This window comes from Setaria italica, chromosome I (genome assembly GCF_000263155.2).
Source record: "Setaria italica strain Yugu1 chromosome I, Setaria_italica_v2.0, whole genome shotgun sequence".
In the NCBI taxonomy this organism is placed as follows: Eukaryota; Viridiplantae; Streptophyta; class Magnoliopsida; order Poales; family Poaceae; genus Setaria; species Setaria italica.
The window spans coordinates 1,688,765-1,746,924 of NC_028450.1; the positions used below are offsets into that span (position 1 = coordinate 1,688,765).

Sequence of the window (58,160 nt, forward strand, 5' to 3'; positions counted from 1 at the left end):
CCAAACATAAAGAAACGCACACGACCATATATTCAGTTGTGAAATGGCACGTCCGCTGAACTCCTCCTCCTCCTCCTCCTCCTCCTTTTGGTTCGGAAGCGTGTCCAGAATGCACTTCAAGAGTCAGCAGGCAGCAGTTCAGGCATACGAATTCTTTGTCAGGCTTCTTGTACCTGAAGCGCGACTCATCTGTTGCTCGCAATAATATATTATCGTTCAAGGCCGGAGAGAGAAAACCATAACGTTTTCATGTGCCAAGACTCTTCAGGTAACAGACCCATTTGGTCTGGAACAAACTTGCTCGCACAGTCCACAGCACATGAGAACATGCAAAAAAGAGAGAGAGAGAGAGAGAGAGAGAGAGAATAGCTACCTAATAGATTCCAGGAAGAACTATATTTTATCTCCAACAACCTTATTCACAGGTACAAGCAGGCGAACAATTGGTATCATCCACACTACCACACGTTAAGCATAATGGACAAGTACGATGAGTGGTCGTATTTTACATGGAAAGAAGATAGTATCTTTATTACTGTATAGGTATCACTATCATGATGAGATTATTCATGACTCGTCTAAGAGCAATGGTATATCTGTTTCTTGTAACAGAAATGGTATGAGAAGTTCCAGAACAACAGAAACCGAAACCAAGTTGTTACTATGTTAGATCCGTCAGAGGTGTAGACCAAAGAATGATGGATCGCACCGCATAATATTTACACTACTAGAATACAGAAACTTATTGCCGTGACGACCGACCAATTGATAGTATTCACATCCCCATTGTGCAGCCATATGAAACTATCAGTTAAGCTATCTCCTTTTAGTTTTGCCAACAATAAAAGGTTGGATCTCTTGCCGGGAAAATGCTCTGTTGAAAAGAACCCGAGTTTGGATGGCAGAGATAACAGGCATCCATGCAAGCACAGCAATTGGGGAGAAGAGCAGAAATCCCATTCCATAGTCGTAAGCATGAGCTATGACCTGAATAGGCTCCCAAATCGCATAGTACTCTATTTTTGGTCTCAAAACTTGAACAATCTGTAAGAAAAGGAGGGAGGTTAGTGGACTAGAGGAAAAAGAAATTATCTTAACATCAATGGTGAGCTGCCAGTTGATACTTACAAGGAGAAGACCCCAACCAGTTGGTATGAATGCGAGGCAACAGATGATCAAATCCATGATGGATAGTTGGCAGAGACAATAGAGAAGAATTAAGGAAGTAACGACCGCCAGGAATATCAAAAGTTTTATGACCCTGAAGATGAGTTGGTGCTTTGAGCTCAGCCGACGGCTAGCACAATTAACAAGCTGGAGCAGATTCAAATAAACATAAGAATATTATAGTTGGAAAGGGAAATCAGCATAAGGATAATGAATCTCAGTTGCATGAAACGAGATATAATTTTAGAGATGAAGCTGGTCTGCTGGTACCTTAACTAAACCAATAACGGCAATTATCACAACCCAGGAAAGTAAATAGACAAGGAAGTTCTTGTTGTCTTGAGAGATATTCAGGTGATAGACAAGTCCGTATTGATATATAAAGAAGCGTAGCGAGAGCAACACTTCAAGAATTCTAGAACTCAACACTGAGTGACGTAGATGTGCATTCTCAGCATTCCACCATGACTCCCAGCTCTTTTCTGGTTGCACTCCTATGCCCCCTTGATTCCTCATCCACCTGTTCCAGTCAGCCCAGTCATCAACAATTTTTTGCCAAGCAAAACCAGCTGGGTTAAAAAGGAAAGGAGTAAACAGCCAAGTCACTGCCATAAACCATGTTGAATATGTGATCATTACGTGCACCACACTGCTCACATAAGACCTCCTAAAGATGTGGTAGACTATCAAAAGGAAGACCAACTCAAATCCTTTGACAAAGTGACTTCTGGAATACAACTGATAGTTTTCTGTGAAGCTTGCGTGGAAAACTACAAATTTACGCCCTGTGGGCCGGTATTTAGCACCCCCATGGAGAATAGTACGGCCATAGTAGTGTGCTTTTGTTCCAAGAGAGAATGTGAAGAAAACTGAAGCGAACTGCAATTGCATGAGGATAAAATCACTCAGAGCTGAACGGAAACCCTTCTCCAAACCAAGCTCCATCACCATAGGCAATCCTGTAAGCAGTCCCAGCTGGAGAAAAGACTGAGATGCAAGAGCCGTTTCTAAGGACTTTATATTCTGAGTCTGAGCATCATGTAACAGAGCCCTCTGCAGGCCACTGAGAACCAAGTATAACTGCCCATAGAGAAAAACATAAACCCCAACAACTGATATCTGCACAACATATGGATCAAGGGAAACAATTAGAGTGATAGGTGGTGCTGAGGTCCATTATTATTGTAACAGGAACTTTGCCCCCTGCCCTGGGCCTTCTAAAAAACAATCCCAAACAAAGGAAATATAAGAAGAGAAATAGTTTTCGTAGAACCCCTCCAATCATGTATCAAGAAAAAGAATAAAATATAGAATTATATCCATAACCTTCAGAATTTGATTAAATCAATATAGGTTTGATGATCTTTCATGGGTAGTTAAAGGTAATATTTTCCAAGGAACTCCAGCTGGACGAAAGCGTAATAAGAAATAAAAAAAGTAGGAACTAAAAATACACGAAAAACACAAAAATAATTAATTAATCTGATTTTTCATGACAGCATAAATCTACAAGAACTCACTAGACATATTATGAATAAAAGGTGAAAGAATAATCCTTCCGTCCTCAATGTGCAGCTCCATAAATATGTTGGTAAAAATGACGCCAACAACAAAAAGTAGAGAATGCATATCTTCTATGATATTGTGAAATCCAAAATATTTTTGACATTATATAGATTTTGAACATAAGAAACTACTCCAGGAATCCAAAAGGTTTAAGAAAATTAACAAGGAGTAATAATAAATCGCATACTAAAAAGAAATTTAATTTCTGCCAGACAATATTTTAGATTTTGACGAATAAGATAAGCCTGAACATTTAAATTCTACCTTATTAACATTTTTACATAATTGTTTGAGATTATTTTTTATTTTATAAAGAAAGAAACCCAGAGAGAGAGAGAGAGAGAGAGAGAGAGAGAGAGAGAGAGAGCATACTAGGCTATTGAAGTAAAATCCCACGGTCGTAAAATAGCATGAAAGCATCCTGAAGAAATCAAATCTCCGACCTAGCCGGTGAATATCACGACTTATTGTCTGCTCACTATTGCCATTTGCTACTTTAGCTTCAAATTTTGATATCTGATTAAGACCAACATCACGGCCTTTACCAACTTGAATGTACTCATTGTAAATTATATTCCCACGACGCAATATAGAATTATACCCTGTAAAAAGAATTTGAAAGCAGCAATTAGTTTAGAAAATTATATGATAATTTCAATTTCAACAAAAGGAAAACTAGAACTTACCAGCAAACACATCCTCACTTAAGTTTATAGTTTTAGATGCTTTACTTATTCCACCTCTTGTTAAATGGAATATCCGATCAAAAATGTCTGGATGGCCATAGTGAAACCGCACCCTACAGTGAAGGAAAAAATCCATATAAATAATAAAATTGGCTTCAGAATGGGCTTCTTACATATGCATATTCTAAGTAGAAATTTATGAATAACTGTGTGTTGTCCTCACTACCCCGCACCCAATTTTTACAGTGTCTGGACTATAGCTGGAGCTAAAAAGGTGGGACTCTTGACCTTGGTACTATCAATCTATGAGAAATCAAAATATATAGCTATTAACAAAAGGTAAAAGATTTAAAATGTCATCCATGAACTCTAAAATGCTGCAAATGCCATTTATAACTAGAAATGGCACTATATCTGATTAATTTCTTTTATGTGACTATAAATTGTTCCAACCACCTTCATCCTCCGTCTTTATGTAGTGCTTCCTTCTCACAGCCACCGTAGCTTTAGTACTATACGCCAATATGTTTTCATGCCACACCTGTGTTACTACTGCTGCCTCATTTGAGACCACTGCTGAACCATCTATACAGGAACTTGCAGACACAAGTCACATCTTGCTACATTGTGGCCCAAATCCATGCATCAACACCAAAGCAATAAAATAATAGGGGACACAGAAATCCAAAGAAGAATTAATTCCATCACAAAAGGTTGAAAGGCCTAAAGCCTCACAGGTAGCCCAGGTGCTCACGCACAGAACACACACGTACACAGCAGTCTCTTTTTGGTGCTGCAATTGCTTGCTGCCTTTTCTGTTTTCTTCTCTACTTATACACAGCCGAGAGCTACAATAGGGCCTGTAAATGAAAGATAATAACTACAGCCATCACTACCTTGATTGGCTTATTATTCTCACTAACTAGCAGCTGGAAATATGCTAAGTAAATAGACTCTGCACCTAGACACTCTGAATCTGGACAGGTTCTGCACCTAGACATTTTGAACCTGGACAGCACGCACAGGATTACTCCTAACAAAGGTGACCATTATGAAAAAATCACCACAACTACCTAATATTTAATACACAAACAAGAAAAAAAGGGGTAGGGAGGGCATAGCCCTGATTGGTCTAACTAATCTCTGCCAGTAAACGCAACCATATTCACCATCCCTCATCCAATGCATTAGCTACAGTCTATGAATGATCCATCGAATCACTTGAAAAAGTTAAAAGTCTGGAAGTGTAGAAGTAACATTCTGAAAGAAAAAACTCAACCACCTAGGAGGAACTAGGTGACAATGTAAATAAGATGCAAGAGACACCCAAATTCGAGTATTAGAGGACTCGAACCTGGGTGAGCTAGGCTCAGTTCCAAAAGGTAAAAGTAGCATTTTGAGAAGAAATGTTGAAAACAAGGGGCATGATCTCATCAGAAATTAGACCTTAAAAGAAGAATTTAGTTTGTGCCATTGTTGCCCATATTATAAGACATAAAATAAGAAGTGTGTTTTCACCTAAGGGGATCAGCAAGAAATCTTTGTCCAATTGTAACAAAGCTTGTCTCTTGATATGACATGAAGCCAGCAAGAGATGAAACACTGTACAAACAATAGTAGAATAATTATCCTGCTAGAGACAAAACAAATTTCAAAGAAATATGTTGTAAGATTACAGACCTTCCAGTGAAGATATGCTCTCTAAGCCCAAGGATGGTTGGAGCTTGGTCCCTAGGATGCCTTACAAACTCTTGAAGGACATTCCTCATTTTGTAAGCTTCTTCCAGATAGTTGTCCTGATACCAAGTTACATACATGAACATAAAAACTACAAACAAAGAGAGAACATGATTATAGAAGCATGTGCAATTCATTACTTGATTCATATCAATTGTTTGTAGAGCTTCTCCACGAGTGAAGATAATGGCATGGTTTTGATTTTCTGGCTTCCCTTCTCCAATGATGGGCGGACCAGGCAGCTTTATACGGTAAATCTCCTATGGACATAACCAACAAGTCAGCAAAGGCCAAGGGATTACGGTGACTAAAAATGAACCATATGTTTTTGCAAGCAAGATTGTTAATGGGGATGATAATTATGTTTAATGATAATGAGAGATAGTCATGATGACTAAATAGGAGAGGTACTTTCAAGAAATCTTAGGTGTAATCAATACAATACTTCGTACTTTTAGTCTTAATCTGAGATCATTACCTGGTCAAAATTATTTTCTGCTTTTATTAACACAGAGGAATAAACCTTATGAGGAGAGCTATGTAGTATGACTTCCTTCTCTTCAATATAAGCAACCCGCAGAGTAGGGTACCTTTATTGGGCACAAGTGAAAAAGATCAGGATGACTCTAGTGACCATCATTTTTCTACAATTATATATGTTCCAATGCATACCTCGTCATCAGATCTATGATGTCTTGAGCATGGGGATCACCTTTGATTTTCTGTTCCCCAAACTTCTGACATGAAATGACATATGAAAATTTCATATCTGCAAGTGCTTCTATTTCAGTGGATAATGATTGGTGGATGTTTCTTTTATTTTTTCCTTGCTCAGTAGCCAAAGGTCCTTTATATAATTCTGCATAAGTTTTTCTGAATTGAATTAGTGGAAATATAACCGTTTCCAAAGAAACATAGAGCTGAATGTTTTTTTCCTTAAACAGGAAACATAGAGCTGAATATTATGAAATCACAAGAACTGCTACCAGAACTTTATACAAGTATTGTCATTCTAGTGGTTATAAATTTCCATTCATGCAGAAATAGGAAGTCATTACTGAATTTCGTTAGGACAAGACTTCCATACGCACCTTGATCACTTGTCCTGTCTAGGAAAGCCTGTAGTCTCAATGCCCTCCTGTAGTACATCATTCCCCGCACTAGATAGTTTATAATAAAAATAGGAGTGAGATGGGGGAGCCATGAGCTTAAATCATAATACAGCAAATGAGAATGATACTCTGGATTACCAGTTCGGCTCAGTGTTTGACCACGGTAGGAAGCCCAGTATCTAATTTCTTCATTTGTAGCCTTTGAACCAAGGCGTTCCAAAAAGTTTTTCCATTGATCTAAAATCACAAGAATACCTCAGTAATGTAAATATGGATGTCTCAGCTTGATATACCTTAGTGACACATGGTAATCCAGTATGTCTTCGTATAAATCAATGCAAGCAGTTGCAGTAGAAGTCAAAAGAAGGTTTTGCTATATAGGTGACCTGGATAAATCTTTTGCATGTAGGAAAGGATGGATGCTTCATCTTGATTTGAATGGAGTTCTTCATCTGAAAACTTCACTTCTTCCATGAAATATGGAGTTACTATGCTGGATAAAGTATGTAATGTCAGAATACACTGTAACACATACTCCCTCTGTTTCAAATTGTAGGTCGTTTTGGCTTTTCTAGGTTCATAGATGTTTGTATGCATCTAGACGTACACTATATTTAGGTGTATAGCAAAAACTATGCACCTAGAAATGCCAAAACGATCTACAATTTGGGACGGAGGGAGTAAATCACAGTTGCTTTCCATTGAGATGGATGCAGATATCAGAATTATCGAACAAAGAACTACAATCAACATAACAGCTTGCTTCTATTTATAGCAACTCTTATTGGTTATCATCTTCTTGAGGAGATTAGCAGGAAAACGCCCAAGATCATAAACTGGTTGCTTATGGTTGTATTCGAGGGTTCTTGGTAATCAATGTTACTGAAGGTACTCCTATAGGTTATAACTGAACCTTGAGATGGACTTATTAGGAGACAGTATGTTACAACAGGTAGCTACTCCAATAGATGAAAAGCGAAAGAATATATTCAATGGAGATTATTCAGGGATATAGTGTGAATTATTTAGACTTTTAGCATCATCAGGTAATCTGGATTTGGTTAATCTCTGAGATAGATCATGTGTGCAAATTATGCTACTTTTATTTGGCAGTGCATTCCATCAATATTCAAATAATCCTATATTCTTCTGGCAGCAGATCGACAACGATCACTTTGTCAGACACAGTCACACAGATCAGAACAAAAAATAAATAAAGCACTCAATAAATTTGGAGTTATTCAAGTATTACCTAAATGATAACATACTGCGAACTTTTGGAGCTGCAGGCATATCCATAAATAGAGATGTGGCAAAGAACGAAATGCGTCGCCTAGCCTCTGAATTTGATGGTATTTCTACAACCTTTTCTTTTGTATTAAGCAAAAGGTAAAGGCGTTTAACCTGAATATACAAGAGCATTTCATCACTCAAAGAGTTATAATCTGTTCGATTGTCCTTAGGTAATCAAATGTTAGCTCAGACCTGTTCTTTTTGCTGACCATCAAGAAATGGATACCGGATGTTTGTAATTGAGCTGACTGATGCAAAGAGCTCTGGTTGATAGTACCCAAATGCGCCATCATCATCGGAGATCAGTCTCTCGGAAGAATTAATCACATCCAATATACTGTACAAATAGGAGGTTATTATACTGGTACAACATAAATAAGAAGTAAAAAATTTATTAATAAATTCTTACCTTTGAGAATCCACAATCATATCTTGAATTAGAATATCAACAATATCTTGAAGCAGAATTGTCACCTCATATCGATGTTCTTGTTTGTTTATAAACTAGGTAACACATGCAAGAAAATTTCATTATATTGGTTGGTGCGTACTGAGGATTTAAAAGAGAAGGAAAGGCTGTCTGCACTATCTTAATAGAGTTCAAGATATAAGAAAAGACTGTATCAGCAGTCCATCAATATAAAGAGCTCAAGAGGAAATAATCTATCCTCGCTTTGAAGTTCTCCAAATTTGATGCTGCATTTCTAATTACATCTAGCAATAATAAATACAAGGTGACACTTAAAAAAAACTCTTGCATGTTTGACCTGTCTAAATACAGCTTGACACTCCATTATATATACATCCTCCATAATTCAACTATAGCTATCCACTTCCACTTAAACTAATAATACAGAACCTTACTTTCTCTGATGTAAATCTTTGCCTTAGTCCTGGCCAGTGACTGGCATGACATATGAGAATACAGAGTAAGCAACAATCCTACTGTCATGGTTTGGGTTTCGGAGGGAAGGTGAGCTCCTCGGTGACAAACTGCCCAATGATGGGTGCACCTGTAGTACAGGGAGAACGAGGTGGGGTTGAGAGCAGGGTGGGGGTCGGGGAGCATGGGCATCGAAGATGATTATCTTCAAGCACTTGAGGATTTTATCTTATCAAGCCCCTCACAACTCAGCTTCTTAGGGCTGGTTGACATGAGCAGTTTCTGAGGATGGTTTGGCTGCTTGCCCTCCTACACGGCATGCTAGGTCACATGGCCTTCCTTCTTATATAATGGAGCCTCACCTTAACATGTAACAATTGCAAAACAAGGAAAGAAGGATATGCCTAGGTTGCAGTAAAAAAGGATACACTGTTGAGCAGGTAGATTGTCAAAGCAGAGCATAGAATTGCTCTACAAAAATAGAATCTAGAATCACCATGCATATGACAAGGACATAGCAACAAAACAGCGAAGTAGACCACAAGAAATAGAAGAGGGGTCGTAGATAGTTCTAGCACAGTGATTACCAGAAGTTCAGCCAACCGATCAAATTTGCTGAACAGTGAAGGCAAATGATCCATCTTAAAATCAGTCAGAAGGCTTGACTTCAGAATACTCTTTTCTATTTCATCGAATATGGCAGCTACCACCCTGAACACAATCTGTAGACATCATAATAATATTCACAGGAACATATACTACAAAAACTGCAAGCATAGTTATGATGAGAAATCATAACTAGTTATGGAGGTAATCTTGGAATAAATTGGAGTACCTCTTCTCTGTCTCACCAATGATGAGAAATTTGAAAATAGTTTTTGTCAATTGGTAGAAATCGTTGATAGAGCAAAACATGTAGCCATCCTTCTTAATTTTCCAGAATAGTTGAGCACTTTTTCCAGTAAAATTTGCTACCATATCTACTGCTTCTGAAAACTAGAATGTAATAGAAACAAATATGAGAATATAGATAAATATATGCTGGCAGAGATAGAAAGGGTACAGACATATGCCAGACTGCAGAAGTCACGAAAAATCCGTTACTGAAGTACAGCTTAAAAGAATGTCTTGGAAAGGGAGAAGAAAGAATAACTATTCTAATACTATTCAAGGACTCAAAAAGAAAGTCAGTTTTTGATGATTTTTTTTTGTTTCCCCTAACTTGTTCTGTGTTTATAACTTCAAATTGTAAAGATTTGTTTATGATCCGTAGACTGTTTCCTTTTTTTTTCATTTTGTGGTGTGTGTGTGTAAATGACAGTTTGCAATAGACATATCCCCATATAAGGTAAAGGAAAACTTTAGTGATGCTTCTTACAAGCATGCAGCTAGCGTTACTGAAAACATGTGTCCTCATAAAGTAATGTTTTCTAACTTTAAAATTAATAACTTTTTAAGTGATTAAGGTCTATCATCACCAGGCTTTATTCTGCATAATTCCAAATAATATTATATTTAAGAAAGCTGCATTTGCATAATAATGTGCTAGTTGTGAGAGACACATTATATTCTGTCAAAGGTCTGTGGAAACAGGAAAAATAATTTATAAAAATAAATAGATTATACCAACTTCAGCACTATGAAGGTGTTGCAAAATAGAGTACATTTTAACGAAACCACAAGATGTCATGTACCATAGAATAGATCAGCTTACCTTTTTAGCAAGTAGAAACAATGGCCAACGAATAGAACCAGGACTATGCTCTAGTGACATGGGCATCGTCATCAAATCCATCTCTCTGGAAAACATTGTTTTTCTTTACAGGGCTGATGAAACCTAAGTTGCAGCAGAGCAGAGTAATCAAAGTGTACCTATTGCTTATTAAGTCCTCTGAACGGAAGCTGAGTATTATCTGGTTCCAAACCAAAGCAAACTTCGTCGGGTCGAGTCTTTCAGCTTTACCTACTTTCTGAAAACAGGGAATCATTTGAAAAAAAAAATAGAGTTCGCATAAGGAGAAAAAGTGATATGGCTAGTTGATTGGCTAAGAACACAATGGCAGATTGATAAACAACCTGCTCGCCTTCCCTAGGAGGCTCTAAGCTTTGAGGTTTATCTTCTGCTTGAACTAATCTATTGCGCCTATGGCTCTTATATAATGAGCCGGCTTACAAAATCCCAACTAACTAGGACTCTATCTCTAATCTGAACCTAAACTAATTAGCCTCTCCTGGAGGAGGCGGGCCCTTGTTCCTGCGGTGAAACTTCTTGCCGAAGAAGTTGTCCACAACACTTCCGCCCACCTGACAGAAAAGCTCGTCCTCGAGCTTGAAATCTGGGTAGCTCTCTTTGAAAGTGTGAAGCGGCTCCCAAGTAGCATCAGCAGCTCCACGACCTACCCATTGCACCAGAAGATCCCAGGAGGTGGCTGTCAGCTTGGCACGCACCACCTTCGCCGGAGTAGGCACTGCGCGACCATGAACCACAGGCGGCAAGGCGACGATGTGCTCAGGCACAGGACCCTGGTGCTTCTTCAGAAAGACCACATGAAAGACATCATGGATCTGAGCCTTTGGGGGTAGGCAAAGACGGTATGCCACCGACCCATGCGTTTGACCACTTGAAAAGGCCCATAGAAGCGGGGAGCAAGCTTGGCGTTGGACTTGTCAGTGATGGCCATGGCTGAGTGTTGATGCAGGCGCAGCCATGCCCATTCGCCCACCACAAACTCCAGCGCTCGGTGAGCTTTGTCATGCGTTGCCTTCATGTAGTCCTGCGCCTGAAGAAGACGTTCCCGGATTTCTGCCAGAAACTCATCCCGCTGCACAAGCTGCCTGTCCAACGCCACCACACGTGCCAGGCTCGGCTGGTAGGACAACAGGGAGGGAGGATCCCGGCCAAACACCACCCGAAATGGCGTGCACTACAAGGCGGACTAGTAGGATGTGTTGTAGCAGTATTCTGCCCCCAAGGCAACCAGCGCAGCCAGCTGCGAGGACGGTCGCCCACCAAGCAGCGAAGATACACCCCCAGCACGCGATTTGTCACCTCTGATTGACCATCTGTCTGCGGGCGAAAGGCGGAGCTGAGGCGCCACTTGACGCCCGCGATGATCCCTTGCTCCAACATCGCCTGGCATTGGGCCTCAATCTCATCTTTCAGCAGCTGCGGGTAGCGGTAGGGCCGCACCGCCACTGGAGGAGTCGCCGGCAGGAGGTGTATGTGGTGGTTGAAAGCCCGCGGCGGGGGAAGGCCCGACGGCGTGGCAAACAAATCGGCGAAATCCTGGAGGAGCAGCTCCAGCAGGTTGGTGGACTGAGTGAGGGCCAGCCGTGGAGAAGGTCGAGCGTTGACCCCAAACCACTTGACGCGGTGGTCCTGGTGCCAGAATGCCATGGACAACCGATTGAAGTCCCAAAGGATGGGTCGCAGGGTGCGTAGCCACTCGCAACCCAGAACGAGCTCGTAGCCGTCGAGTGGGATGACGAACAGGTTGATGCAGAACTCCTCCTGGCCGATGTGGACGACAACGTTCCGGCAGACGCCGGCGGATGGCACGCGGTCGCCATTGGCAACACCGACGGTGAGGCCCAGTCGTGCCTCGGGCGTGAGCCCAAGCCGGGCGGCGGTGTCTGCGGCGATGAACGAATGGGTGGATTCTGAATCCACCAAGGCGGTGAGGCTGACGGCGTGGACGACGGTGGTAAGCTGTAAGGTGGAACTCGTTTGGATGCCAGTGGTGGCATTGACAGATATTGTCAGCTCGTCCTTGGCCGCGCCATCAGAGTCGTCGTTGCCCTCTAGTTCCATCCAGTAGATGCCCTTCATGGAACATTGCTTGGAGTGCTCGCGCGAGAACTTCTCCGGGCAATTAAAACACAGGCCGGCGAGGCGGCGCTGCACCATCTCCTCTGGCATGAGGCGCGTGAAGCGCACACCTGGCGGAGCAGCCGGCTTGACTGGCGCGCCTGGCGTCGTAGACGAAGCACTGTATGCTGGCGGTGTCAATGGAGACCGCGCCAGGGTGGCGTGATGATGAACGCGTCGAACACACCAAGGAACAACAGCCGTCATCAACCACCTGGGTGCGGCGCTCGTAGGCCCGGGCGAGTGCCATGGCGTCCTCTAGGGTCTCGGGCTTATGCAGCTCCACGTCGATGCTCATTGGTTGGAGGAGGCCGGTGGTGAAGATATCGATCTGTTGTTGCTCGGTGACGCCCTCGTATCGCGCTGGGAGCTTGAGGAATTGCTCCTGGTAGCTGTCGACGGAGCCCGTGCGACGTAGATGGGTCAGCTCGCCGAGGGGATTGCTGCGCACCAGGGGGCCAAACCGCTTGTTAACGCCTTCGACGAAAGCGGGCCAAGTGGGGACACCGCGATTCTTCTCCAGGCGGTAGTACCATTGGCCGGCGGCGTCCTCCAAGTAGAATGTCGCCGTCCAGACCTTCTGGTCCTCCGGCGTGCCCTGCGAGCGAAAGAACTGCTCGCACTTGTGAAGCTAGCCCAGGGGATCCTCGATGCCGTCGTACTTGGGGAAGCGAAGCTTGTGGACGGGCTGTGGCGGCAGCCCATGCTTGCCATCGCCGGGTGATGAGGAACCAGAGGCGTCGAAGCGGCCGTGCTTCTCCAGCACTTGTGTCTGGACGTTGCTGATGGACGAGGAGAGGCGGCCCTGTTCCTGGCGGACGCTGCCAAGCTCCCGATCCAACTTCTGGCTGATGTCGTTCATCTTGGCAATCATCTTGGCGATGGCGTCCTCGAAAACAGACTGGGTGACGAAGGGGTCACCCATGGTTGCGGTGGAGCGGTGGGTTTGGCGATAGAAACTTCAGCGGAAGGGTGATGGCCAGGGAGAACAGGAAACAGGAACGGTGGAAGGCTGATACCAGAGATGATATGGCTAGTTGATTGGCTAAGAACACAAGGGCAGATTGATAAACAACCTGCTCGCCCTCCCTAGGAGGCTCTGAGCTTTGAGGTTTATCTTCTGCTTGAACTAATCTATTGCGCCTATGGCTCTTATATAATGAGCCGGGTTACAAAATCCCAACTAACTAGGACTCTATCTCTAATCTGAATCTAAACTAATTAGCCTCTCCTGGAGGAGGCGGGCCCTTATTCCTGCGGTGGAACTTCTTGCCGAAGAAGTTGTCCACAACAAAAAGGCACCTTCAGGTAGTTCAAAAATGGCATGAACATTTCGCACCTTGAATATTTTCTTCTCCAAGAAACTAGAAAACACTCCCTTTTTCTCTTTTGGCATTGCAGGAGGAACAAGAGACATATTGAAGGCTTCTGGTAAGGTAGAAAACCGACTTCTCACCATTCCCATTGTCCGAATCTAGATGAGTATCAGAGGTAAGAATCTGCTAGGGTAGACATCTGAAATGAGTCCCATGTTAAGTGATGCCTGATCTCACCTCACCAAGATGATGGATAATACCACACATACCACCGAAAATAGTACAGAATACAGAATACCATATCTGTGTGTCCATGAAATAGACCTGTTGAGAATTAAAAGAAAAGTATTAGGTAATCCCAGTTCCAGAGGCATATGCACAATTAAAACTGTAATTACTGTAAGTATATAGAATCCTCACAAGAATTATAGGGGTCCATACAGCAAGAATAGCGCCAGCATTACTCTTGACTGGTGCAAAATCAGACGTATGGAATCATTATTTTTGTTTGACTGTAATTTGACAGTGCAAACCTAATATTAAAAAGTAAGGAAAAACACTAAAAGCCAAGATAGCATATGGAGGACCTTGTGGGAAGAACTCATGCCACTCATATTTGTTCACATTGATCTTCATAATTTCTTTTGTAGGTCCCACAAGAGGCTTAATCTGTATATATTTTGGTAAAAAAGCGAAGCATCACGAGGCAGTGTAAGAACAATAAACAGAACTTTTCCGGTTGTGACTATGATCATGTGCAGTGAATGTTTGAGAGAGAACCTTACCTCAAAGTAGTAGCTGAATAAAAATTTACTTGACAAGAGAATCATCCAAAAAGCTGTGTACCTGTGAGGTATGCAAAGAATGATTTAGCTCATAATAAATGATCCAAACAAAGTAACGCAATTGTAAACAAATGCATTACTTCAGTAAAGGTACTAGTCCTTCTTGCATTCCCCGTCCAACATACAATTGTGGCTGCACAAGTAATTGTCATTAGGGCATAATAACAAGATATGCAAGCCATGAGGTGAAGTGCGAAGAGGTAGTACGTATGTTAAAAAATAGATTCTTTTAGAACTTTACATGTGCTGAAGTTATTTGATATAAAATATCATGACGACACATCTAATTTAGTTTTATGACAATATAATTTGTTATATTAAATTACAAACTTAAAAAATGCAACGAGAAGAACATACCTGACACCACCATGACAGCATACTGCAAATTCGCCAAGTAGATGTTTCTATGTAGTTAGTGACAGCTGGGACAAAAAATAGTGCCATCCCAATCACATTGCTTGCAAGGTACAATGCAACAACCACCATATATTTTGACAAGCAGAACATTCCCAGAAAGGTTTTAGATTGTTTAGCTGAACAGGCCTTATAATTTTGAGAACTTGCATAAAATATAGGAAGAATGATCGCCCATGCCACCGCAAGAGAAAGTTTTAGAGTAAATCGTAGTATCTGATCAAATCTCATTGTTCGCTTGGTTCTCCATGAGAAAGCAATGTCAAGGATAACTGCAAGTAGGTACGTCAACCATGAATGAAGATATATAGAGAGAGAAAGGAAATAAAAGTAGGTATTTCAATAGATTCAGCATTATTTAGTCATAATGTAATAACTGATAATGTATATTTACACGATACAAAGATTCACGTCAACCTTGAATAACTCGAAGTACTGCATTGGTAATGAAAATACTCAGAATATCCTCAAAAATGATTGGATCAAGTAATTGAGTAGGGCTCCCTAATCCATGCCATGCCATTATTATCAGAACCTGAAGGTAATATAAACAAGAAATGTGTCAAAAGGTCTGACAGAATTCTGAAAATAATCCCAAATGCATCCACTCAATAATTAATGATAGAAAACTAAACCTGAAGCCCAAGCACAAGAAGTGTCCACATCCTATCGAAGCTTCTGAAGAGATGCCAAAAGGAACGGACCTCAACAAAATTAGTCTTTCCCAACCACTGTTCAGAACTGGGACTCGTAGTTTGCTATATGCGGTACCACCAAAAAAAATGAAGAGAACTAAGCCACAAAATCGAACAAATGTACCCTAACCCAAGCATCCTCTTAGTCATGCATGTACATGAAAAACCAAGCATCATAGATATTACAACACAGTAAGTTATGTCAAAGCACATAAGAAACAAGTTGCTCAGACTCCTTGAACCTTGAGAGTTCAGATAAGTGCTGTATACAGTGTGATAATATGCAAGCAATGCAGTGGGCATGTGAAGCAATCAGCATCACGGAGTATTGGTGTATACATAACTACTAAGCCCTTTTTTCTCAATTTCAGTGAATAAAACTGATTTGTACATAAATAAGTAATAAGCCTGGTTATATTCTTCAAATATTACATTTTTTTTAGGATGGTCATTTTTGAAATAAGAGTTACCTGTTGTCTTTGTTCAGCTGCTTCTGAATTAAGACAGTTTTCTGTTGATGAGGACTCATGAGGCACTTGGGGATTTTGCTGCTCAGTTTGCTGAGGTTTGTCAACAGACACTAGCGGAACACAGCTAGCACAATTTTCAAAGCCATGCGGCACCCTTGATAATGTTGACCCACAAAGAATCTAAACAATATAAGAAGTCAGCAACAGCACGGATAAGAGAAAGAACTCCATCACTAAGGGAAATGCTGAATGTCTCTAAAATCCATGCATTATTATAGCTATACATCTGAGTTGTAAGTTTCAATCAGGTTCATGTTATAGATAATGCCCTAGCATGCAAGTGTGCTACAACCTGTCCCTGCAACTCAAGCTTTAAATCGAAGCTTCATTTGAAAGGGTTAAATGGAAGTTGCTACTTGGCTCCCTTAGGTTTATATACTACTCAGCCTCAACTTAAATCACAATATGGACTACCAGCACAGATGGCCCACTCGAGCATCCACAATATGAGCCAAGTTTCAAGAAGCCTTTGAGAAATATAATCTATGCATTAATGATTTTAGCTGAATAACCAACTAAGGTAAGCATCAGGTTATCTGAAAAATACTTCAGAATTCCATTTCCGTTTGACTATACATTTGTGGTTCTTCCATGTGATCTGGTTAGCTGTGGATTTTTATGAGGCCTTGATTGAAGCTGAAAAATGTGCTTACATTTCAGTAGTTGTGGATCGGTCTTAGGAAGAAAGTAGCTGGAGTAGGAAGGGGAGTAGCAGAAGATGGGATCAAAGGAAGAGCAAAGGAGGCTTTGGCAGAGAGAAACAGAGTGAGGCGTGATTGAGAGCAATTGAGATTGCGTGGATAATAGATTGATTAGGGTATACAAAGGTAAAAGTATATATAGGCAGCCCTGAGAGAGGTTTATAGAATCAGAACCAATCTCAGGGGTATCATGCCTATCCTAACCAACAGGCCACGGCAGAGAGCCGGCCCTAGCCCTAGCGTCATATACGCCTGAGGGCCTACACGCACATAGCACAAACACATATCTAACAGTGAGATATCTTTAGTATTGGGTTTATTCTTGCTTGATTCCAAATGAGCTGATCTGAAAGCTTTATTGCCGCCACTGACAAACTTCATTTCTTAGCGTTTTTTTTTTTTTCAGATGGCTTCCGTTTTGATCAGAATATCTATTTATCATTTGAACAAAATGAAGTAACACTTCAAGAAAGAAATAGAAGATACAAACTGGCCATAAAAGGATAAAATAGAAAACAAGAGCATGCATGAGGGCACAAATAAAATAACTGTTTGTCAAAGGACACCTGAGAGTTATCAGATTCACTTGATATGAAAAAGAAATCATTGTTAGGGCGCATGGGCCAACCAAGCTTAAAGCAATCAGTAGACCTGCAACAGAAAAATATTAAGTACAGTTTTTAATCAAAAGTTATACAACAAGAAGCATGGTATCTGACCAGAAGAATTCATTGAGGTCATCATAGTTTCTCCATGTTGAGTGATCAGCTGCTCCATCCTTGTTCTTTTGTGCTTCCTTCATTAAAAAGGGAAAGGCATTCATTTGTACATACAAACTTTAAAGCTCTGTGCATTAAAGGTTCAAAAGAAGATAATGTGGACCTTAAATACAACGTTGTATATTGGCCTCACTACATCGTTAAGAAATGATTCATCATCTCCTCCATATGCAGGTCGAACTTTTTCCCCAGTAATTAAGCTTACAGCTCCAGAGAGCACTCCATATAGCTCATATGACATCTGAAACAAAAATAGTATACTCAGAGTGGGTTTTACTTAGGGCCAAAGAATTTAGCAAAGAAAAAAATTGCCATACCCGGATATGCTATTTGGAGAAACATATAAACAAGTTAATCAACTTCATGTTTTGATAATATCACTTAGAAATGCAAAACTTAACAAATATTCATATTTTACTAGGAAAAATGCAGAAATCCTGCCCATCAGCATCTGCCAGCCTTTGACTTAGATTTTGATTGTTATAGCACAATCCATTCCAATACCGTTCATATTTTGTTTTGGACCTTAAATTTAGCACAATCCACTGATGACTTCCGATATCTCCTCTGGACCCATTATTTTGTCTTGTTTTAGACTTTATGTCAAATCACTTCAGAATATTTTTATTCCCTGGTAACTAAAGCAGCTAGCTATGGGGAGTTAACATGAAATGAGATTAGGGATAACTTGCATGTCTGTACTTGTTTCAAAATGAAGTACAATATTAAAGAACCTTCCATCTCATTTATTTCGAACGGGGGCCAAAAAAAAAAGAGGAAATGCATATGGAACATTGATTCTATTGCAGTACCAGAAACAGAGCAAGCACAAACTACAACTTGTTATAACTATGCCTTCCTACGTTGGAGTCAATGCTTCATAAGATTTTGAATAGTTTTTATAGAAAGGATTCAAGCAAAAGAATCAACATTTTTTGTTGAACTAACAGAAAACCGCTTGTAATGAAATACACAAGTTTTATTCTTGTAAAAAAATCAAACTAACTAATGTGAAAGGATACTGGTAAAAAAGAAGCAATTCCGCAATAGATTATTCTGGAAGAAGCATTTATTGGGTATCTTCTATTTCCCGGCAATGCAAATTTATGTGACCAGAAAAACTATAGTAAAATAATAAATTCCCAAAATGATACCAAGAGAAACAGAGAAACATAAACGGTTTAAATCCTTAACACAGTAGAACCACAACAAAAGTATCAGTGGCATAAATATTTTTACTTACATGATGAAAAATGAAGCATAAGCATTCTGGCATCAGTCGTAAGTTTGACGCTTCTCCCCATATCAGGAGGTAAAGAGCTATGTATAGAAGTTTATGTTGCTGAATTTCCTGCTTCACAGAGGGCAACCTGAAGTTGCAACACAAACAGGTGAAGTGCAAGCGATGGTACTTATTTTCAATTATCTGTAGCCAAGTCTAAGAAGTGCAAGCTAAGGTACTTATTTACCATATGTTGCTTTTTCGCCCCAAAAACTTGCACCAGGTCAGATAGTTCTCAAATGTTTTTGCCAACAATTCATCTACTGCTCTGTCATCTAGCTGAAAGGAGATATATGAAAATGGCATTCTCATTAAAGATACATAAAGAAAACTAGTCATGTTTGGGTACCAGTTGAGCAGAGGATGACTTGGGATTCAATCGAGCATGCATATTTGCAAGCAATAGAATTAGATGCTCCCTTTGGTTGGCCACATTTCCTGTCTAATCAAAGAAAAAACAAGCCAAATTATCTAGCTGTAGTACAAGGGAAAATACCAGCCATACTAACCGAAGCATTCCACATGAAACTAAATAAACCATTACCTGATTCGCAAATAAAAAATAACCCATTACCTGGAATCCAAACCAACTTTGCAGCCATCTAAAAATATCTGTATGAGTTTTGTCATCTTTGATGTTGGCTGATGGAAGACTGCGAACATTAAACACCGCAGAGACCGCAACTTTGATCTGTATAAGAGAATATCATAGCTAACTTTATGCAAACTGATTTACATTATATAGTTAAAAATATAAGTATCGCTTGCTATGCATAATGCAATCTTACTAATTCACAAACAAATTAATGGGAATTTATTTTTAAAGGAAGGATTACTGTTGTATATTCCTTTTCTGAAGGAGAACAACATGAGCTGTTAGAATTACAGAAAACCCAGTCACCACTATTATTGCACAGCAAGGATATTAGGCAAAACGTATTGGTCATTGCCTTTGCAAATACCAATCAGATCATGTCCTCCCCACTGTGTAAAAGAATCACAGTAGAGGTCTCCCCTATTGTTTTTGCTCAAAAAAATATGTAAAAGAATCCAGAGCCATGAGCCATCATGTCATACCAAAAAGTGAAGATGTACAGCCCTATTATCAAAAAATACTATAGTTGCACTTTCACATATAGTAGAGTGCAGGACAATATTACTTTTGAGAATTTTGAGTAGAAAAACTGGCGAACCTCAGGGAGAAGCATAATTGGTCTTTGACTGAATTTAGGATGGAGTGGAAGAATATTATATCTTAATAAGCCTGACTTGTCTGTAAAATCTTCACCAGCAACAAGGTTCTGCAATTTTATGGAAGTGATAAATAGGAAACAGTATATCATAAGTAATAATCTCATTTTTCCAAAAAAAAATCAAAACCTCCAAGCCGGTCCCACTGAGAAGAGCCTTCAGCACTTCTTGCAGGACAGGTAAGAGTTCATCAAGTGCATTAGCTTTCCTTTTCCTATAAAAAATGCAAAAAACAGAATGAGAGTTACATATTTAGTATTGGGAATAGGGTTTGAAAATGTGATTGATAAAGTGGTCTACAGTGATGGTGTTTATTTGAGAAATAATCTTACCTCTCATAGAATAACTTCATTTCTCGGGCATCACCTCTTTGTGTCATCTTCGATTTGGTGCTTCTCTCATCCTGTTTTACAATCACATCCAATATTAGGGGCATCCTTATTCAACAAAGCTCTTTGACTAACAGCATATATCAGAGATTCTGAGTGCACAAGAAATTTGCCTAGACAAGTTCTCGAATATGTTATATACATATTCTTCTTAATATAATGATACGCAGTTCTCCTGTGTGTTCGAGAAAAAAAACACATGTGATGTTTTCAAAGTACACCATCCAAAACCTAAGAGAATGTAATTATATTATAAAACTGTCATCCCTCCCTATAATGTCTGCACCTGCTCAAGTCTCTGAAGAAGTGCAGTTTTAAATTGCCGAACACCCCTCCCTGTGGAAAGTCGATCCATTGTATGAGCCTTTTCAAACGCGTGGAACCGACCTGGCAAAAGAAAACCTGCATTAAAGATCCATACAATTATGAACGTAACTATTCTAAGCGACACTCAAGTTGGTTTCCAGTCGACCACTGTGTTTATGTGTTCCAACAGAGTGAAGAAAGAGGTGACTGGCACTTCATGAGGTAAGAGTTCCCAGTTATCTTTTCAAACTCGTTGCACCACCCGATGGGGATAATTGATCCACTGCAGCACAAATTGAGGAGTTGTGCCTTGCATGCTGATGTAACAAACTCTACTTTCAAGGCCTCCCTCAGACTGCTCTGCTAAGCAAGTGAGATTTACATGGAGCAGAGTCCACCAGAGGAATATTCTCTGCAGGTGAAACTTCAGTTGAGCCACTGAAGGTAGATAATTGGCACATGATTCTCTTCAGAGAATATCCAGCCTTCCGAATATAGCATCTTAAATCTAATTCCCAACCGCAAAAGCACGGAATATCCCAGGTGATGATGATGTGCTCTCAAACCTCCAAACACACGCTTCCCCCTAGCAGAATCTTCAAGGACCAGGGCACTACTTGTGACTGAAACAGCATCTCTGTCGCCGAAGGCAAGGTGGACCATCAAGCACAAAGCGGCCGCGGTTGTTGAGTTAAGCAAGGAGAAACTCACGGTGACCAACGAGCATCTTCCAGCGTCAGAGAATCCAGTACAAGGCAGAATATTCTGAAACGGAGACAGATAGTAGTATCGGTATGGAACCAAAAGGTCCAAAACCACCAGGAATCTTCTCTGTGATCCAATAGTCGAGGCACCAGCTCCGTATGGATCAGAATCAGAATCAGACAAGCGCGCATGCATACAGACGTGCCACCAACGCAAGCATCCAAACCATCGCGCATACACATGCAGGACCTGGACGTCCACCTCGCGCCAAGGTCAGGGGGTCGGTTGCTAGCTTCCTCGCCGGGCATTTCCACGAACAGGTGGCGCGCGGCGGCGCGGAAGCTCTCGCCTCCTCCACCCCACGGTAAGAACGGGAGAAGAAAAAGGTACGGTCGGGAAGTATGCAAGCGGGGCGCGATTGCGCGCGCGGGCACTCACATAGGTAGGCGACGCGCGGGTTCTCGGCCTCGACCTGGTTGGCGGCGCGCAGGAAGGGGCGGATCTCGGAGACGAGCGTCTGCGGGAGCTTCTCGCTGTCGAACTGCTGCGCCACGGGCTCCCCCGCGTCCCCGGCCCCTCCCCCCTGCTGCTGATGATGATGAGGCGGAGGCGGAGGCGGAGGAGGAGGTGGAGGTGGAGGAGGAGGAGCGTGCCACTGCTCCAGCGGGGGCTGGACGTAGCGCAGCGGGCGGCTGGACGGGCCCACCTCGACGATCTCGATCTCCATCCTCCCGCGCCGCGGAAGGTGGAGGTGGAGGTGGAGGAGGAGCGAGGCCACTGCTGCGGCGGCGGCAGAGCCAGTAGCGCCATCGCGATCGCGCGGCTTTTATCGGGAGCTCTCGCTTTGGCTTTGGCCTTCGCCGCTAAGCTTTTCCGCTTTTCCGCGGCGGGCGCAGATCGAGGCGGGCCGGCGGGCGGCTAGCTTTTGCTTTTTGGCGATCGATCGACTTGGCGTTCGAGGGTGCTGGGGATTGGTGGGGGGAGGAAGCCAGGAAGGGGAGGAGGCGAAGCAAGGCCAAGGCGAGTGCGGGAAAAGGGAAGGGAGGCGGCTTTTTGAACGTTCGGGGGTGGGGGATTGGCAACGGCCGCTTTGCTTGGTTTACTGTTGTGTGGAGTGGGGTGTGAGTGACTGGCAACTGGCAAGTGAAACAGAGATTAGGGATTAGCCTTCCCTTCTCTTTCTCTCTTTAGATGGCATGGCCATCTTTTCTCCTTTTCTTTATTATCTTGTGTGCTTGCTTGCTTGGGTGGTGTGATGAGGCATGACTGTGTGCTGCGGCTTTAGGTGGGTAGGGTGCTTTAATTTACTTTAGGAGCACTAAGCAATGCTGCATTTGAATTACTGGCCTACTTTCTCATCACAGGGGTGGTAATAAAGCGGGTGATCATTGCTTTGGAGGAATGTAGGTGTAGGGTGACTTCATTATTTTGTTTATTTGTTTTGCTATAAGAAGCATTGTTTAGTGTTTGTTAAAACCAATGTTTTCAAGTCACGATTAGTCGGACTTATCATTCGATTAGTCCCGATTAGTCACAATTAAACGCTCCATCAGGGACTTATCGGTGCCACGGCGACTAGGTTCGATAATACGATTTAATAACATTGGTTAAAACACAACTGCACTATTACTAGGTGATAAAAAGGAAAATCTGAATAGCAGCAGCACACAAGAAGCCTAGTTCTTATATATGAGCTGTTCACCTTGACCGAGATCCACTGCTGGGGAATGCGCCTTCAGTACCGAGTCCAAACCCCCTTAGTACCGTTTGTGCAACCGGTATTGCTATTTCAGTACTAAAGGTTCCCCTTTAGTACCAAGTCAAATAATTGGTAATAAAGGGGTATTAAAAAATAAAAAATAAAAAAAATCCACCGACCGGAGCCTCGGCCGCACCCCGCCGCCATCCGCCCGAGCACCGGAACCCTGGAGAGAGAGAAAGGGAGGGAGGGAGGGAGGCGGCGTACTTACGCTGCTCAGCCACCGCCACCAGTTGCCGCCACCACCGGATCTGAGGGAGAGGTGGCCGCTACTCCAAGATCCACACGCTCCTTGCTCCGCCACGCCCTGCCGACGCTCCGCTACCGCGCCCTCCAGCCGAAGCTCCGCCGCTCCTTGCTTCGCCACGCCCTGCCGACGCTCTACCGCCTCGTCACGCCCTCCCTTCTTGCCTCTACCGCTCCTTGCCACGCTGCCGCTCCTCACCAAGGTGAGGGGAGAGTGGAGGGGCAGGAGAGGGGTGGCGATGGGATCTGTGGGGGGGGGAGGGAGGGGATTCAGCGGGGAGAAGAAGAGAGAGGCACGGGTGAGAGGATGAGGGGACGAGCGGATAAGTGTGGGGAGGGGGTGAGCGTGGGGTGAGAGAGAAGGGAGGCTGACGCGTGAGGGGAGGTTGCGATTTAGTATCGGGTGACGCCTCCACCCGGTACTAAAGGCTCTCAGGCACATTAGTACCGGTTGGAGGCTTCAACTGATACTAATTTGTGACCTTTAGTATTGGGTGAAACCTCCACCGCTACTAAAGGGGGCCACGAGGGGCTTCTCAGGAATTAGTCGTTAGATCCGGTACTAATGCTCACATTAGTATCGGGCCAAAACGTAACTGGTACTGAGTTTCGGGACGAATGCTGAGTTTTCCGATGATCATCAGTTGCTTTAAATTTGTTCCAAAGGAAAAAGGAGGAGATCAGCACACACTCCAGCTAACTTAGATCTGTCATGGTGTCTAGAGTGCACTGGTCTACTACTACTTCCATGGGTTTTCACTGCACACCTTGACGAGATTTTACAGGTAAAAGCGCCATGGTAATTCTGCATATGATTGTTGAATATACTGCGACGCATTTACATGTTTATTTGTTGTAGAAAGGTCTCGTTGTCGTAGTTGCATATATTGATTCCTTTTGTGCCCAGGACACAAATTCGAGATAAAACAAGGACAAAATACGACCAAAAGTGCTGGGGGCTATTTTTCCTCCTTGTCACAGCGTTTTCCTTTCAACTCTTCCGAGGCACTTTTAAACGCGAGCTACTGAGCTAGATGCATGGTAACAATGGGCGGATGATTGTGTTATCACTCCATGGGCCACATTTTTTTGTACTTGACGACGATCGTCGATCGAGTTACTCGAGTGAGTGGACCACGGTGGAAAAAAAAAAGGCAACGAAAAGGAGCTCGACCTTTGTAAAGCCACTTGCCGTCGCACCAGACAAATCGTATCATTGAGCGAGCATTACTGTGCATTGCAGTACGTGGAAATACTTAGCGCCCAAGTATTGCGCGCCCAGTCATATCCGAGGCCAAGGTCGTCGTCGACCAACCTCCAAACTTGCCTTACAATTTCCCGAGTCGTGAGCAAAGTGCTACCTGTAGCCTAGATGAGTGCGTGCAGGTAGCTTTCCATAACAATCAGTTCTAAATAGTTCTATTTCAAATTATAGGTCGTTTTGATTTTTCTAGATTCATTAATATTATTGTGCATTTAGACCTGCACTGTATCTAAGTGCTTAGAAAAGTAAGAACGACCTACAATTTGTAATGAGGAGAGAGTAAGCATCACTATATCTAAGTGTTTAGAAAAGTCAAAACAACTAATAATTTGGAACGAGGGGAGGAAGCATCAGAAACGCGCTCAATCAGTTGGGGTTGACACCGCCGGCCAGCACGTCAGATTTTTATCGTCATTTTTTAAGGGGAAAAAAAGGAAGACATCTCAGTCGCCCATCCACATGTAGTTGTTGCACATTTTGTCTAGCGCAAAAAATTAAATGAAGTGTGAAAAGATTTATGTCAATTGATCTTATGGCTTTATTAGGCGCATTTCCTAATTAAGCCAACTGAATTCGCGAGCTCTACTTCAGTCGACAGTCACCTCCATTGTCTATTTGTCTTCGCTTTGGCCACCGTATAGGTGCAGAGTGTGACCGAAATGTGTATGCAGGTTTTGCTTTCTATAAAAGCAGAGAACTTCTTCAAAAAAAAAAAGTGTATGCAGGGTGAAACAGGTCAGGTGCAAGGCGAAAACGTCACCTCCACGTACATGCACACCTCAATGCATCTGCCCATTGTGTCTGCTCTGCTTTAAGACTGTATACAGATCCATATCTACGTATGTACTACTACTATACAACAAAACGAAACAATTCGTTGTTTAACATATCACCGAAGAATTAAATTAAACGACACAAAGCACAGGCTGATGATCTGCGTGCGTTGCTTTTAGACCGACCGGGCCGTGTAACTTTCGTCATCACGTCCGTGCCTACATGTACGGTCTGATGATCCACTAGCGAAAGGCGAAAAAGCTGCCTGGTCAGGAGACGAGCGCCACTTGTGCGCTGCTGCTGCTGCAGTGAGAAGCTTTTCGGATGGAACCCACTAGAGTTTGTTCCATAGCTTGGGTGAAAGTTGGGGATAACTTCAATTTAGGGTGGATTCGGCGTTGCCCCGACTACAACACCATAAAGGTTGTGCCTTAGCAATAGGTGCACCATCTTCGACTGGGATATCCTTACCGTGCCAAGAACACCTCTGAACCTTCTAGCAACCGAGAACAAGCAAGAACCTGCTAGCAACCGAGAACAAATAAGAACAAGATGAACAAGCAAATAACTCACGGATGGGTGATACAAAGGTGAATCTGAATCTCAAGTTGGGGTCTTGAATCAAGCAAACGGGTGATCTAATCGACACACGCACTCACAAGGAAGTAGCAGAAGCTAAACTTACAACAAAACAAAACCCTAGTTCTTCCTGGCGGCTGCTACTGCCTTTTATACATGGAAGATAGTAGGAGGCGTGGGAAACTCTAGCCAAGACGCTCCCCTAATGGGCTCAACTGGAAACAAGAACCAAAACGCAGGATGAAAATCTGAATGTCATTCTGCAATTTTTGGGCGGCTCTGAAGGAATCTGGCAGTGTTTCTGGACCCATATGAAAATAGGCATCAAGAGCTTTCCAACAAGTGCTCATGGGCCTCAAACAACATCCAGAGCTAAGAATTATGGCCAAATCAATTTCATGTTACCTGGTTGTCCGAACGCATCCAAACGGAGTGATTCGAGGCGTTTACGCTGGAAGGGCTGAACATCTCCAAACGGGGTGCTTGCAGACGTTCTTGGTTATTGTGGTTGCTCCTACTCCTATCTTGTTCATGTCACACGTTTCTAAGAATAAGATAATCATCACCATGATTTAGTAGCATCCAATTCTGAGATGAGTTTGTATGAACAGCTAGGAACGACTTTACTTGATAATTAAGTTGTCATGCTCGAGCTCTTATCATCGAACCTTGTTGTGCCGCAGGTGTGGTTGTATTCATGGAGGAGACGTCCTCGTCATTTTCAGCTGGCAGAGCGCGGTAGCATGCGGCTTTCAGCTCAGTTCCATCACTTCTATGTGCAGCTTCTTGGAAAATCCTGGTGGTGGTAAAACTGTTGAAAGGACTAGTCATGCTTGGTTAGTTTGCTTTTTCAAATACGAATCTCTCCATGTATTTGCTGAATTAGTAATAAACAGTTTTTAAACAAACTAATCAGTAATAAACGGCGGTAGGTATTGTGCTGGACGGTAACTAAGACACGCATTGGTTCGAAAACTGAACTAACGGAATGTTTATCTTTTGTTTTCGGGGTTGTAAACTTTAATCAAGGTAAAATAGGTATTTTGGTCCCAGTACTTTACACCATGGGTCAAGTTCGTTCCTCAACTTTCAGATATACCATGGGTCAAGTTGTTCCTCAACTTTCAGATAGGTTAATTTAGTCCATCAATTTTTATTTTTGTCAAACTCATCCTTATGTTGATGTGGTGCTATATTTTAGTACGAGACTAATAGTCAATTTTACCCTTGGCTCATGTAGGTCAAACATGTATATGCTCAAACTCCCTTGATACATACGCACAACAATATATTTTTTTAAATGATATAAAATAAAATACAGTTTCTAAAAAATGTATGCACTCATGCTCTTTAAAATCATGCATGTGCTCATACGAATTAAATTTTGATATGCAAAATGTATATATTCGTACTTTTTCATGATATACACAACTTATTATATGTACACATGCTCTAAAGTTGACATGTGCTCATATACTCGTGGTATGGTATACATGCTCTATGTATGTATTTATACTCTCGATAAACATATATATGCTCATAACAGCGGAAATTGAGGAGGGGAAGAATGAGCCAAGGACAAAAATAACTTTTCGCATTAGTTTTATGCTAATATGGAGCTTCCGATCAGCACAAGGATATGTTTGATCGAAAATAAAATTTGAAGGAGTACATTGGCCATTACGAATTTGACCTTCAGTGCAAAGTTTATGGACGATCTTAGACCTTCGGAAAATCAAATGGTGCCACGCATGGTCAGCAAGATGATGCATGAGATGCGCGGCAAGCCGGCAACAACACTTCGTCTCCGGGCCACGGACGTTACAATTATCGGGCTCCCATGCTGTTTGAAGCCCAATAAGAAGCAATCCAGACAGATCGGGCCCTTGCTGCTTTCCTCGAACATGATTTGCTTTGTTTGAGTCATACTGTGTGTGGGCAGTGTGGCTATGTAATAGATTACCCCTTTTGTTTGTAATCAAAAGTCATATGGAGCATTGTTTAGTAGCTCATGATGCAAGTTAATCTGTCCTTTGAACTACTAAACAATACCAATAGGATGCTCATCATAAGTAAGGCATTGACAACTAGTCTAAAAAAATTATCGATCGTGGTGGGTGATGGTTGAGAACTTGCATATCGAGAGGTGACTTTTGGCAACAGATTTGAGTAGACGATGGCATTCGAAAATCGAAACCAAAATAACACCAGGTTGGAACAAACAGCGCACCCAACCAAACATGCTGCAAGTGCTTCCTAAGTTAATTTGTATTTTTCACCTACCACGTAAAGCCACCTAGCATACAAATCCCACCAAATTGCATGCAGGCATGCATAGAATCTTTTGTTGGTTCGAATCTTTGAAAAAAAATTTCTCCTAAACTATAACCCCGATTGACAAACCGTTTGTTCCATCTATCTCAAAAAATTTTTTAACAAAACTAGATCCAATATGGATATATTTTTATCGTTTAAGCGAGTTGCATATCTATGTACTATCGATTGCAACTCGGACTACTAGAGAGTTGCAACTAGTTATAACTCTATGTATTGTTTGCATCTGGTCATAATAATCATATCAAGTTGCAATTCTGAGTTGCAATCATACGTTGTTGCAACCAGAATACCAACCGTGTTGCAACCAAATAGTAACTAGTTACAATCAGTAGTAACTGGTTGCAATTCTATTCAGTAGGAAGCATATCTGGGTGCAATTAGAGTAGCAATTGGGTTACAATTGAGTATTAAATAATTGCAACTCTAAGTAACAAGTGCTAAATAGGCTACAATCAAGTTGCAATTGGGTTGCATACGTTCTTGCAACTCAAAGTACAACTTAGTTGCAATGACATACTTAAAAAAAACTTGATCAAATATAGTCTTCATGGATCTCGTTGTGTTAAGCATATTGAAAAGATTTCTAGCATGCATGCTTCAGGTGGGTGGGTTAAGCTGTGAGGTGGCGTCATGTGGTTGATTGTCTCCATTTAGTTTCACATGCAGGAGCGTGGGCTTTCCTTGACGCGTGAATTAAGCTAGCACGCGTAACGCAGGGTGGGGGATCTATGCAATTTTTGAAATGCGCCTAGGTGCATTTTAGTGTGTACGTACGTACGTACGTACATACCTACGTACACACACAAGGAGAGGAAGCAGTTATTCGCATTGTGCGATTTTTTCTTCATTGCTCCTAGGGTCCAAAAGTCCAAACAGACCGGTCATCATGTGAAATTCAACACTAAAAATGATAATACTCCCTCCATTTAAATATACAATGCTGTACATTTTAAAATGTAGGCAGTATTGGACAGTCCAGCTTTTTGCACTTGCACAGCTAAAAGCTCAATCATCACACGGTCTTCTTTTACCTAAGTCAGCAGAAAACCTCTACTTATTTTTTATAATTTTTTATTCCAAACCTGTTTTAATTTGCTCCCACGCGGAGTCGAACCTGACCTGCTACTCAGGTGCTCTAACCACTATGCCGGAGTTCCTTTCACCACACAGTTTTTCTTCCCTGTTAACTATCCACTAGTACTTCATACCAAGAGGAAAAAATCGACAAACTTAAATATTCGAATAGATCAAAGTCTCCTTGGATGTCTGCGTCTCATCTTTCTCCTACTAATTTTTTCTATTTTTCTCCACAAATTAAAAAAGAAAACTATTTACATACATGATGATGTCCTTTCCGATCATTCCCACAAGGGGCTATACACCTGCTCAACAGAGCCCTCCACACAACAATGGTACTGGTGATCAATCGCCTCATACCCCACAATACCACCCTCATACCCATTAGAGTACACATACCAACCCTCCGTCTCATGCCCCATTAAGGACACCTCAGGCCAATACCCAAACGATCCACCTTCATAGTGATCATCAAGGTCCAAGAGCATGTCTTGGAGCCTGCCACAATCCTCACTCGACTCTCCGGCCATGCTCTCGCCATCGGCCATCCTCACCGCCACATCACCGCCACTACCGATCTCTGCCTCAAGCGACCGGATGACGTGGCTCAGCCGATCCACATCACCATCTGCCATATCCGAGGGCGGCAGGTCCTCCATCAGCTCCATCAAGAGCGCCCCGTCAGCCTCGGCCAGGTCCATGGCCTGACCGAGGTCGACGTGGTAGCTCTCTCCCATTGCAATGGCACACTCACCATCCTCCCTCTGGTTCCACACCTGAGCCATGTGTGTGCAGCTTAGATGTAGGCCAGACAGAACAATTGCAATTGGTGCTTGGAAAGAGGAATATGGAGCTGAATGCCTTGGTGGCCGAAGGGGCAGGGGGTGCGTGCTTATATAGTGTCATGGGGGGAGGGTTTGGTCCACAATTAACAAATCATCAGGCACCAGGTTCCGTCCACAATTTGCAGCAATTTGATTGGGTGATTACGCTACTAATCGGATGCCTGACAGCCTGTGATTATCGTTGGTCATGGGTGGCCAATGCAAGTGGATCGGAGGCGGCCGTACCTGAATTCCAGGCAAGCGAGCACGCAAAACCGGTGGCCGGCCGAACTGCAGGTAGGTTGCTGAGGATGGCGGGAAAGCGATGGTGATTGGCGTGCGTGGTGGGGATGCAGCGGCCCAGCGGTGGACAAGATCCGGCAGGGCCGGCATTATTGATATCTTATGCTCGCGTCGACGCTGCAGCCACCGTGCGCGCGGTGCCTACCCGATTATATATCCTATTCATGACAAGATCAGAAATGGTGGTTGGCTGTTGCAGCTCACTCAAATCTCAAATGATCTTGCAAAAAGAAAAGGACGATGAACTGGAACACAATCCTCATGTGGAACCTTCGCACGCACGCACGCACGCATCAAGTACAAGGAACACCGATCAATCAATCAATCGAGTTTGTCGAAACTGCCCTCTTGGAAAGAAAAAAAAATCCACTTGTCCAAGCTCATCTGTCACCGAACTGCCTCCCTGTCTCCGCGGCAAGTGGCCGGCCACAATCACAACTCGACAACGAAAATCCTGCAGCAGGTGCCCGGCCGACCAAGTTGCGGTGCTAATTATGCGTCATTAACTCTAAGGCTAGTCCCAGTGCACACTTTTATAGTACAGTTACCAAGATTGAGAACTTGGTAACTGTGCCAATTGAGTGTTACGGGGATGAAACTCTTCTCTCTTCTGATGAAACTCCCCTTATAATAACCTTACCAAGTCAGCAATTTTACTGATGTGACAACAAATTTAATGCGTATGAAATTCATATAAAACTCTCATTAAGCCTGGCCTAATCAGCCGACGCACTAATTTGGTCAGAGGATACGGTAGGTTAGATATACCTAGGCGTCTAGGCCAGAGGATGCTGGGCTCCTAGTCCTCGAGTACATGTATAATATGTATGGCCCACTTTCCAACCAAGTACCACTGATAACAAATCTTTAATCCTTTAATTAACTCGGGAAGCATCACGAAATTAGTTCAGGGTCAAAGTGGTTTTGCAATCCGTGCGGCGAGAGCGGATCATTTGGCCACCGTGCGCATCATGGAAAGGTGGCATGTATGCCATATAAAATGGTTGTGGATGCCATTGTGTGATGTGAGGTAGCATGTGAGATGTATGCGAGGTTAGGGACCAAGTGGGCACGCAAATGCTCCTCTCGTGGAGAAGATGGCAGATCTCCACGTCTTCCGGCTTCGTGTCCACAGTCGAGACCAAAACAGCCGGAAGCCGGCCATGGAACCCTTTTTTGTTCTTGAGAGGACGGAGCTGCTCCTTTCTCTCACACAGTCCGTAGAGAATGTACAGGGGCCACAAGTCAACAACTACGCTAACTGAAAACTTACCGATAGGTTACTAGGATGGAACCCACTTCAGCAATACAAATTAAGAGTAGAAACAATCTTGACCAATATCCCTCTTTCGGAAGCATTCACTTGAGAGTAAGTAAACATGGCACAAAATGCAATGATACGCCAATAAATTCAGCCGAGGATACCACTACAAGCTTACCCTACACCTTCAATCTATTAGCGGACTTTTACATCACAGCATCCACAGAATAACATACTTGCCTAGAGACCTCAAGAATGTCTCAATCTCACAACACAACCATTTCTTTCTTTCTTTTCAGAGATGAGAATACTGGACACCTAATTCCACACAAAAAACTGGATGGTATTGGGATGGATTGCAGGAAGGCCTTGGAGTAGTTGCAATCAACAAGCAGATGTCTAAGCCTTAGCTTGTACAGCTTGCATCCTCTGTTGCAACTTGAATATCTGCATAGCGAAGGAGAATATAAATCAATGAAAGGTCCTAAAGATAGCTAATAATGCTACTCACTTTAACTTAACCAGATCAACAATCAACTGTTGTATGCAAATGCATAGACTACTTACCTACTATTGTGAATTGAACCTACTACCAAATATGCAACCGAAAAGTATTTTAACTGAAGTAAATGGCTCCAAAATACTGAACTTTTATGGCACACCAGTCAAAATACAGGTACTTATAACTAAAGTTCACTTGCATTGACATAAAAGAAACCAGTTTAAAGTTTTCGCAGGTCACCGGAGATGCTAAATATCCTTAGTCCCCTACTGGGAGTGTACTTCACTTGTATTGTTCTGCCACATGCTCCAAAAGAGCAGCAGTAACATGGAGGAACCTTGTTGCCCAGGAAATGGAACAAAGCTCTGCAGTGAAGCATCAAGCTGGCTAGGTAATACAAAGCCACGGAGAGACCTAAAATGAGCTGTAGATGCTTTTATAATCCTAAGTAAAGTTTATTGAAAGTCCACTCTAGGAACATCAACTACTAATCCTATTTCAACTTTAATTATCTAATCCATGAACATTTACCCATACTAGAGTTAGTCTGTTAAGAACAACTACATAACAGCGCAATGCATATGCATATGGTCTATTAATGCAATGCATATGCATGTATCATATTCTCAATGGAGTAATTCAATTGTTTGCATTGGTCATGTATCAGAATATGCCTCAGGACTGCAGCTTGACACCAGTTCATTGTCTAGCTGGATCCAACCCCCTCAATCGCCAATAGCGTGCTGCTATAGCGACTGCTAACCTACCATTGCTTTTGATAGTGGTTTCTCACTGCTGGTAGTGTTCTCCAGACCCAGAGTATCTGCTCACAAGTCAGGGCAATAGATCTGGCCATAGTGCTCAGTGGTACTTCAAGCTGCACTATGAATTGAAGCCATTACATGTTTTGTCTACTCAAGGCACTGCCGCTTCCTCCTCTTGCCAAGAACACTTAGATCAGGAGACAGAGGAAAGTCCAGATTCTATCTTCTGTCTAGTTAGTTTTTAAACAATATTTTATCTCAGTCCAATTCGTGGTTGCGCGGATTTCAGGTTAAGAAAAATATTAGTCTCCATGTGAATAAAGTAAAGAATAAGAACTAAATCATCCCTCCCTTTCACACTACTAGACTGTACACTTCTACTCCGTGTCTGTCTCCTCTTCATCTCCGTGTTCTCATCCAGATACAGACACAATTATCTCTTGAGAAAAAGACTGGCCACAACAAAATATACTAGATACAAACTAGAGTCCAAAGAAAGTTAGAGATAAGGTAGGTTTAACCAAATGAATAAGTAGCTACCATGCCCGTTTCAAAAAAAAAAAGCTACCACGCAACTATAAGTGGACATAAGGCTGATCCCCTTGTGCCACCGCGCAGGCCCTGCCTATGACTATGAGTGGGACTTGTCATTTTCTTCTGATAGAACTTTTAAGTTCCATTATGCACATGGTGAAGCTAAATCGACAACATAAGGACTCAATACAAAGTCCGGAGCAATATCAATCCATTGATGGGTTTCTTGCCCAACCTGGTGCCATGTCTAGCTAGAGGATGCGCAACATTATTCCATTCTCTAAACAAAACGATAATCGGACATTATCCAACACAAGATTCATTTCTCACCTCCCTTACTTGGCAGCCAAATCAAACTCATTGGGGTTACCAGTTTTGTGTTGCAAAGGGGGATTCAATAAATCTTAGTGCACTTTATGATACCACTGCAATAGCACTATCTTCAGTTATCCACATTCTACCACATTAGCTATTCTTTGCTAGAATTTTTGTGAGTACATAATCAAATATGTCACAATTATCACACCTCTAATTAAATATGCTTTAATTTTTCCACACAGGAAGTTAACAGGAATGGTATTGATAGTTATCATTCTAACAGTGTACACACCTGGAATGCTCTGAACAAACAGTTTTTTTTTTCAAACTAAATTTCTTGGCTACGAGAGATAAGATGGAAAGTTTCAACAATAATGAATGCAATTTTGCTAAAGGCAGCAAAAGATTTGGCATGCGTATAGGTAGTTCTAGATTAGTTCCGCATATGACCTACTAGTTCATGTGATTTTACTACGAATCACAGAGGTTTAGCTAATTCCAGTGAGGATAAGGGCAACAAGGGGATGAAAGGTACAGCTAATGTTCACAGAATTCATAGCATAGCTATAAAGTTCAAAATCATCTACATAATACTCGAATAGTTAGCTATCCTGATCAGAATATAACAAAGATGGCATATTATATCATGCTTCTCTACTTCTCGACTCCATCCAAATTCAAAAGAAATGCATATAGAAAAGTTACCGTAGATAAGTTTGGGAAAATCATCTGCTGATCACAATAATAAAGATAAGAAGCAATACAACATACCGATTCCTTCTTGCTGTTCTGCTTGTCCTCCAAATCCTTCAGTGCCCGATCCATCCGCTTCCTGAAAAATAGCCAATCCCATACAATCAACACAATAACGCTAAGACACCACGCGCTGATCAAATCGCAAACCAGACCAGATCAAAGCCACTCACAGCTCTGCCGAGATGTACTCAATGCGCTTCTTGACGTTGGCCTTGGCCTCCGCAAGGTCCTGCTTGACCAGCACCGGTCCGATGAGCTTGTACACGTTCGCCCCATCGTTCAGTAGCTCCAACTCCTGCCAAACCAAATCAAATCAGACACTCAGAGTCACAATCAACAACCGTTTCGGAGCCGAAGCGAGCTAGAAAGTCAGGAATCGCGGGTCGAGTGCGTGCCTTGAGGACGAGCTCGTTCTCGCCAACCTGGATGGTGTACTGCTTGCGGACCTGGTGGTTCTTCGAGATGTCTGCGAGGGGGGAGGAGAGGAGCAGCGGAAGTTAGAAGTGAGCTAGGGTTTGGAGGCGGAGGCGAGGGAGGGGATCCGGGGGAGTAGGGAGAGCGCCTGCCTTTCTGGATCTTGCTGAGTGCGTTAGCCTGGACCTCGAGATCCTTCTGCATCTCACGGACGGCCGCCGGGGTCGACGACGACGCCATGGCCTGCCCGCTGCTGCTGCTGCCGCTTCCTCCGCCGCCGGCTTCGGGAAGGAGTGGCTGAGTGGGACGTGGGTTGGGCTTTCCTTCGTCGTCCGCCAAATGCAGGACTAATTGACTTTTCTAACTAGTGGGTCGGGCTGCAAATAGGCAGGAATTATAGGCTTTTTTTTTCAGTATCCTTTGACATGGGCCCGTGTGTATTTGCATTTCTCAGCCCACGATCTTTCGCGTTTGCTACATATAGCAGAAAAAGGGGCTTCAATGGGTTGTTTTATGCGCTCTCTCACTCTCCCTACAAGATGGGCCCCTATGCATGGCATTTCTCGGCCCACGACCCCTTTTGCAGTTGTTTTTTTCTGGAAAGACCTTTTGCTGTTTTGAGGAAAAACAAACGGAGAGAAGAAAAATCTGCAACGGATTATGCCAGGCCAAAGTACGAAAGATCCAATTTGCAACTTGCAGGGCTCATCCTCCTCCGCCCATGATATGCAAAGATCATGATGACTTGATGAGTGGAGAAGCTGCTTGCTAAACTTTTGGCGAATGATTGGGCTGGCTCGGCCATGAAGATGCAACCAAAAGGGCACCTTCTTTTCCCTCCCCTCCCCCACACATCCTCATCGCCAGCCATGTCTTTCACGAATCCCCTTCCCCGCCTTCATCTCCCTTTCAAGAAATCCCCCCCGGCATTTATTCATTTCTTACAAAAACAAACAAGAGGACGAATATAATAATCCCCCAATGCAAGTGAGATGTGCTGGCCCACCCATGGAATTGGAACCCTTTCGGGGAACCCATGCCATGTGTGTGTGTGTGTGTGTGTGTGTGTGAGCACGCTTCCCCCGGCGCCCAAGAATCCGTCGGATTCCATGGCTCCATGGCGGCCTCTCCACCAATCCCGATCGCCGGCATGGTTGATGGTACTGTTTGCATGGCCACCGCTAATTTTGGAGAATCCAGATCGAAACCCCATCCAAAAGGCAGGGCGCGGCGCATCTGCGTATTCTTTCTCTCTTCCTTTCCACTCGTAATGCGGCTGGGCATATGGCCGTAGCTTCGTTCTCAGCCGGACGTACCCGGCGGGCCGGGTGTCAAACGCAAGGTATACACTCAACTGAACCCGCCTTTTTCGAGACGTTTCTTAGAAAGCTAGCTGCACCTGCATCCACCATCAGGGTCAACCAGGCAGGGAAAAGCACCCCCTCCCCCCCCGAACTGACCCTTGGCGTCGATACAAGTTCCATCTGGCGGAGCCGTATTTGGGGGACCAAATGCTTCCAAACCACGCCATGTGTGGTCGATGTCTAGCGTGTACTTTCAGGAACAGGGCGCGCCCTTGAAACATAGGAGCGAAGGGAGAATAGCAATGTTGCACAGAGCACACCACCAGCGGCGATTTCCGAAATTCCTCGAGGTTTTCCGTAGCATTCATCCGCTCCCACCGATGCATTATTTGGGCGGTTAGTGGGGGTTTGATGTCAATAATGGACGTTGGTGTCCGTTGAAAACGAGCATGCGTCGCCGTCACTAAATACGAGTAGGATATGTCATAATTCTAGCATTAGACTGGCATGGCACACAATCCGTACTCCCACTGTGCAAATTTTACACAATTTCATTCGTAGAAACCACTTGCTAATGACTACGATTGTATAACCGTTGAACTCTGTAATATGGTGTCAGTCAAAGCCTCAAAGGTCGGTTTCGTGCAATCAAGTTGGAGCATGCATATAAAGTTGAACGGAGCAATGCAAGTTATTCGGTACGGTCGAGCCAAACCCTCTTACGATGGATGCCTTCGCATCAATTGATGTTCTTAGCTAGTTTTGTATAAAATGTTATGTGCATTCAACTTTATTATACTAGAAGATTGAACATGGAAATAACCAGTCAACGGAAATCGAACATTGCGCATAAACAAAAAAATATATGAAGATACGAAATGGAGATATCTTATGGGAGTATAGTCTATGGATTTAGCAGTAAGATTGATGCGGTTCATATGTCATTTTGCTGTTCGTAATCCAAAGTACATGATCTGCCTGCCTATGCTAGCTTGTCCAACCTCCGAGAAGCACACGTGCAAGCATTTCTGAATTGAAAAAGAAAAGTTATCCATTTGAAGCTCCACGTTCCTTCTCTGGACAGAGCAAGAAGGCACTGGATTAGTCTTTGTAACAACAAACAAAGCCCACGGCACGCACCATTCTCCAACATTATCGAGCGTGTCGCCCCTCTAATCCCTGAGCTCTCCAAACACGGCACAAACACTAAACAATTCGCTAACAAGGCTCCGAAAATGACAACTAATCATTGAGGTTATGGACTGGCAGCACAGTAAGCCGGCGCCATAGTTTCGTGCCGAACCCGCACTTTGTGATGCTCGTGCGTGCTCCGGTCGGGAGGGAGGGAGTTCAGCGCGGAGGCGCCACCTAAAGAAAAGGCGCCGTGGACGGCCAGCGCGATCCCCATTTGTTTATTTCCTTTAGGCGAATCCAGATCAAGAGGAGGAGCCGAGCCCGCATGGGCGCATCGGCATCGGCACCTGCACCTGCAACGCGATAATGGCCGGTAGCCAGGCCCCACCGGGGTCGGTTTCAGGGGGGGGGCCTCACCGGCGGATATGGCCTGATCCGCCGTCGTAGGCTGTGAGTGAAACCGTGTCGCTCACCTGACCCGCACACGCGCTCGGGAAACCATGGACAGCCGACTGTTTCTCGTTGGTTTACGGGTGATGAACTGGTAAGATTTTCAACCAGCAGATCATCGTCCTCCACCACAATGCAGTGAATCACATCTAGCACCTACTCCCCAACTCCACGTCTTGAACGGAAGCTGAAATTGAATCATCATCAATGGCCAAATGGACAGGTCTAACATGGCTTTGTTAAAATCCTGTGCGGCTGTGCCGACATCTAGATGCAAGAACTCAATTTTCAGTGTGCAGTAAAGTGAGGTACATCAGCTAACGGTCTTCGAGTTCGAGGTGGACGTGCCGACGTGGTAGCAAAGTCCACTACAGGCTCTAACTTCCAACGGGGGGCCCTGTGGGCCTACATGTGACACCTAAGCGATGGGAGGACCGAGACAGTAACATGTTTGAAATGCCATGCGCACAATGTGGTGATTTCTAAACCACAGAAAAAAGCTATTAACAACGTCGTGTTCCTGGCCACAGAAAAAAGAGCGAAGGAATCCACGTACCGGGGGGAGGCTTATCGCCGGGATTAAGCCCTCCATTTCACCTCATCATCATGCTGACCAGCAAGCAAATATTCATCCATATCATTTCGTTTTCCGCGGCGCCATCACCTTTGCGAATTCCACCTCGTCTACTTGAAGGAACTTGTACTCCGAATGGGACCTGTCGCGCAAGGTACAGCAGTAACTACTAATAGACCGACCGTCATGGGCATGTTCATCGGGTTATATTCATGAATTGACGTGCGGAAATCTGCGTGTTTGACCAAGACAAGATCTGTGATCTTGTTTACTTCCTAAATTGGGAGTGGCAAAGTTTACATTTTACCATAAATGCGCAACTGTAGCATTTCGTTTGTATTTATGAATTATTGTCCAAACATTGACTAATTAAACTCAAAAGATTCGTCTCACAAAATACAACAAAACTGTGCAATTAGTTTTTGATTTTGTCTACATTTAGTACTCCATGCATGTACCGCAAATTTGATGTGATGAAGAATCTTCTTTCTGCATAGTGCTAAAGTTAGGAAAAAGAGGGGAACTAAACAAGGCCTGTGTAACTCGCAGGTAGTACCCAGAAATCTCTGCTTTTGGGGGTCTGCAAATATCTGCTGCTGAACCATGAAAATGAGCAAATTAGAGACCAACTGTTGTCAGACGAAATAGCAGAAGGTAGAATTACGAGAAGCCACTGCGAATGCTCAGATTTAAAATGTACATCAACTATATTAGTTTTCAAATAGAATCATGACACCAAAAAGGGAACATGAAATGTATGCCCTTATGGGCAAACAATGATTCCAAAATGCTGATAATGGGGCAACAGTGTTCAAAGAGCAGATCATATAAGCTACTAATAAAAAACAAGCAACAGAATTAGATAAGGCCAAGCAAAGTACAGAATCTAAAGAGAAAGAAGAGCTCACTGAAAATGACTAGGCAGAACGGAACTGATGCACTCATGATTTGAACATAGAAACCGACCAATCCACAGGAATTTAACCCTCAACATCTTACATTTATCATAGCAACGGTTAAACGCAAAAGAGGTAATTCACCAACTAACAAGTTGAATCTAAACTACAGTCAGCTCCCATTGAGATGTAATCAGCATTTCCTATGTCGTAATGATACTAGCACGTGAGACCGATCCCGGTGATGTTTGAGCACAATTGCAATAACCTTGCCACTAACTCATTATGAGGGTGACCTCTCTCTCAAAGGTCTCCAACAAGAAGAAAGAATCAAGATACATCATACCTATTTGAAAGACACAGCGAGAAAGGAGGAAATCCACACATGCATGCACATGCTTGCAAGGACCGCCACTTCATCGCTCCCCACCATCACATGGTCACCTGTGATAATGCACGGTACATTCAAACAGAAGATCCGGGCTCAAGGATACGGCTAAGTTTTGGTCCTGCGTAGCTTCAATTATTCAGAAAAGCGTCCAGTTTGGGATACCACAAGCACTGAAAAAGTGTAGTACCATCTGTGCAAAATTTATTAAGACAAGAGTGTGTACAAAACAGCCTATGCAAAGGCCTGTCTGTGGCCTGATTATAGACTACTTGTTTATAGAAGGGTTCCCAAAAAAACAGTGCTGAGCAAGTCCATGCAAAATGCAGCTGAGCTTTCTTGACACGAAATTATCAAAAAATAATCACAATGAATATGACAATACATAGAGCAGACTCAAACAAGTTTGTAAACATAGAGATTAAAGAAGGTGGGATACAAAAGAATCAACTGAAAATAGTTCACAAACTAGAAAAAAAAAGAGAAGGGAATGTTGACATCCCAGGTAGAGGATGGACCAATAACGACCTATATAGAATCCGACCCATTTCAATATATGGAGAACTAACCAGACAGAGACTTGTATGGTTAGCCTATCACGAGGTCCATGAATGAAAAGTAATAAGAAAATAGCTAACAAATGTCTAATGCCCATCTCTTTCAAAGAAACACATGCAGTTTCCTAATGATGGACAAGTGGCAAATTCAGATAAATAATGAGATTATATTTATATAATTTTAGCAGCTAATATTACCTAATTCTTGACAAGTTCAGAACAAATTTTATTTTCTGGAGTTAAGAAGGTTTTTGCATATATAATCTGGCTTAAGACTTCAGATAAAAGATTTGAATAGAATATAATCCAGAGTTCTAGACGAACATACGCCTTATTTTTTGTCAAAACTCAAAATCTTATGAGAAAAGTACAGCAAGTGCAATAACATTGAAGTTTCAGACCACAGAATTGACAAGGCAGTAAATAAATCTGAGTAATCAGTTCAAGAAGAATGATCAATCTGCAGAACATACACAAAATGCGATGCATTATATCAGTTCCAGATTAGCAGCATATCCTATCACCAATATAGGCATCCCTTACTCATGTCACACACTTAAATACTCTGTCTGCAGCAAGTATAATGACCTGCATGACATGTGAGCATCTTTCTTAAAAGTAAGCACTACCAAGCAGCAAAATCATAACAAAAGTGAATCATACATTAATTATTTAGTTAGCACATGGAATGATGGAAATGAACATCAATAAGTGTACCGATAAGAAGGTTTGTTTCCTGTGTCTGGAATCTTGATCTGGGCCCACCTTCATAAGATATCAAGTGGGTACTGTCTGAACAAGGACTTGCTGATTCAATAGGAAAGGAAAACAGAACAGAACTTCAAATAAGATTGTCTACAGCTAAAACTTCTGGCAGAAATCACAATAATGGAGCCACAGTCTGTTCAGTCCTCTATGGTCCCAAGAAGACAGGCAGTGGCAGTCCAATCAGTGCACCGGCTAAAGTCTGGTGGCAGTAAATGGTAGGCATCAGAACATGGAGGCAAGGATTAGGCTTGACATGATATCTTCAAGAAGCCTTTAAACCATTTATCCGCACGAATTAGCTGAGATGACCAAGCTACTGGGTCCTGCACATGCCACTACAACAAAGCTCACTTGAACTCAACAACCAAAAGAGACCCAAAGATGATAAGCACATCCGAAATTACCTCCCGAAATGACATTGATGGTTCCAGCTATGGTGTTAACATTTACACAAAGATGTGGAAGGCAGTTCCCAAGTACATTTGACAGTTAAACTAGCTTACAGGACTATTACTTCCTGATAACACAAACATTTCAAAATAAGGACAGAATTCACAACACACCACAGATTGTTCTTGGATCAAGTGGATAATAACAGTTCATAGGAAGGGCCTGTACTGCATCAGGGTAAATGGGTTGAGAAGAGCCTGGGGATGCTTGCTCCATTCAAAAAGTCTCAACATTAAAGATTATCTGGAAAATTTCTTCACCGGTTCAGCTGTAGCTGATCACCAACTAGCCAAAAGCACTTCCAGAACTTTGTGCGATATACTTTGCTGACTGGGCTCAGCAAACAGCGTCCCACACACCATAAGAAACACACACACCCTGTTGTTTTCCTCGTAAGGCACAAATACGAGCAGCTTCTTGTTTGCTTCCAAGATCCGTTCACTTTGACCCACACCCCTGCATGTTCATCACCTGCAGCATATATATAGACAGCCTCCACACACCTTCTGCATACAGAGTTGAGTGGCCAAGCAAGAACAGAAAAGTAAGCATGACTCAAGCTCATTCCAGGTCATGCTTCCAACAATTCTGGGATGGTGTTCAAGTTAAGAGGAGCAGTGACAACTTCACCATTGAGCTCCTGCCATCTCTTGGTGCAACAATAAATCACTCTAACAAGTTGCAGAAGTTCATCATATCTCCCTATGATCCCCGTTATAGGTAAGGTTCTCCCTGCATCAGTATGTACCTTATCTTGTTGAAATATAACCAAACAACATCAGCTGACATGATTTCCTTTGCTTTGTCTGTGTTTCTCTCAGATACTGGGAGCTGTTCCTTATAGTCCTAGTTATTTACTCCGCCTGGATATGCCCGTTTGAACTAGCATTCTTGAGGGACTTGCCCCCTAAGCTTCTGCACGTTGAGAACATTGTCAATAGCTTCTTTGCGGTTGATATTGTTTTGACATTCTTTGTAGCTTATGTCGACAGCAAAACACATCTTCTTGTGGATGATCGAAAGAGAATTGCAGTAAGGTTTGTACCTAGTTCATAACTGCTTTCTTTCTCCAAAACTCCGCATTGAATTTAATATAAAACCATGCAATTCTGTTATAGAACTAACAAGTTATGATCCCCCACAGGTACCTATCAACCTGGTTCATCTTTGATGTATGTTCCACAGCTCCATTCCAACCAATCAGCCTTCTGTTTAGACACAAGGGAAATGCCCTTGCTTTTAAGATACTCAATATGTTGAGGCTGTGGCGTCTTCACCGAGTCAGCTCACTGTTTGCCAGGTACAAATCCAGTCCAGCTTCTTCCACATTTTGATGACAAATAATAAATGACAGCAATTTAATCACCTTTCTTTTACCAGGCTGGAGAAGGATATAAGATTCAACTATTTCTGGACTAGGTGTTCAAAACTTATTTCTGTAAGTCTTTCAGAAATTCAGGAACAGAAAATAGGCCATGTTCTCCATAAACATTGTCGAGCTTGCAAAGTGTTTACCTTTGCCCATTGGAAGAAACCTATTGATAATAATGTGAAAATTCTGTGATAACAAAACGCAGGTTACTCTGTTTGCGGTGCATTGTGCTGGATGCTTCAACTATATGATTGCCGACAGATATCCTGATCCAGAGAAAACATGGATAGGTGCTGTTATGCCTACTTTCAGATCAGAGAGCTTATGGACTAGATATGTTACTGCCCTTTACTGGTCGATTACAACACTGACAACAACGGGTTATGGGGATCTACATGCTGAGAACCCAAGAGAGATGCTGTTTGGTATCTGCTATATGATGTTTAATCTGGGACTGACAGCTTATCTTATTGGTAATATGACCAACCTGGTTGTTCATGGGACCAGCCGAACCCGGAACTTTGTATGTTTCTCAACTTATTGGCAAAATCCATTAATACCACTCAAACATAATTCTTCTGCCTCAACAATAATAGATCAGGGATGTAGATTTTGAATATGAAGTACATGCATTAAGGGACAACAGCTTAAGTGAGACAAGAAAAAAAATGGAATATAGAATGTCACTATTATACACCTTGCTTTTGTTGTTATAGGTGACTCGGTGGGAAAATTAATGTAAAACTTTATACAAATAGTGCTTATTCAAAGTGTGTTTATGCAGTTATTCATATGCATCTCTGCCTTCTACATGCCATTGATTAAAATAAATTCAAGGGGTCAAAACTCTACACACTATAACACCTGACCTGCTAAACTGAGAGGAAATCAGAGACATTGTTTAGCTTAAGTGGTCCTACACTGAAAAGGTCAGATAGTTCCAACTGGACCATCCTAATAAGTTCTTACACAAAGGTTCCCAACCAAATAATCAGGCAGGGGAATAAATGAATGAAACCTGATTCATGGTAGTCATTACACGTATGTGTTGTCAGCCCCGAGTTTTCTATCACTTAGTTGTTCAAACATTCTTTGTAACAACACCAACAAAGAAGAATAAAATTCAAGGCCAACAATATATGGAAAAAGTCAAAGAAAATGCAACCAGAATGAATAAACCCTTTACACAAACAGTTAGCTTGCTTGTACCATATTGTAACTTTGCGAATGGTGCAGAGGGACTCAATCCAAGCGGCTTCGGAATTTGCGGCACGAAATCAGTTGCCTGAGAAGATAAAGCAGCAGATGTTATCTCACTTCTGCCTACAGTTCAAGACAGAGGGGCTCAACCAGCAAGCCATGCTAAATGGTCTCCCGAAAGGAATTCGATCAAGCATAGCATACAACTTATTCTTTCCCATCATACGACAAGCCTACCTCTTTCATGGAGTATCCAATAATTTCATAGCAGAACTGGTAATATGATCAATATTTTGGCTACCATTCAAAATTATTATTTTAACTGATTAAACTTCTTTGGCATTAGGTAATGGAAGTGCAGGCTGAGTATTTCCCACCACAGGAAGACATAATGTTGCAAAATGAAGGGGTAGCAGATATTTACATAATAGTTTCAGGAGCAGTGGTTAGCTTTTTATCTCTGATTAGGTTCTCAAACAAAATTTGAACAAGTTTGTTCAGCAAGCTAATTACACGTTTCATATTGCCTTATCTACAGAACTTGATAACAACAGTAAATGGGAATGAACAGGTAAAGGCTTCTTCATCTAAAATTGCAGGGATATCAGATATCACAAAGGTTTCCACAGATTGCTAACAATGATTTCGTCATCTGAAAGCAGGTGTACAGAAAAGTTGAAGACGGAGACATGTTTGGGGAAGTTGGTGCTCTGTGTGGCATACCCCAGCCATTTACCTGCCGCACCGCTACCCTGTCACAGCTCTTGAGAATAAGCAAGATAAGACTAACAGAGATCATTCAAGAACACAGGGAAGACAGCAATATTCTAATGAACAATCTATTCCAGGTACAGTTTCATTTCTTTAAGGAAGCTAAATATATGGCAGCTAATTTCAACTAAACTGAAGTTTGTAACTCTTTATGTCAATGCACAGAAGCTGAAGCTGCAGCAAAATTCACCTGAATTGAATCAACTAGACCGAATATTCATGCATAAGTATGAGCCATTTCATGTTTCTCAAGAAGCATGGTTGTTGCCTCAGCCATACTTACAATACACAGAGCACAAATGTGAAGACATTAGTAAGAAGGTCCCAACCTTCATTGGTGATAATGGTTCAACAAAAATAGTGGCAGAAACAAACCAATTGAGGAAGCCACAGCACGAAAACAGTCATGACCAATCAAACTGCAATCACGGGGCGACAGGTGGGATGGCAGGCAAAGAAGAGGATCATGATGAGGTTCACATAAACTGTGAGACCAAAAAAGGAACTGAAGAGTTCTGCATTCAGATAAAATCTGAAGATTGCGATGCAGCAAGCAGTCGGCAAACAAGCCATGAAACGGTGAAGCTGAGGTCTTCTCACAATATATCGGAGGGCACAACAAGGAGAAGAAATCAAGATAGTAGTTACATAAAAGCATCCAACAAAAGAGTTACAGTTCATGCATATCCTCATAATGGGACAGGTTCTTTAGTACAGAATGGGAAGCTTATCAATCTGCCTGGTTCACTGGAGGAACTTTTTGAAATCGGAAGTAAGTAAAAGTTTCAAGATTTTAATTACAAATTGGGTTAGTGTGCAGATAGCAGATGTACATAGAAATTTACAATAGGTTTTTTAACATTTCAGGTCAGAAGTTTCCAGGTTTCCATCCTACAAAACTGGTCACTAGAGACTATGCCGAAATAGATGACATCAGTGTTATTCGAGATGGTGACCACCTATTCCTTCTTCAGATGTAGAACCAGAATAGAATTAACCTAATTTAACCTAACAATAAAGAAGGCTTCAAGTTCTCCAATCTGGCAAAAGCAGAAAAGGCAAGTTGTTGGAGATATGAAGAGGAAGAATTTTGACCCTTTTTCCTCATTTCTGACATCATGTAAAATGTGTATTTAATAATAAGCATCTGATACATAATTGAATTTCCTTAAAATGCTCATTATAAAGGTGAGACTGTAAAAAACACCAGTAATGGGAATTAATAACTAATGCATTATAATGGAATAAAAATTGAAAAATCTGAAAGCTTGGGTTTTGGAACTATGAGAGCCCTGAGACGAAACATCTAGAAAGAGTTGTTTTTCCGCAGCCTGCCGGGGTTTGATTCTCACCAAAATCTTGCTCTAGTCTCATTCCAAGTTGTTATTCAACAGAATGGCAATATTCCTATATTAACCACGAAGCGGGAAAAGATATGGCTCAAGCAGAAATGAGGGGGAAAAGGAATTAGCACATTAGTATGTAGACACCAGTACACCACTACAAATCATTTTATTGGGTCAATGTAAATCAGTATGAAGTATCCAACAATAACACCATGCATTTAGAGATGAGCACATGAATGCAGTACACTCAAGAAAGTAAATATGTATGGGACCATAGACAGAGTTCACACAAAAAAACACTTCAGTCATCATTTCAGCTTCCAAACTCCTTTTTTAGCATATTTTCTAGATGTTTCAGGAAAAAGAATAAGTCACTGGACACTTCCCGCATGCAGGAAGAGAGAGAGGATAAAGCATATGCAATAGACTCAGGCACCAAAATTGAATTAAAAATGTAATATAACCAATGCCTCTCTCACCCAAGCATTTGCGCACTGGGATGGTCCTTGCCAAAAAATCTGGAAGATGGCCGAGTGGGCATTTGCAAGAAAACAGCATATGAGCAGAATCTCAAACTCCACGTGGCTATGAGGTGTTCTTGGCAATTTCCCCTACAAAAGTAGCCCAATCATTTTGCACGAGGCCACCAGAGACAAAGACCCAAGCATTCCCGTGCACATAGGTGGGCTCGGGCGCTAGGCTGTGCCTGTGCTACAATCAGCCCAAGCCTTTGGATTTCGATTCAATCATAGAGGCCTCGTTTAAAATACGAAAAATCCCTCGATTCCACATGAACTGAACTGTTGGCAGCCTTAAAATCGCTGTGCGTAACGGGACCAAAAGGACACGGCAGATTAAGCCGGACCTTGCACGACAAACCAGGGCCGAAATGCCAAAGCCTGGTCAGGACCATAAGCAGTGACCAGACAAAACTTTCCTGAGAAAGCCAACATGGAAATGTACGTTCCCCACCCCCACTTGGACTTGCTTCGCCCGGAATAGAACGCGAAACATGTGCGAATCGGAGAATGATCTCCCTAAGTTTAACAGACAGATCACAGCAATTAGTAACAAAAACGTTAGTGTTGCACTCAGCAATTCGGCGATTCGGACAGCAGATTCGAGTCCGCACGCGGGATGGGAAGAGCCACGCGTGGTGGTAGGTCAGGTCACCTGGACGGATGGAAGGGACGACGAGGCCGGTCGGAGGGAGCAGCGGCGTGTGGGGTTCCGGTTTCGAAACCGACGGCGGAGGAATCTCGAGTGTGGCGGTAGGCCAGGCCGCCACCCTCGGCAGTCGGTCTGCAGCGCCGCCCCTCGAGAATGCGGACGAGCGCGCGGCAAAGGAGAGCGGCCGCCCGCATTGTTGGTTGCTCGATCGCCGCCGCGCCGCGACGACGGATAAGGAGAGCGGTCGCCGGTCAGGGCGCGTGGAGTGGGGCCGTGGGGGCCATCACGGAAAGGATAGAAGGCAGGGATGGGTGGAAGCGGATCGTTCGTTGCTGCTCCGGTTTCGTTTCGGCCCTCGTGTCTCCGTCAAAATTCGCTTCTGCGTTGTAAAAATGCACGCGCGCGCGCGCCACACTTTTATACTGTACGAACAGAAAACGATTTCTACTGAAACTCTGAAATGCACTCAAAAGGAACGTTAAGTCCTAGTTTATCAGCCACCAAACAGTATTTTTGTCTCACAAATCAGCCGTTTCAACTTTTCAACCGACTTATAAGTTCAGCCGAACAAACCGAAATTATTGTTTGGATGTTTGAGCTTCAATCCATTCGAATAGGAAAGTTAACCATTCCACGTTCCAACCACCTGGCGCATAGTCAGGCCCAGTTTGTAGTTTCGGCTCGTGCATAGGTCAAGCCCAAAAGGCCGAAACTCGACCGTGCCTGTTGAGCTGGGCCTAAATCAGGCCGGTGGGCCTACATTCGTTATAGTCACCAGCTTCTCTGAATCTCTCTGATGAGGATACAACAAATGAGCGACAGCTGAGATCTCACTCGCGTTTGTATTCAAGACGCATGCATTTGGATGCTTAACTCCTAGGAGTTTGTAAACATTGTCCACCCATTCGGTAGCAAGCCTACCGCTAGCCTAACCATAGCCATATGCAGTAGCTGTGGACCCCCTGGGTGATGGCTGTTGGCTGGACCCGCGGCAGCAGCAGCAGCCAGCAGCCAGCAGCAGTGTTCTCTGCAATTCTGCATGCTTGCTGGGTTGCTTTGTTGGTGAGACAGGGAGCAGTTGGCATCAGTCCCGACTTGGTAGCGCGCATCAGCGCGCGCATGGGTCTTGCTCTTGCATGCATAGCCTAGACCGGGCCGGCCTCTGCTGGGGACCACCGGCCACCGCACTCGAGCCGCCGTGGATTGGATAATGGACAGTACCGGCCGGTGCTCTTCGTAGATGCCGCAAAGATGCCCGTGATGTCCGGGCTTAAGCTTGGGTTAGTTTTGTTTTGTTTGAGCTGATGAGCTCCGTGCTCGATGTGCGAGGAGCTATGAGCCTGCATGGACTCTTTAAAAAAAAACTTATTAACCTGCAGAGATGGGACAACGAGAACGAGGTGCTATCTTCTTTATCTGCTCGGGTCGTCTGCTCCTCCATCTCATTCTAATTTTTTATGGAAGTTAATTATTTGAGAAAAATAATTTTGTAGCTGAAATTGATTCTTGTAAACTTTTAAAATCAAGATGGAAAATCACTCAGAAGTTACTTTTTTCAACTCCCAGCCTCTTACTTCATTTCAGATAATCACTTTATAAAATCAGTAGGGAATCACTTCTCTCTAAAAAATTGTTTAAAATCAAGATGGAAAATCACTTCACATAATCAGAAGTTACTTTTTTCAGCTCCCAACCTCTTACTTCATTTCAGATAATCACTTTATAAAATTAGTAGGGAATCACTTCTCTCTGAAAAATTATTTGGCAGAATTTTTACTGGAATCAGTAGAGAATCAGAGAGCTCAGTCAAACGCACCATAGTTTGTACTTATCCGATCCTTCGTGGGCGTCCTTTCGCTGTTTACCGTGCACTTTCTGTTGTACGTTGCCGGGTGAGAAACCCAAGGGCTGGATCGAAAAATATTGTTACGGCCTATGCAACTTGCCTACTAATACACATGAATGGATCAATGATATGTACAAATTATTCAATTCTGTAAGGTTTAGGTCATGTTTGGCAGAGCTCTCAAAGCTGATTCTCTGTTGAATCTAGCAGGAGCCTTGCCAAAAAGTTTTCCAGAGAGAATTGATTCTTTACTGATTCTGTGAAGTGATTCTCTAAAATGAACTAAGAGATTAAGAATTCAAAAAAGTAGCTTCTCCTAGTTCTGTGAAGTGATTCTCCATCCTAAATTTAAGAATTTATGCTAGAGAATCAAAGAAAATCACTTTCAGTCACAGAATCATTTCTCAAAGAAACAACTTCCATAAAGAATTAGAATCAGATGAAGCGCTACCACACAGACCCTTAATAATCTGCTTCCTCGCAAAAGAATAGTAATCTACAAGCACAACTCGAGTGTGCTTGAATGGTTCGTGGAAAGGTAGAGATTCATTGTACTAAAAAAATATGAGATTTAAGCTAATATTTGTTTGCTTGTGGGACTTGTGCGTGGGAAAGCAATTCATGGGAATTTTTACTACTCCATTTCTTTCTTTTAATGTCCACAAGGACCTTAATACATATATATATAAAATACTTTTCTGCATTTAAATTATTAAAGATCGAATAAAAACCTAAACATCTAATCTTGGAGCTTGGGGGTTCTTCTTTCTTTCCTTTTTCTTTCTCTTCCTTTCCCTTCCATTCTTCTTCCTTTTTTCTTAAAAAATGGAGGGGGTCAAAGGGATATCCCCTTGTTGAGTGTCCACGGTCTTGACCCCGTTTTGACCTTTCTTTAGTGGTCGTTTGGATAATAATCTTTTGCAAAACATGTTTTAAAAGGATATTTAGACTTAGGTTGTTATTATGTTTCGGAATTGATTTTTATGTATCACATTGTTTGGATGGAATAAACTAAAAATAACTGAAATAACATCGTACCAAGAATTTCGCACCGGGTAACCCACTGTTAAAACGTGTAAAAATAATGAAATAAATACTCGGATCGAGCTCGTCTAATTTTTTCGGACCAACAAAACCAGCGCCACGCTCGGCCCTATTAAGAGCCGCGACTGGACCTCATTTGCTTAGATCTACGTGTACGTGAGTTAGTTGGGAATCAAACAAAACTTTTATAAGGTTATTGCGATAAAAACTATAAAATAGTTTCACCTTACCTTACGAGGTGGCCTGCGAGTCAAGGTGTTGTGTGTTTGGTTTGGAACCTCGCGGACTCTTTGAGTGTTTTCCTTTTGTGTTTTTCCCCTCTCTTTTTATATTTTTATTTTTATAAAGCTCTTGTCATCACTTTGGGGATTTTTTGAACGGTACGATTGAATATTTTGTATTACTGATTTGTCCGATGTATAAAGCTATAAAGCTGTACGTACTCTCTCCATTTCAAATTGTAGGTCCTTTTGATTTTTTTAGATTCATAGATATTATTATATATTTAGACATACACTATAATAGTAATATCTACGAACTAAAAAAAGTTAATGATCTACTCCCTCCATTTCAAATTGTAGTAGGTTATTTTAACTTTTTAGATACATAATTTTTATTATGCACTTGATATAGTATATGTCTAAATGTATAATAATATTTATGAACCTAAAAAGCAAACGACCTAGTAGCACATAACACATGATGAACGTTGTTAAGCCCAAATCCCAAAGAAGCTTGCTGGTGTGCTCATGATCTAGTACTAGACAGGTTTCTGATCCTGAACGTCCGTTCCTGTCCGGACGGTCACACCGCGAACTTTTCCCGCCCAATCAACCCCACCGCCCACGACCGCCGCCGCCGCCGCGATGGAGCTCTCCGCAGCCTTCGAGGAGCGCGTCCGGCAGATGGAGGACGCCCGCAACCACCGCCTCGCCCTCCTCCACGTCTCTCCCGCCGCTCCCCCTCCTCATCGACCCTTCCTCTCCGAAACCATCCAAACCCTAACTCCCCGGCCTCACCGGCGGCGCCTCCTTCCTCCCGTTGCCTTGTTGCGCAGGCAGAGAAGGAGATCCAGGCCGCCAAGTCCCGCATCCTCGCCGCCAAGCTCGCAGCCGCGCGCCGACTCGAGCACCGACGCCTTTTCCTCGAGCGCCGCGCCGCCGACCTCGCCTCCCGGGCACTCGCCGCCCGCGCCGACATCGACGCCGCGCGCTTGCGCCGCCTCGCCGTCGCCCGCGACCTCAGGTAGGCAAGCCACCAGTGATCCGCCCGTATCACTATACCTTCCTCCACCCGAAACTCGGGGCATTTCGCTTTTAGTTAAAAGATTCCACATCTGCATTAATTCTCGAATTGGACTCGCAGCTCGGTGAGGGACGAGATCGAGGAGGCGGAACGGAGGGAGGAGGACTGGGACCGCTTCTACGAGGCCAAGAGGAAGGAGATGGAGGAGTTCCAGGCAGTGTCGCGGCGGTTCGAGGCGGAGACTTGCGAGGAAGTGCAGAGGCTGAGGGATTTGGTATCTCAAGTACGGTCCCAATCCTATGCATCCATAAACTATGTGCTCATTACAGTTCCTATCTTGTTTAGTCTAACTGCAACTTGGTAACATTAGCATCTGGGGGAAGCTGGTAAATTGTTAATTCTGTTCACTTCGGCATGTTCAAATCAAATGGCAACAGGGCAGGGGGCAGGGGCGTTTAATAGGTTTTGGTCTCTAGCCATTAGCTTGTCTTATGAGTTAAAAACTAGCCAGTAGTAGCTTGTAGTTTATTGGTGGATCTTTGTTGGCCTGCCCAATGGAATGGACCACAAGGCAAGCTGGAAGCTACCTCTTGGCAAGAAATGCTCAGGTCCACCTCTTGACATCTAGTCAATATGTTGCCTTGCCATTTCATTGCAATTCAGATGGACCGGATCAATGCAGGTGATAAATTCTTGGGCCATGGCTGTTGCCTCCTGAGACAGGTTTTGAATTTTCAAGCCTCTGTTGGTCTGCACCAACATTTGTGGTTTCATTATTCAAACAGCGAAAAAAGTGCATGGTTATGAGCTATGACTTCTGTGAAGATCAGGAAAGGCTAATTTGTGTTTGATTGTGCCTGTCGCTGAATGCGTTATGGTGTCAAATGGTCTGCTGATATTTTATAATGTGTCACTTACAAGTGATGGCAGCATCGAGAAGGATAGGATACTATTTATGGTTGTACTTGAATCATAAGAAATTATCAATGCTAGATCCGTAAAGAGAATCATTGCTGGATAATTTTGTTCTATTAGGCCAAGGTAGCAAGAAATAGCTGTTCGTGCAAGCTGTGTGAATAATTTATCTTTTGCATCTTGGTGGATTCTCTATGAGTCCATCTTATCAGGTAGCTATTATTTTACTTGCCCAATGCAACAAAACAATTCATGAGTCATGGACCATGGTCTGCACATAACCATTAACTTCGCAAGCATCCAAATAAAATTAATATGAATTTAAAAGACAACCTGTTTTGTATATAAGAATCCCCCCTCCTAAGAAATTGTTGATTGGTCCATTTTGTTAGGTTTGCATTGCAATGATATAACTGCAGTAGCAGTGAACTATAAAAAATAACATACAGTTCAAGATCTACTGACCTGAACCAATGAATAGAGAGCCACTGCTCGAGATCCCATCAGGCACTTTGAGCTACATTATTTTTTGCTGTTGTGTTTGTGATCGTGTCCTCACAAATTGCCAAATTATTGTTCTGCTGATGGTGTGATTTTGTATCTGCATCTGATTAATAGATTTCTACTGTGATTACAGCTGAAATCTACACTGCAAGAGCTGCAGAGCAGCGAGATGTACTCAAACAACGCCGATATTGCTGCTGCGGAAGCCAGGAAGTCTGATCTGACTGCCAAGAAGGCAAAACTGGACGAGAGCCTGGCTTCGGCCCGCCAGTTCAGAGCGCTGCTTCAGCAGCAGCTCCAGAAAGCTTTCCAGTCACAGGTTGGGGATCAAAAGACAGCCCAAGCTACCATTTGAACTTCAGGTCCAATGCTGCATAAGGAAAGCACGAGGACACCTGCGTCGGTACGCCCAGCGATTTTCTTCATGCTTGATGCATGCATCGGGCTGTACAGGTGAAAGAAATTTCAAAGGTACCAAGAAATACAAAATGTTTCATTTCGGTTGTTCACCGAATAACATTTTGCCTATGCCAGTATCGTACTTTTTTCACGGCAATGGAAGCCTGTTACTCAATTGTTACTTGATTGCAACGCTTGATCTGAATTCAGGAGGCTTGTGCCTTTACCATGCAGCAAGCATGCAGCCTGCTACTCGCCACATTTGCTGCAGGATCTTTGGCAAAGCGTGAGCCTTTTTTTTTCACCCCCAGTGTCGACTTGGATTGGTACTGACGGCGCTGCAAAGTGTGCAGCGTACTCCTCTCATCAATGTGTAGGGCTAGTCGCCCCCATTTGCATATTTGCATGCAGCCCAGAGGCAAAGTGGACGCTTTAGGGTTGGTGCCCCCTCTCCAACTACTCACGCACTTGTACCATCTCGTTAAATGCTGCTGCTGCACATGAGGAAGCTTTTCTTGCCAATGTCAGGTACGAGTTGTCCGTGCATTGTAGCGCACAACGAAATGCGGCTGTAATTCATTGAATTATGGCAAGATAAATGTCGTGTCAGGGGCTAGAGACAGAAAGATACGAAGCAAAGTTACTCCCTTCGTTCTAAATTATAGGTCGTTCTAGTACATTAGACATAGAGTGTATCTAAGTGTATAATAAAGTCTATAAATCTAATAAAAGCAAAATAACTTATAATTTGGAACGGAAGGAGTAATAGAGTCACGGTCATATACACCTCTGTGTTTATGGCGAGTAATAAAGTTTTGGAGTTCGTCTTCAATGCACAAAATTAGGCATTTTACATGACAAAGAGAAAGGTAATAATTGTCCCTTATTTCATAGGAAACATTCTACAAAAGAAAAAATAAACTCTCCACGTTTAACATCCTTTGAGGAAAAAATCCGCACAATGATGGTCATATGTATGGAAAGCATAGTTGTAAGGCTAATCTCAATGAAAGATTTCATTTTGTTGTTTTCAAGAATGCCACATTAACAAAATGAAAAATGAAATCATGGATGAACCCCTACAATGCCTCGTTTCATCTTTGCTATTTCATATATTCTCATCACATTTAATTCTATGACTCGTTAAGAGTTGGAAACCGTGTACATGTAGTTTCATGGGATAAAATTGATTTCATCTCTCTCTTCTTTACTGTTTTGCCACATCATCAAAAATCCTAAGTGGCATGTGATTTAATGAGAACAACAATAATGCCATGCTCATGCATATTCATTTTGGCATTAAACAACCTATAACATATTTAGAAGAGGAGGATACAATATTCATTTTGGCATGCACAGAAGAAGCGCAACTATACTCACGCATATTGAGCGCACTCTCTCTCTCTCTCATCACCTATACACACATACACCACTCTCTGGACAGCTAACACGCTCTATATTTTCTTAGTGCTTCAAAATAAAACTATGTGAGGTTGTACTCACACATTTGAATCCCCATTCTATCAGCAACACGCACACATGTCCATTCTTTGGATAGATACACACACCGTCCTTCATGCCATCGCTAGGAAAAAGTTAGTATGGATGCAGAATGATAAATAAAACATCCACGCGGCCAATTAAAAGCATGTTTGGAAGAAAAGGATACCATCCTCCTTTTCCGAGATAAACCCACTCACAGTAGAAAACTCACCTTTAGTCCCAGTCGGTAAGAAGCAAATCTCCCGAAGATCCATCTGGGATAAACCAATCGAGATAAAAAGGTGATCTTTTATCCTGGGTCACTCAACCGGGACTAAAGACCCTCTTTTATCCCGGTTGGTAATACCAACTGGGATAAGAATAGTCGCCACACCAGGCGCAAACTACAACAAAAGAATCCCAGGGGATCCCCGGAAGCCCCCCCCCGACCCCCACGGTGCATGTCACATGTCACCGTAATATGCGCGTGCGCGGTGCGTGGGATTCCTCACAACCTCAAGCTCGTGCGTAGCTTCCTTGCCATCCCACCACACAGCACATCTTACTATATAGGGGATGCAATCCTTTTGTATTAACTCGTGGGGACCCTTTTATCCTGGTTGGAAACACCAACCGGGATAAAAGGGTTCGAGGGATTTAGTCCTTTTTTTAGCCATCTGTGGGGATCCTTTTATCCCGGTTGGAAACACCAACCGGGATAAAACACCCCATTTATCCCGGTTTGTAATACCAAGCGGGATAAAAGGGGAGGTCTTTTATCCCAGTTGGTGTTTCAAACCGGGATAAAAGGCCTCTCATAGCCTTTTTTTTTCCACTAGCCTTTGCAACCGGGATAAAAGATCCCGGTTGGTGAGACCCCCGCCAGTGACCGAGCTTTAGTTCCGGTTCGTGAACTTTTTGTCCCGAGCCAACTTTAAACCGGGACAAAATGGGGCGCATGGAAAGTGAGTTCTCTACTAATGACTTCTGCACACGATAACAATATCAAAATGGTTAGTGACCTAGGGGGGCGCATCTCAACCCCCTTTCTATCAATAACACCCACATACATCTATTATTTAGATAGACAAACCATTCTCAACAATCCAACAAAGAAATGCAAGTGATGTGTATATATGATAATTGGCAAAACATCTATTACATGCGGTTGTATTGTTGCATTTTTTCTACATAGTTTTACTTCACGGAAAAGAAATGAGGCTACACACATTTCACTCTGCCTTTCATTCAACAACACAAACATACCTCTAGCTATTAAGATAAGCCATCTGTCACGCCACCGTTAAGGAGAGATATATACTGACACAATTTGACAAAACATTCATGCTCCATTAATCACGATATCTCTCTGATAAATTGACCAGTGGTGTATACCACACCATTTAAAGTTTGTTTGGAGCAAATACCATCCTCCCTTTTCTAACCGATCCAAGCATTTTCCTCAATTCACTCCCACATACTATCACAAATATCAAATGGTTAGCAGCCCCGAAACCGGCCATCTAACTTCACTCCTGCTTCTGGATCCCTCTTTCTATCACTAATACGCGCAAACGTCCATTCTTTAGATCGATAAGCTATCCGTCACACTGCTTAGGAAAGCTTGTGAAATTAAAGGAGAACTTACCATCTTTTTTTTTCCGAGCTTACCTAAGACTTTGCATAATTCAACCCTGCATGCCATCACAAACATCAAATGGCTAGTGGGCCCCAGCCACCTAAACTTCACTCCTGGTTCTTGACCCCTCTTTCAATTACTAAAGCGCACGTACTTCCATTCTTCAGATAGATGAGTTACCGTCACACCACCACTAAGAAAAGTTGCTTTAAAAGGAGAACGTCATCATCTTTTTTCTACATACCATCACAAATATGAACCGCCAGCGGTCCGCCTAAACTTCACTTCTCAGGGTGTGGTTGATTCTCAATCCTTCTTTCTATCATTAACACACAGATACATCCATTCTTTAGATAGACGAGCCATCGTCATGCCACCGCTAAGAAAAACTGCTTTAAAAGGAGAATGCTACCATCTTTTTTCTACACACCATCACAAATATCAAACGGTTAGCAACCCTACTCCTCAGGGTGTGGTTCCTTATCGATCCTTCTTTTTGTCACTAACACGCATATACATCCATTTTTTGGAGAGATGAGTCGTCATCACACCACCGCTAAGAAAAGTTGCTTTAAAGGAGAACGTTACTATATTTTTTTTCTATGCACATCATAAATATCAAACGGTTAGCAGCCCCGGGCTGCCTGCCTAAATTCACTCCTCAAGGTGTGATTGCTTGTCGATTGTTCTTTCTATCACTAACATGCACATACACCTATTTTTTGGATAGATGAGCCGTCATCACGTCACCGTTACGAAAAGCGGCTTTAAAAGAGTTCCGAACTTACCTTATCTTTTTCGTAATTCACTGCTGCACATCCCGCTAAGAGAAGCCACTCTAAAGTTTTGAGTTATGTATAATGCAAGCTAACAAAAACATCCACACATTCTAGACTTTATCTTATCGCGATATCTCTCTAGGCGATAGAATGTACATTAATTAAACTATTTAAAATAGATTTGGAGGAGAAGGATACATCCTCTCTCATTTTTTTTCTAGATGGATCACGTGCCTTTTCTATAACTCACTCCTACAGATGCTAACAATATCATACGGTTAGCGACCTCGGGATGAGCACCGCGATTGCTTCACAACCTCTCTTTGTATCACTAACCTGCACATACGTCCATTCTACATATAGATACGCCGCACCACCGCTAAGAAAAGTTTCTTAAAAAACATTATCGATTTTATTTTACCTTACCTAATCAATTCAGTTCCGCATGCTATCACAAGTATCAAACGGCTAGCGGCCACGACCCAGCCGCCCTAAACTTCACTCCTCACACCCAGAGTCACCAGACCCAGTCGACACTCCACAGTTGTCCGTTGCAAGCCGCGGCCCTGCGGGAGGGGGGAGGTCCGCCCGCCCGGTCCCCGTTTTAGGGGGCGTTTTCTTCCACTGACTTATTTTTAGCACGTGTCACATCGAATGTTTAGATACTAATTAGGAGTATTAAATGTAGAC

At 42.7% G+C, this 58,160-nt stretch overlaps 5 protein-coding genes across 7 annotated transcripts; 2 read left to right on the forward strand and 3 right to left on the reverse strand.

The window, feature by feature from the left end:
• Positions 1-468: 468 nt before the first annotated feature.
• On the reverse strand, positions 469-22,491 carry LOC101783139 (putative callose synthase 8). Of its 3 annotated transcripts, none has more exons than XM_004951266.4 (42): positions 21,964-22,491; positions 20,801-20,901; positions 20,458-20,528; positions 20,255-20,339; positions 20,068-20,175; positions 19,449-19,565; positions 19,224-19,316; positions 19,062-19,153; positions 18,836-18,962; positions 17,696-17,833; positions 17,533-17,609; positions 17,380-17,464; positions 16,053-16,232; positions 15,523-15,645; positions 15,305-15,422; positions 14,831-15,159; positions 14,554-14,606; positions 14,414-14,474; positions 14,216-14,297; positions 14,049-14,098; positions 13,866-13,952; positions 13,652-13,786; positions 10,317-10,414; positions 10,159-10,243; positions 9,280-9,440; positions 9,032-9,155; positions 7,971-8,065; positions 7,754-7,898; positions 7,521-7,672; positions 6,655-6,761; positions 6,407-6,505; positions 6,248-6,316; positions 5,829-6,015; positions 5,635-5,746; positions 5,297-5,416; positions 5,100-5,215; positions 4,938-5,021; positions 3,420-3,532; positions 3,106-3,335; positions 1,438-2,286; positions 1,129-1,314; positions 469-1,044 (listed from the first exon to the last, which is right to left on the reverse strand). In XM_004951266.4, exons 1-42 carry the CDS (start codon positions 22,250-22,252, stop codon positions 817-819), a joined length of 5,961 nt encoding a protein of 1,986 aa, XP_004951323.1. In that variant the 5' UTR covers positions 22,253-22,491; the 3' UTR covers positions 469-816. The 3 variants fall into 3 exon arrangements, with proteins under 3 accessions (XP_004951323.1, XP_022678989.1, XP_012703765.1); XM_022823254.1 differs by lacking the exon at positions 21,964-22,491 and adding an exon at positions 20,987-21,181; XM_012848311.2 differs by lacking the exons at positions 20,458-20,528; positions 20,801-20,901; positions 21,964-22,491 and having other exon boundaries at positions 19,062-19,149.
• A 7,018-nt stretch (positions 22,492-29,509) lies between these two features.
• Positions 29,510-30,440, reverse strand: LOC101783796. The gene has a single exon (XM_004951267.2). It carries the CDS (start codon positions 30,344-30,346, stop codon positions 29,843-29,845), a length of 504 nt encoding a protein of 167 aa, XP_004951324.1. The 5' UTR covers positions 30,347-30,440; the 3' UTR covers positions 29,510-29,842.
• Positions 30,441-32,001: 1,561 nt separating this feature from the next.
• Positions 32,002-35,572, reverse strand: LOC101784209 (prefoldin subunit 6). Its single transcript, XM_004951269.3, has 5 exons — positions 35,390-35,572; positions 35,219-35,289; positions 34,994-35,118; positions 34,839-34,899; positions 32,002-32,396 (listed from the first exon to the last, which is right to left on the reverse strand). Exons 1-5 carry the CDS (start codon positions 35,475-35,477, stop codon positions 32,349-32,351), a joined length of 393 nt encoding a protein of 130 aa, XP_004951326.1. The 5' UTR covers positions 35,478-35,572; the 3' UTR covers positions 32,002-32,348.
• Positions 35,573-42,085: 6,513 nt separating this feature from the next.
• On the forward strand, positions 42,086-46,281 carry LOC101784878 (potassium channel KAT1). The gene is made up of 11 exons (XM_004951270.4): positions 42,086-42,478; positions 42,580-42,795; positions 42,903-43,058; positions 43,139-43,196; positions 43,336-43,653; positions 44,367-44,606; positions 44,677-44,775; positions 44,869-44,901; positions 44,993-45,178; positions 45,267-45,873; positions 45,969-46,281. Exons 1-11 carry the CDS (start codon positions 42,219-42,221, stop codon positions 46,079-46,081), a joined length of 2,286 nt encoding a protein of 761 aa, XP_004951327.1. The 5' UTR covers positions 42,086-42,218; the 3' UTR covers positions 46,082-46,281.
• A 5,027-nt stretch (positions 46,282-51,308) lies between these two features.
• On the forward strand, positions 51,309-53,854 carry LOC101785269. Its single transcript, XM_004951271.3, has 4 exons — positions 51,309-51,451; positions 51,565-51,752; positions 51,873-52,035; positions 53,305-53,854. The coding sequence occupies exons 1-4, from the start codon at positions 51,374-51,376 to the stop codon at positions 53,524-53,526; spliced, it is 651 nt and encodes a 216-aa protein (XP_004951328.2). The 5' UTR covers positions 51,309-51,373; the 3' UTR covers positions 53,527-53,854.
• The last annotated feature ends 4,306 nt before the right edge of the window (positions 53,855-58,160 follow it).

What these genes read in the sequence shown, in the direction of transcription:
- LOC101783139 (XM_004951266.4), bottom strand. Translation starts at nt 22,252, where the DNA reads ATGGAGATCGAGATCGTCGAGGTGGGCCCGTCCAGCCGCCCGCTGCGC. An exon ending in AGTACTTCGAGTTATTCAAG is followed by an intron (nt 15,160 to 15,304) that starts GTTGACGTGAAT and finishes ACCTACTTGCAG; the next exon opens with TTATCCTTGACATTGCTTTC. An exon ending in TTTCTTGCTGATCCCCTTAG is followed by an intron (nt 3,533 to 4,937) that starts GTGAAAACACAC and finishes CCTTCACTGTAG; the next exon opens with GGTGCGGTTTCACTATGGCC.
- LOC101784209 (XM_004951269.3), bottom strand. Translation starts at nt 35,477, where the DNA reads ATGGCGTCGTCGTCGACCCCGGCGGCCGTCCGTGAGATGCAGAAGGAT. An exon ending in AGAACGAGCTCGTCCTCAAG is followed by an intron (nt 35,119 to 35,218) that starts GCACGCACTCGA and finishes TTGGTTTGGCAG; the next exon opens with GAGTTGGAGCTACTGAACGA. An exon ending in AGAACAGCAAGAAGGAATCG is followed by an intron (nt 32,397 to 34,838) that starts GTATGTTGTATT and finishes TTCGCTATGCAG; the next exon opens with ATATTCAAGTTGCAACAGAG.
- LOC101783796 (XM_004951267.2), bottom strand. Translation starts at nt 30,346, where the DNA reads ATGGCTCAGGTGTGGAACCAGAGGGAGGATGGTGAGTGTGCCATTGCA.
- LOC101784878 (XM_004951270.4), top strand. Translation starts at nt 42,219, where the DNA reads ATGTTCATCACCTGCAGCATATATATAGACAGCCTCCACACACCTTCT. An exon ending in CCAGCCGAACCCGGAACTTT is followed by an intron (nt 43,654 to 44,366) that starts GTATGTTTCTCA and finishes CGAATGGTGCAG; the next exon opens with AGGGACTCAATCCAAGCGGC. An exon ending in TAATAGTTTCAGGAGCAGTG is followed by an intron (nt 44,776 to 44,868) that starts GTTAGCTTTTTA and finishes CCTTATCTACAG; the next exon opens with AACTTGATAACAACAGTAAA.
- LOC101785269 (XM_004951271.3), top strand. Translation starts at nt 51,374, where the DNA reads ATGGAGCTCTCCGCAGCCTTCGAGGAGCGCGTCCGGCAGATGGAGGAC. An exon ending in ACCGCCTCGCCCTCCTCCAC is followed by an intron (nt 51,452 to 51,564) that starts GTCTCTCCCGCC and finishes CTTGTTGCGCAG; the next exon opens with GCAGAGAAGGAGATCCAGGC. An exon ending in TGAGGGATTTGGTATCTCAA is followed by an intron (nt 52,036 to 53,304) that starts GTACGGTCCCAA and finishes CTGTGATTACAG; the next exon opens with CTGAAATCTACACTGCAAGA.